We start from the raw sequence: 71,168 nt of genomic DNA, 5'->3' as shown, positions 1-71,168 counted from the left end.
GAATTATTACAAGAATGGCCGGGTAACTACCCGCCTACAAGAAAATAAATCTATACAAGCAGTGGGAAGGGATCTTCAGGATCAGGCTTCAGGGCCACTTCCACTTGGACCAGCCCCATCAGTAGAGCGTGGCAGTTCAAGGAAAGCTTTGAGGATAGCTAGCCCATCATCAGCAGCAGCAACTTCGTTTACCTTCTCCACCACCGGATGCGGGAAGGCGGCGTATTGGTTCACCGCTTGGTCATATGCAGCTTCGGTGTCCGCATCGAACAAAGGGAAGTTGGAAGGCGGGACGCCTTTCTCAACGAACCCTAAACCAAGCATGAAGCCGGCCTTTTCCCCATCCTCATGAGAAGCGTTGAGGGCTGCGCTCATGGCATCATCGTAAGTAGTCTCTGAGAAGACCCGATGCACAACCTACAAAGAAAATACAAGTGTCAAACACCTTTTCTATGTACAAAGGAAAGCGTGAAGACGTAAAGCCAAACATACCTGAGGCAACGCTTCTCGAAGAAGCCATTCCTTGGCAACCAGAGCTTCTTGGAGGGCGGCTTGAGCTTGGGTGCAGGCGCGTTCGGCTTCGCTTGTGTTAAGGTTGGCAAGTAGCACTTCCTTTGCAGCAGCCTCTTCAACGCCCTTAAGCTTCCGCTCGGTGTGATCAAGCACGCCCCTCTGGTCCAGGGTCTCTTGAAGCTTCTTGTCATCCTCCATCGCCAAGGCATCATGAGCACGTTGGAGAGCCTCTAATTTGGCCTTGAGCTCCTCGTTCTCCACGCGTAAAGGCTCAGCAACGGCTTCAGCCTTGGTGGCCCTCTCGGTTGCGTTCCTCGCAGTCTCCTTAGCCAGCCGAAGCTGTTCGTTAACAGCTTGGGCAGCCTTGGAGCGGGCCTCGAGTCGCGCTTGAACCTCAACCTCGAGGGCCTTGAAGGCCTTCTCCTTCTCCGCAGCAGCTGTGGCCAACTTTTGGTTCTCCTCCCGAAGAGCCCGCGCTTGAGATACTTCCTTGGCGCGAGCTGCTTTTAACTTGGCGTTTTCACGACAAAGCAGCTCGACGCGCGGCTGCATCCGGGCCTGGAGAACCCGAAGCTCATTGGTTAGCCTACCCTCCTGGTAGCTAGCCATGGCTTCCCCCAACGCACCATGGGGAGCAGCGTGGCGAGCCCATTCCACGCACTCAACAGGGGTACGAAGGGTTGTTCCTCGGCGTATGTTCCATCGCGGAACATACACTTCATTGGAATCAGACACTGCAAAAAACAAAAAAGCAGTTAGGAAAAGATGATAAAAAATAAAAGTGAAAAAGGGCCAAAGGAACCCTACGCACCTGTAGGGTCTATAACAGGCCGATAGCCGCCGAACCCATCACCTGAACCCAAAGGAAACCCATCCAAAAGGTCTGGCAGATGGGAAGGTGGCAAAGATTGGCGAGTACTCCCATGCGTACCTGATGGGCCGGCCGTTGGCGCCGGTGGCGGGGGCATGGTGGCAGCCGCCGCAGTCGCTGCCCGCAGAATCCGCAGCAATCGTAACCGCCGGCTCGGTGAAAGATGCTGTAAAAATCGCACTTACCACCGGCGGTGACGTCATCTCGGCTAGAACAGTCGGCTCAAGGGACTGAGCAACTGATCCAGCGGAAGCAGGCGCAGGCGCCTGGGTCGTCGCCTCAGATAGGCTGACCGAGCCTACCGTCATCGGCGGAGAGGTACTCCTCTGCGCTCCACCCTGGAATGCGCCAACATCCACACCTGCGTAAAGAAGAAAAGTGTTAAAAAGACTTGGAAGATTAAACTACGAAGATAAAAGCCAAGAGTTGTACTTACGGGTTTTCTTGAGCTTGAACGTACGGACGGGCGGGGACGAACCCGATGGAGCCGGTCTCTTGATACCGGTCACCGTCGTCGCCATTGGTTCTCCGGAGGTAAGAGTCGTAGCCTCCGGAACAGTGGTCTTCTCACCACCGGGGTTCCCCGCCACCTCTTCACTATCTGACTCAGTGTCAGATAGGAGCACTGGATCGGCTGTGGAGGCCGCCTTCTCCTTCCCTTTCCTGCCGGCAGCCCTCTTCTTCCGCACTAGCGGAGGACCATCTGCGGATTCCTCAGAAGAAGACAGGATGTCAGGAATTCCAGCAGCAGGTACAGCACTGAGGGGTGGAGGAGAGAATAACGCCTTACCTGGCCGCCGGTGGCTCAGGATCTCGTGGCCCAGCGGATAGACCTCCACAAACCGATCCGCTGTTTGCTCCAGGATGAGCAACTCGTTCTCGTCAAGAGCACGAGTACCCACCCGCACGGGACCGTCAGCTTCCCGCGGGTACAGGAGCGACTCCAAATTGTTCCCCTCTGAAAGAAAAGAAACAGTTAGAAGACAAACTCATATCAGCAAGAAAGACAAGACATACCATAAGGAGTAGAGTTCAAACCGTATTCGAGAAGGATGGGAACCTGAGACGCCTCCTTCCATACCCGGCTCATCCCCAGCATCACCATCCCGGACTCCGCAAACCGGTAAACCGGAGATTGGACCCTGGATATCTTCGCAAACCACTCCGCCTCCTGGTAGTTGGTGGCGTGGTGGCTCGGAATTGCTTGGCCATTTTTAAACTTCATGGCAATGGGGACGGCGCGGGCAGAAATGTAGAAGAACTCCCGCTTCCACGATCGGAGACTGCGCTCGGTCGCGCAAATCTTCAAACCCTTGATCCGGGTTGTCAGGGTGTACCACCCCTGGATGCACTTCCAAGTATAGAAGGTCATCAGGCGGTCCACATAGGGCTCAATACCCAGAATCCGGCACACCCACTCGAAGTGCCGGATCTTGGCAATCGCCATCGGATGCACCTCGGTCAGGTGCACACCGTGCCTCTCCAAGACACGGTACATAAACTTAGTCAATGGGAACCTAAGGTTCCCATAAACAAAGAATGCAGCATATACCCCGATCTTGCCACTGGGGGCATCGTACACAGTCTGGTGGGGTTCAGGAAACTCAGGCTCAAGAGACTCAAGCATGAATTTCCTGACGACATACTGGTACTGATCGACAGGTAGAGCACACTGGCACTCGCCAGCAGTACTCCTATCGTCGGCTACAGCTTCAGCATCATGGGAAGACATATTGCAAGGGAAGAAGAAACGATTTCGGAGGAATGCTCAACTGAATAAGAGAGTATTCACCAGAAATCGCCTTAAGAGATGAAAGAGAAGAAGTGAAGATGTGAATTACAAATGACCCTCTTCCCCTTTATATAGTGATCGCAATTAATGCGGTGAATTTAATGCGAAGGAGAGAGAAATCGAAGGTGCAATGAAACTATGACACGTGGCAAAGAGCAGGCTGGCAACAGCTGTTGACAGGACGTGTGCCAGCAATTTCGCGGCCACGCGCCCGAAAAAACGCGCCCACGCGCCTGAAAAAGCGTCTGGAATGACCATATAATGTCACGTCACCATAACTTCCTGCACGTCCTGACACAGTCAGAAGAGACCGTCGCACGACGTTTCAGAGGTTTGGACTGTTCCTATCTTTCCACCAACCTTTCGAATTTCAAAATTCAAAATTTGAAAATATTAAAAAGTAAGCGGGAAAATACCCCTTACCTTGGCAAACAAGTAACCGTAAGACAGATGCGGGTACAGTGTAAAGGCAAAACCCTTCACGTACCTAGCACCCGCAGAGAATTGAAGCTAAGTAAAACCTTGGCAAACAAGTAACCGTAAGACGGCTGCGGGTACAGTGTTAAGGCAAAACCCTTCACATACCTAGCACCCGCAGGGAATTGAAGCCAAGCAAACCTTGGCGAACAAGTAACCGTAAGACGGCTGCGGGTACAGTGTTAAGGCAAAACCCTTCACATACCTAGCACCCACAGGGAAATGAAGCCAAGTATTCCTCGGCAACCAAGTAACTATAAGACGGGTGCGGGTACAGTGTAAAGGCAAAACCCTTCACATACCTAGCACCCGCAGGGAATTGACGCCAGGAATACCTTGGAAGTAAAGTAACCGTAAGACGAGCGCAGGTATAGTGTTAAGGCAAAACCCTTCACATACCTAGCGCTCCGCTGGGAATTGAAACCAAGAAGGATCTGTAGGTTCCTGGACGGATCGTACACGGGATGTCTCTAACAACGCAGGTGCGGAATCCCTGCGTAGGTAGATACGAGTGTAGAGTATGTAGAGATCGAACACACAAGCAATAAACCAACCACGTTATATTGATAACAAACACGTGACCCGAGGTCACTGTTACAGACTATGACACGTAACTTGGTTACTGAAAACTGAAACGAAAACCCTAAACGAACAACACGTAATCTGTTCTGCTGAACAGTATTTAAACACGACAACTTCGCCACAGGCGAAGTTGTCAATAACTTCGCTGATTCAACAAGTTCGCCATAGCGAACTTGTTGACAACTTCGCGCATTACAAAACAAACATAAACAAAACATAATTACATTACAGACTCGATTACAAATGCTAGACTATGAACTACTGACATACATGTACCAACAGACTCCCCCTTGGCAGTAGCTTCATATCTTGATCTTCAAATCTTGAGTCTTGTAATCTTTACCTCTACGCGTGCGCCCCTTCTCTCACACATACCGACACTACCCTTTGATATTTCCTAGCTTGATCCTTCCAAGCAGGAATGTAGAAGATCTTCTTCTCGTTGAGCACTTTCAAATCATCTTTCGATAGATTAACAAGATGCATCGGGTCGTACACCCGAAGTACTTCTTGTTCATCCTCATCTTCCATTACCGCCTCAGCTGTCTCACAATCCACGTACCACCATTTTAAATCTTTTAGGACGTTCTTGGGCATAACTTTCATCGGTACTTCTTTCAAATGACGGACTGGTTTATACTTCATTACCATCCAAGGTTTGCCGTCAGCCCTCATTCCACGATCTTTGTCTTCTATCAACTTTCCTTTTTGAGGCTTTAGCAGTTCAAACTTTTTGTCTTTAATGGCTTCTTTCCAGACGATCTTCCCAATGATTCTTGCCATATCATCATTACTTCTATTGATCAGCCCCAATCTCGCTAAATCTCTCACCTCACATTCTGGTAAGGAATTCAGAGATCTCAACAATCTCTTAAAGTACTGAATGCCGTCGTACCGTTTGATCACAAATAGTTTCAGTTCTTTGTCGTACAACCAGCATATGATTCCTTTCTTTGACTCTGCATAGCCCTTTATATTATAAGACTTTCTGAACATCGTTGGCACTGCAGGCTTCTTGGTTTTAACAAACCACTGAGCACAGCCTTCTTTCCAGTTCGGCTGCTCCTCCCATACTGTATCTTCTATCACGCTCTCATCCCCCAATTCTGATCTCTCAACAGCTGGAATCTCATGTTCCACTGCATCATCCACAATCTCACCTTCTTCTAATACATCTTCCACATTAATCTGTTCTCCAATCCTCTCAATCTCATCCATAGGCAACACGTCATCATCATCCATCAACTCATCGTCCTCCTCCTCATCCAACTCCTTCAACGCATCAATAACGTCTTCAACATCAGCGTCGTCATCCACAACTACAACATCATCACCAGCTGCATTTGTAGACTCCCCCTCAGTTGTGGAAGCTCCAAGAGCCTGAGAGGTTCTTGGCAGCTCATCACCTGCACCTGAAGGTGCATTGGGATCATCGTCATGATCTTCTCGTCTTTTCGTTCTCAACTCATCGCCCCTACACGTCTTCTCCCCCTGAGATGCCAAGTAATCCTTGAAGGCATCTATTATTCGTCCATGTTCAACCAGGAGGGCAGCTTGTAGTCGATTGGATTCCACTAGGCGGTCAATAGTCTTTGACTGTTCAGCAACAATCCGCTCTAGCGAAAGAATCCTCTCGGTATCTGAAGTAGGCAATGGAGTTGGTGGAACATCAGCAGAAGTGACCGCAGGTGGTACACTTGGTAACCCTGCAGTAGAAGTTATTGTCGACTCCACAAACCGTGCAACTACCACCGGTGGATTAAGCGGTTGAGGTGGTAGGGACACAATTGTTGGTGCCGACGTCTCGATCGCCGTAACCTGTGCAGTAGTAGGAATAAGAGACATACCAGATAAGGCAGGTGGAGCAAAACGTACTAGTCTTGAAGATTCTCCAGCTCCCGAACCTATCCATCTCTGTTCTCTTCTTGAGCGTCTTAGCACAATCTGTACTGCCTCCTCTTCATCCACTTCATCCTCATCCTCCCCCACAGTTCTCGGCCTCTTTCCCGTAGTCCGTTCACGAGACACCATAAGTCTTCTTGCCTCAGCAAACGTCTCGTCTAGATCAGAGTCAGCTACCGAAGTAGCTGCTCTGGTAACATCCATAAACTGAGGACCCGAGACATCCATATCAAACAAACCATGTCCACTAAAAGCAGCATCTAGATCAACGTTTTCAGCAGTGGACACAGCCTGAGATATAGTAGCTGGCACAGCAGCAGAAGATACAACAGGCGCAGCTGATACAGCATGAGGTGCTGCCGCCTGATGTGGTTGCGGATCCCTGAACTCGTCCCCTCCTGCAGGAACATACTCCGGGTTAATGAGATACCCGAAAAGTGGAGTATGCCTGGGACGCCGCTCAGGGTTGCTTCGAGTGCTCGACGTTCTGCACTGAGCAAAGATACGTTTTGTTACGCACTCAACGTATCTGATAGGGCGTCTTTGCGGTACAGACGGAGCGACATGATTGATAATCATTTGTAGGAACCGAGGATACATAATAAAACGCTCGCGCGCCGTCGCCCGTCTCTGACGATCAATCTCGTAAAAGATTAGCTGACTAAACGAATATCTGCGGTTGTAAGTCAGCGCAATCATAGCCGATTGCATCGTCGCACCCATCCCATCTGTTCCTGCCTTTCTGCCGGACATGCATACTATCAACACATGCATCAAAAAGCGCCATTGATCCAGCAGAAAGCCTTTCCTCCTCTGCGAGTCCCCCAGCGGACCCGAATAACCCATCCTTAAGTAAGCTCCGTCACGGAAAGGAGCTACGAATTCCGTTGGGTCGTCTCTCGTTTCATCACCGAACTGCAGAGCCAACCGTATGTCTTCCGAGGAAAACTGTATGTCTTGACCATTGACAGTTGCTCGCATCACTGGAGGCTCAGGTCTGCAATCATAATACACCGTCTGCCAGAAATCTTGAATGTTGGGCAGAGATATGGGTAGTGTATTAGTGATCGCGTGAAAAACTCGTGATCGTTGGAGAAATGTGATAATCTCCCTATAGTCTTCAACGCCTCGTGCGTCTGGATCCAAAGTGATGTATTGGTTATGGGCTGGGAAGAATTGTCGTTGCTCATCACCATCATCACCTCCAGTACCTCCAACAGCAGCCATATCTGCACAAAACAAATCAAGTTAGAGACCATATAATCATCTCACAAGTTCGCTGTGTACCATATGTGAAGTTGTGATGTACAGGCGAATTTAAAGTTGAGGCGAAGTTGGGAACAACTTCGCTTCATCTGTAAGTTCGTCTATAAACTTATAAAAAATTTGAAATAGGCGAAGTTGTGTTCAAGGCGAAGTTATGGATAACTTCGCCATAGGCGAAATTAAGCTTCAAGCGAAGTTGTGGATAACTTCGCTGAAGGCGAACTTAAGCCACTGGCGAAGTTGAGAATAACTTCGCGTAAACCTTAACTTCGCCTGAATCTGAAACGGCGACTGTTCAGATTCAAACAAGGTTTATCCGATGTTTCGGACCGATTTAACGATCTAACAATGAAGTCCAACATATTTCAATGGTGTTAGGACGAAAAGGTTGTCCATGAACACGTAACATGAGGTCGGAAAACTTGGTTTCTAAGGTTCGACGACCCGAGGTCTCGAACCGGGTAAAACCATAACGAGAAAGGTAGGATAATATTGACTACACATACCACTAGTATAGTAGAAACAAGGAACACAAGATCGAAATCGAAAGTGAAGAATAAGATCCGGATGTATTGGTTATTCGAAAGTGAAGAATAAGATCCGGATGAATTGGATCCTGAAACATGTATGTCAGTAGTTCATAGTCTAGCATTTGTAATCGAGTCTGTAATGTAATTATGTTTTGTTTATGTTTGTTTTGTAATGCGCGAAGTTGTCAACAAGTTCGCTATGGCGAACTTGTTGAATCAGCGAAGTTATTGACAACTTCGCCTATGGCGAAGTTGTCGTGTATATAAACTGTTTCAGACGGAACAGTTTGGGTTGTTCGTTTAGGGTTTTCGTTTCAGTTTTCAGTAACCAAGTTACGTGTCATAGTCTGTAACAGTGACCTCGGGTCACGTGTTTGTTATCAATATAACGTGGTTGGTTTATTGCTTGTGTGTTCGATCTCTACATACTCTACACTCGTATCTACCTACGCAGGGATTCCGCACCTGCGTTGTTAGAGACATCCCGTGTACGATCCGTCCAGGAACCTACAATTGGTATCAGAGCCAATCGGCTCGATTGTGAGGTTCGGGATTTCACGCGGGTGTAGAAAACGTCTCGTTTGACCTATTCGCGGGACGTGTTTTTGTTGGGATTGAGTTTTGCTAGTGCTTGACAGTCATTTTCAAGCCTTTGCATTGATCGGGAGCTGCTGGATTGACGAAAACAGATCTGAACAAACTTCCCTGTTCATCGGGCGAAGTTACCGTTCATCGGGCGAAGTTACCATTCTTCAGGCGAAGTTGCCGTCGCTGGAATTAGGGTTTTTGGCGAAGATATAAGGATTAGCGAAGTTAACTACAACTTCGCTCACTTCATAAGTTCGCCGTAGCGAAGTTATCCGCACTTCGCTTCAAACCCAAGTTCGCTCAACTCATAAGTTCGCCAGAGCTAAGCGAAGTTATTCTTAACTTCGCCCAAATCAAGCGAATTTAAGATCTCAGCGAAGTTCTCTTTCAGCGAAGTTAACCTTCAAGCGAAGTTATTCTTAACTTCGCCAACTGAGCTGTTTTAATATTTTTTTGTTTTTCCAGGTTTTTCAGGTTTTTGCAAGGATGTCGTCGATCAATATCTCCGATTTGGTCAAGATGGAAGTAGAAGCGGGGTCTGCCACTAAGGCCCCGAGGCTGATGAAAGGAACTGACTTCGTGGCATGGAAGGACAGATTCATCCAATACATCAAATACCAGGATGCCAAAATGTGGGTGTGCATCCAGGATGGATATATCCCTCCAACTGCGCAATACGAAGGTCGCGATGTGGTTAAGAAGTACAGCAAAATGGAGGAGGAAGAAAAGAAAATGTACGAGGCCGAAAGCAAGGCCCATGCCGCGATAACAATGGCACTTCCTCAAGAGGTTCTCCATACGTTCCGAAAGTACACTTCTGCGAGAGAGCTTTGGGATGCTCTTGAAAATAGATTCGAGGGGAATGTGGGTATCCGTGCATCGAAGGTAAAACTTTTGAAGACCCAGTTCTCCGTCTTCAAATTTTTGAAGAACGAATCGCTGGATGATATTATCACCAGATACTATCATCTAATGACAGAGCTTAGCAATTATTCGATTGCTTACCGAGAAGAAGAGATCGTTGAAAAACTTCTCGATGCTCTCCCACCGAAGTGGGAAATGTACACCGTTCTTATGAGGGAAGACAGAGACTTTCCTAATTATGATCTTGAAACGGCAGTGAACAAGCTCAGAACTTATGAGCTTAATATGGTTCGAAAAGAAACACCTACAGATCAGATACAAGACCCTGGTATGTATGGTGCAAAGGTTAACACAGGCTCAAGTTCAAGGCCTGAATCTGCTGCTTATTACTCTAAAGGGGAGTCAGGCTCTGACTCGTCTCATGAAGGAAACGTTTCTGTAAACACGAATGGTGATGTATGTTTCGTTGCTGGAGGATCTAGTACGTCAAAGCCTCAAGCATCCACAAGTAGTTTTTCTGCAAATGCATCAAGCAATAGTTATTCCAAGATGCCTATGAGTGTAAAATCTGCTGAAGAGCAGTTTGCAGTCTATGCATCATTTATTGCTTCCTATGAAAACTACATCCAGGGGAAGATTGTGGACCCTGCTGTTCTGGATGAGGATTATGACCAGATCGATGCTGATGATCTGGAGGAGATGGATTTGCAATGGCAAATGGCCATGATAGTGAGGAGAGTCAAGCGTTTCATGAATAAGACGGGGAGAAAGTTTGTTGGTGGTCGGCCCGGGTTCGACAAGTCCAAAGTAAGGTGCTATAATTGTCAACAGTACGGACACTTTGCCAAGGAATGCAGAAATGAGAGGGTTGAACGAGGACAAGGTCGACCTACACAACACTCAGGAGTTAACAGAGAGATAAATGCCATGTTGACCAGAGAGGCAGGAGAGTACAACTGGAATCAACGCTCAAGTGGTTCTGGTGAGCAAGCAAACATGGCTGAGTCTGAAGCTGAAGAATGTGAGAAGGTTGAAGAAATTGAGAAAGCAAATGAAGAAGAAACCGCTTTCATGGCAAATGACAAAGATAATCGCTCCGAGGTAAGTCCTAAAATTATTTGTACTAGTTGTGAGAATTTGTCTGAGCAACTTAAAACAATAACTGATCAGTATGTCCATTTAGATGCTGACTTTAAAACTATTAAAGAAGATCACCATTTTACGAAAGCAAGAGAAACGAGTTATAAAATTAAAATAAAAGCATGTGAAAAAGACGTTCAAAGCTTAAAAATTAAACTTGCTGAGAAAATTGAAATAATTGATCTTAGTTATGAAGTTTTGGAGGAAAAAACTAAAGTGATTGCTGATCGGGATAAACAGATTGCTGACCACCAGGTAAAGGTGGTGGAACTGAACCGCAAACTTGAGCAGTTCAGGAATTCCTCGGCCATCCTTGATCACCTCGTGAGTGATCCAGGTACCTCTGCAAAGAGGGGAGGAATCGGATATCACGAAGTTCCACCACCCTTTAACCACAACTATACTTATAATCCGAGTGTTCAGAAATCTGTCGATTTCGAAGTTCCTCAGACAACTCCAATCAAGATTACAAGTGTAAAACCAAGTGTTAGCTGTGGAGAAACAAGTTCGAAAGGTTCTAATGTGAATATTTCTGTTTTGAGTCCAGTCTCATCAGATTCGGATAAGTTGTCCGAATCTGGTCAGACAAAAGAGAAGGTAGATTTACCCACCGATGGAGATAAAAATAAAGTTTCTAAAAAGAGTTCTCCACTCAATCCGTACGTCCCACCTTATGTGAGACGAACGGCTGGTAACACTGCCTCTACATCCAAACCAACATTTGACAAGAAATTGGAGCGTCGATGTTGCTTTAGATGTAACAAATTAGGGCATTTAGTTGCAGATTGCCCTCTGGAGCCGAGATTCAGAGGTGTGAAGTCAGACAAAACTGAGTATAAGCGTCATTTTGATACTGCTAAAAATGAAAACTTTAAAAAATGCCAAAATGTAACGAATTCATGTTTTCATAAAAACCAACCTCAGTTTTACAACCAAACATCCAGAAATAACACTTTCAATTCTCAAAGGTTTGGTAGGCTTTACCCTCAATCTGCAAGGAGATTCCCGAACAGGACTTACAGAAATTATCCTGATGCTAACTTGAGAAAGCCAGGGTACGGGACGTATCGATCCAAGACCAATTGGTCTTGGGTCCCAAGATTCTAACTCTTTGTTTTATTGTGCAGGAACAGTTGAACAGGGCTGCAAACAATCTTTGGATTGTAGATAGCGGCTGTTCCAGGCACATGACTGGCAACAAACACTTGTCGCAAGACTTAAAACCTGTTCAGGGAGCTAGAGTTAGTTTTGCTGGTGAAAGCGGAGGAAGGATTACCGGTAGAGGAACTGTGTCGAATGGGAGAATGACACTTGAAAACGTAAATTTTGTGGAGGAATTAAAGCACAATCTGCTGAGTGTGTCGCAGATCTGTGATAAAGAATACACTGTCCATTTCACTAAGAATGAAGCGATTGTATTGAAGCCTGGTTTTCATATACCAAAAGAATGGATAGTAATGAAAGCTCCACGTGAAACGAATACATACGTGATGGATATGAGGTCTACTGAAATGGCCACCGGAGAATCCTGTTTAATGACAAAGGCAAGCGAAACAGAATCAGAATTATGGCACAGGAGAATGGGACATATTCATCTTCGTAAGATGAACTTCATTGTCAAAAATGGGCTTGTGATGGGTGTTCCCTTAAAGAGTTTTAAAACTTTGAAGATAAATGCATTGCGTGCAAGAAGGGAAAACAACACAAGAAAAGCCATCTCACCAAGACGATCAACTCAATTGCTGGTACTCTAGAACTACTTCATATGGATCTCTTTGGTCCGGTGAATGTACAAAGTCTAGGTGGTACTTCTTACTGCTTGGTGATAACTGATGACTACTCACGATACTCGTGGGTATATTTTCTGAAAACGAAAGACGAGACGACTCAGATGGTGAAGAATCTAATTACAAAAGTCGAGAACGTCATGAGTAAATCAGTTAAATTCATCAGAAGCGACAATGGGACAGAGTTCAAGAACTTTGAGATGGAAATCTTTTGTCTTCAGAAGGGTATTGAGCATCAATACAGCGCTCCGTATACTCCACAACAGAACGGAGTAGCTGAAAGGAAGAACCGAACGTTGATTGAAGGAGCCAGAACTATGCTGGCAGACTCAAAGCTTCCTGTGATGTTCTGGGCTGAAGCAGTTGCTACAGCCTGCTATGTTCTGAATCGGGTGTTAACCGTTAAGAGACTTGGAAAAACTTGTTACGAGCTTATGCACGGAAGGAAGCCCAACTTGTGCGGTCTTGAACCTTTTGGGTCTCCTTGTTCGATTTTGAAGACTAACTCGAAATTTGGTGAAGTAGCCGATGAGGGAATCCTAGTCGGTTATGTTGTTGGGACTCCCAACAGACGGGTCTTCAATACGACAACTTGCAAGGTGGAGGTGGTTTGTAACACCGACATTACTAGTTACCAACCGCCAAAACCAAGCAATGGACCTGCTGAGCTGTTTGACTATGTTAAACTTTTTAAGTCGTTTAACGTACCTACTTTGGAAATTTCTGAAGAAGACGAAAGAGCAGTGACGAAGATGATTTTTGATGAGGAAGAGGAGGTAGTGCAACATCAGATGACAGAAAAATCTCAGCCTTCCACATCAAATCCTATCGATACCCCTGCGGCCTCAACTGAAGATGAGTTTATTAATCCTTTTCACTCTCAGCCTGAAACTACCATAGATGAGATCTCTTCAAACTTGGAAGACAATTTGCATGTCGGTGCTGTTCCGACCACGAGAATTCACAAAGATCACCCATTGGAGAATGTTATAGGTGATGTGTCCTCTGGTGTACAAACCAGAAGTAGCCTGAATGAGCACACCTGTGTTTATTCAAGTATAAAAGAAACAGGTATAATGAATGAATGTTTGTACTCCTGCTTTATAAGCCAAATTGAACCAAAGAATTATCAAATGGCTTTAAAGGACAGCTCGTGGGTCGAAGCCATGCAAGAAGAGTTGGCTCAGTTCAAAAAAATGGAAGTTTGGACTTTGGTTGAGAAACCAAAGAATGTGCATGCTATAGGCACGAAATGGGTGTTCAAGTGTAAGAGGGATGAAAAGGGGATTATCGTGAGAAATAAGGCGAGGCTGGTTGTTAAAGTTTTAATCAACAAGAGGGTATTGACTACAATGAGGTTTTCGCTCCTGTTGCCCGGTTAGAAGCGATTAGATTGTTTTTGGCGTTTGCTGCATCTAAAAAGATGAAGGTGTTTCAGTTAGATGTGAAGAGCGCGTTTCTTAACGGGAAAGTTGATGAGGTTGTGTTTGTTGAGCAACCTCCGGGTTTTCCTGACCCAGACTTTCCGGATCACGTATACAGGTTGAGCAAGGCGTTATATGGGTTACATCAGGCACCTCGTGCCTGGTATTCAACGTTATCGGACTACTTGCTGGAAAATGGTTTTGAAAGGGGATTGATTGACAGTACGCTGTTTGTGAAGAGAGAAGGATGTGACTTCTTACTGGTTCAAGTCTACGTGGATGATATCATTTTTGCTGCATCAAGAGTATCCATGTGTCAGGATTTTGAGGCTGTCATGAAGAAACGATTCGAGATGAGTGCTATGGGTGAACTAACCTTCTTTCTAGGATTGCAGGTTGATCAGAAGAAGGATGGGATGTTCATTCATCAAACAAAGTATGTTCATGATGTGCTGAAGAGATTCAAGATGGAGGACAGTTCTCCATATGACACCCCAATCTGCGTCAATCACAAGTTGGGCGCTGAATCAGATGGTGACGCAGATGTGGACCCTACTCTGTATCGGGCGATAATAGGTTCATTAATGTATTTAACTGCTTCTAGGCCCGATATAATGTTTTCTGTTTGTCTTTGTGCTCGTTTTCAGGCAAACCCAAAGGAATCTCACATGAAAGGTGTGAAGAGGATTTTGCGGTATCTTAAGGGCAAGCCGAAACTAGGGTTGTGGTACCCAAAGGGAGGAGACGTTGAACTGGTGGCGTATACAGATTCTGATTATGGTGGCTGTAATCAGAGTCGGAAGTCAACAACAGGAGGCTGTCAGTTTCTTGGAGGAAGATTAGTTTCCTGGCAGTGCAAGAAACAGACATCAGTTGCAATTTCAACATGCGAAGCTGAATACATGGCAGCATCCAACTGCTGCTCTCAGGTTTTGTGGATTCAGCAACAATTGCGCGACTATGGTCTGAATTTCTTACTTACTCCTATTTTAATTGATAACACTGCCGCCATCTCAGTAATTAACAATCCCGTGAAGCACAGTAAAACTAAGCATATTGACATTCGTCATCACTTCATACGGGATTGTGCTGAGAAGAAACTAATAAAGATCGAAAAAGTTGATACACTTGAAAATTTTGCTGACTTGTTTACAAAAGCGTTTGATAAATCCAGATTTCAAAACCTAATTGAGCTAAACGGGATGATCAATCCCGAGTAACCATGTCTTTGATTTAAAAAAAAAAAAAAAAAAAAAAAAAAAAAAAAAAAAAAAAAAAACATGGGTCATTTTTGCTTAAAATTAGTCGGTTACCTCAGTTTGATGGACATATCCTAGGATATGTTTTGGTCCTCGTTTCAACTTAGAGAATGAGGTTAGCCATTAACCGGAAGACTGAAAGTGACCGGTGCAGCTATGACGTGTGTTCTTTCAGTTGCTGAAAATTAGTCGGTCATACTTAGTAAGAAGGACACATACTTGTATGTGGTCGGTCCAGTTGATCCATTGGATCTTCAGGATAGCCGTTTACCTGACGACTTTGACGTGATTGGGGCGATTGAATTTAAAGTTTTTTTTAAGGGAAATGAAATTAATTTTCAAGTCTGTTACTTCGTATGAAGTTCTATGCTGTGTTTAACAGAAAATTGATCCAACCTTGGAAAATGATATATATACTAATCGTGTGTGCTTAACTAGTGAAGTTATTAGGCTTAAAAGGCTTTAGAACAGTCATTGTATGTCGTGGTAATTTTTATGGTGCGTAAAAGTGTATGTGATACTAACTTAAACTACTCGAATTTACGTGGAAACTCCTTAAGAGTTTTGAATGTCTTCACACATATCTTTCCGAATGATAGGCAGAAAAGCGACTACCCAGTCATACACGAGCCCCTGAGTGATCTGATTCCCGTGAAGAAAGCATTTCAAGACACTACAGTGATCCAGATTCGGGACTTGCAGTAGTTTAATACTCCGAAGTCAATAAGAATGATTGGTTTAAAAAAAAAAAAAAAAAAAAAAAAAAAAAAATGTGTGTATAACTTTAGTACTTATGAGACATAGTAACAATCAAGACTTCTCATGTCTGGAGTAAGAAAAGAACGGGAAGCAGTCAACGAGTATATACAAGTTAATCAGACACTATGGGTCGAAGTCAATTCGGGGTGACTTGGGTATAGCCAAATACGCTTTGAGAATAGATAGAAGACATCATTATCTCTGAGATGTTGCCAACTTAAACTTTTGAGCTTAACTAAACCTTAATCCGTATCACAGAAACGATGAAAACCATTTACGTTATTTACATGCTTACAACCTGTGTCTCTATGTCATAATACAGCCAAACACGGATCTAAGTGACAGTCACATCGTTAGTATGATTCCTGTTAGGATCTTTTCTAAAACGTAGTGGTCCCTGACTAGACTGAAATTTGATCCCTTATTTCGTTAAAATTTTTCTAAGATTTTTTTTGTTTTTTGTAGTTATATCATTTTATTGTTGGTTACTAGATCTTGATCATATTTGTTTAACTCTTTTTGGTAATTTCTAAGGTTAAATTCAGGATTATTCAAACTTAAAGGGCTGATTTTGAAAATTACGGGCGAAGTTGTTGAATTCAGCGAAGTTGTGCTTAACTTCGCCTTGGCAAAATTAAGCGTAACTTCGCCTGAACCAACTCTGCCCTATATAAGGGATTGTAAACAGTAAACTGTATCATTTTTTTTCTCGATTTACCAGCGAACTTGTTCGAATAATCAATACATCCGGATCTTATTCTTCACTTTCGATTTCGATCTTGTGTTCCTTGTTTCTACTATACTAGTGGTATGTGTAGTCAATATTATCCTATCTTTCTCGTTATGGTTTTACCCGGTTCGATACCTCGGGTCGTCGAACCTTAGAAACCAAGTTTTCCAACCTCACGTTACGTGTTCATGGACAACCTTTTCGTCCTAACACCATTGAAATATGTTGGACTTCATTGTTAGATCGTTAAATCGGTCCGAAACATCGGATAAACCTTGTTTGAATCTGAACAGTCGCCGTTTCAGATTCAGGCGAAGTTAAGGTTTACGCGAAGTTATTCTCAACTTCGCCAGTGGCTTAAGTTCGCCTTCAGCGAAGTTATCCACAACTTCGCTTGAAGCTTAATTTCGCCTATGGCGAAGTTATCCATAACTTCGCCTTGAACACAACTTCGCCTATTTCAAATTTTTTATAAGTTTATAGACGAACTTACAGATGAAGCGAAGTTGTTCCCAACTTCGCCTCAACTTTAAATTCGCCTGTACATCACAACTTCGCATATGGTACACAGCGAACTTGTGAGATGATTATATGGTCTCTAACTTGATTTGTTTTGTGCAGATATGGCTGCTGTTGGAGGTACTGGAGGTGATGATGGTGATGAGCAACGACAATTCTTCCCAGCCCATAACCAATACATCACTTTGGATCCAGACGCACGAGGCGTTGAAGACTATAGGGAGATTATCACATTTCTCCAACGATCACGAGTTTTTCACGCGATCACTAATACACTACCCATATCTCTGCCCAACATTCAAGATTTCTGGCAGACGGTGTATTATGATTGCAGACCTGAGCCTCCAGTGATGCGAGCAACTGTCAATGGTCAAGACATACAGTTTTCCTCGGAAGACATACGGTTGGCTCTGCAGTTCGGTGATGAAACGAGAGACGACCCAACGGAATTCGTAGCTCCTTTCCGTGACGGAGCTTACTTAAGGATGGGTTATTCGGGTCCGCTGGGGGACTCGCAGAGGAGGAAAGGCTTTCTGCTGGATCAATGGCGCTTTTTGATGCATGTGTTGATAGTATGCATGTCCGGCAGAAAGGCAGGAACAGATGGGATGGGTGCGACGATGCAATCGGCTATGATTGCGCTGACTTACAACCGCAGATATTCGTTTAGTCAGCTAATCTTTTACGAGATTGATCGTCAGAGACGGGCGACGGCGCGCGAGCGTTTTATTATGTATCCTCGGTTCCTACAAATGATTATCAATCATGTCGCTCCGTCTGTACCGCAAAGACGCCCTATCAGATACGTTGAGTGCGTAACAAAACGTATCTTTGCTCAGTGCAGAACGTCGAGCACTCGAAGCAACCCTGAGCGGCGTCCCAGGCATACTCCACTTTTCGGGTATCTCATTAACCCGGAGTATGTTCCTGCAGGAGGGGACGAGTTCAGGGATCCGCAACCACATCAGGCGGCAGCACCTCATGCTGTATCAGCTGCGCCTGTTGTATCTTCTGCTGCTGTGCCAGCTACTATATCTCAGGCTGTGTCCACTGCTGAAAACGTTGATCTAGATGCTGCTTTTAGTGGACATGGTTTGTTTGATATGGATGTCTCGGGTCCTCAGTTTATGGATGTTACCAGAGCAGCTACTTCGGTAGCTGACTCTGATCTAGACGAGACGTTTGCTGAGGCAAGAAGACTTATGGTGTCTCGTGAACGGACTACGGGAAAGAGGCCGAGAACTGTGGGGGAGGATGAGGATGAAGTGGATGAAGAGGAGGCAGTACAGATTGTGCTAAGACGCTCAAGAAGAGAACAGAGAGGGATAGGTTCGGGAGCTGGAGAATCTTCAAGACTAGTACGTTTTGCTCCACCTGCCTTATCTGGTATGTCTCTTATTCCTACTACTGCACAGGTTTCAGCGATCGAGACGTCGGCACCAACAATTGTGTCCCTACCAACCTCAACCGCTTAATCCACCGGTGGTAGTTGCACGGTTTGTGGAGTCGACAATCACCTCTACTGCAGGGTTACCAAGTGTACCACCTGCGGTCACTTCTGCTGATGTTCCACCAACTCCATTGCCTACTTCAGATACCGAGAGGATTCTTTCGCTAGAGCGGATTGTTGCTGAACAGTCAAATACTATTGACCGCCTAGTGGAATCCAATCGACTACAAGCTGCCCTCCTGGTTGAACATGGACGAATAATAGATGCCTTCAAGGATTACTTGGCATCTCAGGGGGAGAAGACGTGTAGGGGCGATGAGTTGAGAACGAAAAGACGAGAAGATCATGACGATGATCCCAATGCACCTTCAGGTGCAGGTGGTGAGCTGCCAAGAACCTCTCAGGCTCTTGGAGCTTCCACAACTGAGGGGGAGTCTACAAATGCAGCTGGTGATGATGTTGTAGTTGTGGATGACGACGCTGATGTTGAAGACGTTATTGATGCGTTGAAGGAGTTGGATGAGGAGGAGGACGATGAGTTGATGGATGATGATGACGTGTTGCCTATGGATGAGATTGAGAGGATTGGAGAACAGATTAATGTGGAAGATGTATTAGAAGAAGGTGAGATTGTAGATGAGTCAGTGGAACATGAGATTCCAGCTGTTGAGAGATCAGAATTGGGGGATGAGAGTGTGATAGAAGATACAGTATGGGAGGAGCAGCCGAACTGGAAAGAAGGCTGTGCTCAGTGGTTTGTTAAAACCAAGAAGCCTGCAGTGCCAACGATGTTCAGAAAGACTTATAATATAAAGGGCTATGCAGAGTCAAAGAAAGGAATCATATGCTGGTTGTACGACAAAGAGCTGAAACTATTTGTGATCAAACGGTACGACGGCATTCAGTACTTTAAGAGATTGTTGAGATCTCTGAATTCCTTACCAGAATGTGAGGTGAGAGATTTAGCGAGATTGGGGATGATCAATAGAAGTAATGATGATATGGCAAGAATCATTGGGAAGATCGTCTGGAAAGAAGCCATTAAAGACAAAAAGTTTGAACTCCTAAAGCCTCAAAAAGGAAAGTTGATAGAAGACAAAGATCGTGGAATGAGGGCTGACGGCAAACCTTGGATGGTAATGAAGTATAAACCAGTCCGTCATTTGAAAGAAGTACCGATGAAAGTTATGCCCAAGAACGTCCTAAAAGATTTAAAATGGTGGTACGTGGATTGTGAGACAGCTGAGGCGGTAATGGAAGATGAGGATGAACAAGAAGTACTTCGGGTGTACGACCCGATGCATCTTGTTAATCTATCGAAGGATGATTTGAAAGTGCTCAACGAGAAGAAGATCTTCTACATTCCTGCTTGGAAGGATCAAGCTAGGAAATATCAAAGGGTAGTGTCGGTATGTGTGAGAGAAGGGGCGCACGCGTAGAGGTAAAGATTACAAGACTCAAGATTTGAAGATCAAGATATGAAGCTACTGCCAAGGGGGAGTCTGTTGGTACATGTATGTCAGTAGTTCATAGTCTAGCATTTGTAATCGAGTCTGTAATGTAATTATGTTTTGTTTATGTTTGTTTTGTAATGCGCGAAGTTGTCAACAAGTTCGCTATGGCGAACTTGTTGAATCAGCGAAGTTATTGACAACTTCGCCTGTGGCGAAGTTGTCGTGTTTAAATACTGTTCAGCAGAACAGATTACGTGTTGTTCGTTTAGGGTTTTCGTTTCAGTTTTCAGTAACCGAGTTAACCGAGTTACGTGTCATAGTCTGTAACGGTGACCTCGGGTCACGTGTTTGTTATCAATACAACGTGGTTGGTTTATTGCTTGTGTGTTCGATCTCTACATACTCTACACTCGTATCTACCTACGCAGGGATTCCGCACCTGCGTTGTTAGAGACATCCCGTGTACGATCCGTACAGGAACCTACAACGTTTATAAAATTTTTTTCCCTTTCTTACAAAAAATATTCATAACTTTTCATGCATGGTTATTTAAAAATAAATAAATTTTAAAATCGAATAATTCTATCTTTTCTATTAGTAAGGCATTACTATATTAAATAATAAAAAATAATCTTGTTTAAGTATTATTATACGTGTGTAATATCACGGCATATAACCTGGCATATGTGTATAGTATGACATATTACATAACATAACACGTCAGATTACATCTAATGTAACACGTCACATTAAATACATATAATATGACACATATGTAATATGCCACATTATATATCTGTTCATATATTACGTATATGTAATTTGACATATTACATACATTACATATTTGTAATAAAACAATCACACACTGATAGACGAGTGTGGATGTATGACCAATAGTTGGTACTTGTTTTGTGTGTGTGGATGGGGGGGGAGGGGGAGGGGGTGTTCAAATAAAACTCTGCTTATAGAGAGTACTCGATAATAAATAAAGAACTATTTTTAACTTTTTTTAAAAAAATATTTTATAATTTTTTTCTTTCATCCTTCTTATAAGTTGATATTGTTTCTAAAAAAAACTGTTGATGTGATGCATATGTTCAATAGTGTGTGTTGCATATATACAATAGTGTTTTATTGCATATAATACAACACAATTGCACTTATACAATACACACTATTGAATATATACAAATACAACACTATTGCATGTATGCGATATACACTGTTGCATATATGTAATACAACACTATTGCACATAATAGTACATTAATTTTTTTTAATTTTTTTTTGCATATAGTATAGCACTATTGCACATATACAATATAAACAATTGCATATACGTTATTCAACACAATTGCACTTATGAAATACATACTATTACAAATATGTAATAATAATAATAAAAAAAGTCGATGCATTGTATATGTGTACTACATCAATTTTTTTTATTATTATTTTTTTTGTGAAAGTTAACAACATATAAGAAAGATGAATGAGAAAAAAAATTGAAAAAATATTTTTTTATTAGTTCTCGAGTTATCTCTCTAAGAAAGAGTTCTCAGCTAATCATGTCCCTATATATAGGGATGAGCAACTTAACCGCCATAATCATTAAACCGAACAATAACCGACATAACCGAACCGATTTTAACCGATGACCGATGGATCAGTTTAATGAATTTTTAAAAACCTTCAAATACGGGTCGATTTTGGTTAAAGATAATTCCAAAAGCGCTATAACCGAACCGACCCATTTATTTAACCAACAATATGTTTAATACGTTTGGAATCAACTTCCACCAAACATGTTGTTGGATTATATCATTTTGATGTTTTTGGTTCAACGCTTGTTATCATATTAAGTTGAATTTCATTGTTGGATTATATAATGTCATTCTATTTTGAATATTTGGTATTAATATTAAGGATTATATACCTTGTTAGATTATGTCATGTCGTTTTTTTGTAATAATTGGTACCAAACTTTAGGCTCAATTACATCGTTTTGGTTACGGCTAACCGATCTATAACCTACTTACTATAACCTACAAAACCGATTAACCAAAACCGCCATAATGGGTCGGTTATGGTTATGGGTTTGGCTCAAAACCGCCCCAAGCCGACCCATGCACACCCACCCACCCACACACACACACACACACACACACACATATATATATATACATATGAGAAGTATAGTTTGAAAACCCTCTTGAGTTAAGAAAACCCGTGAAAACCCTATGTAACATTGGGTTTTTTTTGTTACATGTAATATATATTGTTACATTTAATACAAAACATCGAAAACATAAAAAAAATGTTTTGCTATTTTTTTTACATTTTTTAGTAATTTTTATATATGTTTTTAGGAGAGAGAAAATGTAAATAAACTTTTACAATTTTTATTAACTTTAATTGTGAACCACAAGATTTAATATTTAATTAAAAACATGTGGTTGAGAATGGGTTTCTAGAGTTTTCACAACTCAAGTGAATTTTTATTCTAACTTAACCCTATATATATATTATATAAATGAAAACCCAAAAATCCTACGTGTCGCGATGTGGTCGTTCCCCCCTTTTATGGAAGCCACCAGATTTCTTGATTTTTAAATGGAGACTTCTCATTGATTTAACCCAAATTCATGGGTATGGGTCTTACCAAAACCAGATAGCTCTTAAACGGGTTATAGCATCTCATTAAATTAAAAATTAATCTTACCAATTATTTGATATGAAAATCTTACAAAATAAAAATATACTAAAATTTAATATCCAATTTAAAAAGAAAAAGATATTATTTATAATTAATAAACAATTTTATAGTAAAAAACACAAGCGGGTCATTGGTCACCAAATCCATATAGCTTTTAAACGGATTATAACATATCATTTATTTATGAAACCCTTTCATCGTCAAACCCTAAGTATATTATTAACTTTCTTACAATAAAGAAAATTAAAATCCAAAAAATAAATATTAAAGAACAAAAAATGTAAAACAACCGTTCTCTCAAGCCAACAGATTACTTTATTTGTAAATGAAGGCTTCTCACGCATTTGACCCGAATTCACGGGTAAAGGTCTAACCGTACCCAAATAGCTCTTAAACGGGTTATAACATCTCATTATATTAAAAAAATAATTTTATCAAATATTTGATATGAAAATTATATAAAATAGGAATATACTAAAAATTAATATCCTATTTTATTTTAAAAAAAGATATTATTTATAATTAAGAAACAATTTTATAATAAAGAAAATAAACGGGTAATGGGTCTCACCAAACCCAGATAGTTTTTAAACCGGATTATAACATATAATTTATTTGTAAAACCATTTCATCATCAAACCTCAAGTATATTAATTATTAACTTTCTTACAATAAATAAAATTAAAATCCAAATATACATATATAAACATTAAAAACGAATAATATAAAACAACCTCCCTAATACAGGGGATAAATTCTAGTATATATACATAGAGAGAGAGAGCAAGGTTAGAATAAGAAGTTGTTTTTTCTTAAAAAGTGTAAGAAGTGATATGGATTATTAGATGAAATATAACAAAGGGGGTAGATTGGTCTTAGGTAATTTACTATTTCTGGAATTACCTATGAAGGGTTGGCTGTAGAGGAATTAGAATAGAAGTAAAAAACAGAAAACGTATACATAAGCGGAAATGCATATGGTAGAGTATTATAATATTATCTTTGTTTGTTTATTGTAGTTAACTAGTCTATGTTGTTCACAGGGGTGACTTCGAGAACTCAAAACGATTAAACAAATTAAATTTAAAGGTAGTTATTATTCTATAATTAATGGAAACTTTTGTTTACAATACAAAAATAAAGACTAGGTGAAGAAAATGGTTTTGCCGGATCGGATTGGTGGTTGGGTGGCGGTGGTCGACATGAAGAGAACGGAGGTAGGGGCGCCGGAAACCATGGAGTCGCTGGAAAAGGTGGGGGCGCCGGAAGCCATGGAGCCGCCGGAAAAGGTTGTTGGTGCCGGAGCAGGTTGGTGGCCGGAGTAGTGCCGGTGCCGGTGGCGGCGATAATCGACGGTTCCGCTTGACGGAGGAGCCATTCGATTGTTTGGTCGTCGGACTTGTGACCTTGAGCTGGAAAACCCTAGCGGTGAAGGTTGCACGCCAAATGTTTGATGAAATGCCGAAGAGGAATAACGTGTCGTGGAGTGTTTAAAGTTGATGTACTAGTATGATGTTTATTGTGTTTTTGTTCATCATGTTCAACATAGTGTGTTGCACGCCAACTGTTTGAAGAAATGCCAAAGAGGAATAACGTGTCTTGGAATGTTTAAAGTTGATGCATTAGTATGATGTTTATTGTGTTTTTGTTCAACATAGTGTGTTATTGTTCATGGTGTTTGGTTTTGTGTTTAAAAATTATAAACACTGGACAAATATGTCCCTGAAGTGTATAAAACAAGTATTAAAATAAAAACATCGTCTAAAAAACACACTTTTCATCTAAACCATCATATCATCAAATCTAACGCACCAGATTACTTCATACACTTTTTAGACACACTCCATTTCTTATTATAACTCCACCTAAATATATATATATATATATATATATATATATATATATATATATAGAAAATGGTTCAAATAAGAATAAGGAGTTTCCTATGAATGGTAAGAACCAATAGATTTTTGACATGTGGCATTAAAAATTATGATGAAGAATAATTCTAGGAAATCATAACGGTTATAATGATGAAAGAGTTATACTAGGAAACAATGTCGGTTTTTGGTAACTTTAAATCTCAACCATTGATTTATATGATCCAACAGCTATGATTTATTTATAGCCTTTATAGGAAACTACTTATTTTTAGTATAACCCTCCCATATATATATATATAGTTATGTTAAAATAAAAGGGGCATTTACATATTTCCCCAAACCATGCTTAAAGAGCATTGTACATTTTAGCTACTTGAGTTATGAAAACTCAAGAAACTCATTCTTAACCACATGTTTTTAATTAAAGATTAAATCTTGTGGTCCACAATTAAAGTTAATAAAAATGTAAAAGTAAATATAACTTTTCTCTCTTTTGAAAACATATATACAAATTAGTAAAAAAAATGTTTAAAAATAACAAAACAATTATTGTTTTATTTTTCGATGTTTTGTATTAAATATAACATATATTACATGTGCAAAAAGAAGATGATGTTACATAGGGTTTTCACAACTCAAATGAGTTTTAATTCTATACTTCTCATATATATATATAGGTTAAGGATCCTAAGAGAATAATTGGCAAATTGAGAACTTTGAGAACCATTTTGGACCACTAAAAAAAACCTCTATAAAATTATTAAAAAAATTATAAAACAAAAAAAAAACCAAAAATTTTAAAAAAGTAAAAAAAACCAAAATTTTTATATTTCATTTCGGTTTCATTAAAAAAAACGATATTTTTTTAATTCGTATTATACCTATACACATATGTATACTTTCATTTAATCTCTAGTTGCGTAATGTACACATATGTATATTATCATTTACCTTAAATTATACATATGTGTATAGGAAAAAACATGTGTGTACATATTATACATATATGTATAATAAAAAAATGATTTTTTTTCTTTTTAATTCGTATTATACCTATACACATATGCATACTTTCATTTAATCTCTAGTTATGTAATGTACACATATGGACATTATCATTTACCTTAAATTATACATATATGTATAGGAAAAAAACATGTGTGTACATATATGTATATGTATAATTTAGCTAAACCGAGAATTTTTTTTTGTAGAAACCGGGATGATAAATAAGAACTTTGGTTTTTTCACTTTTTTGATTTTTGTGTTTTTTTTTGTTTTATGATTTTTTTTATTTTTGGGTTTTTTTGTGATTCAAAATGGTTCTCATAGTTCTCAATTCCCAAAAAGTTCTCACATGATCCTGATCCTATATATAATATATATATATATATATATATATATATATATATATATATATATATATATATATATATATATATATATGAGATTTCAAATGAGAACCCCTTTGAGTTTTAAGAACTCGAAAGAACTCAGTGTAACGATTTTTTTTACACATGCGTAATATATGCAGGTTACATACACGTAAAAAAATTACAGAATTTTTTACGTAACGAGCTGACTTTTTACACATGTGTAACGAACGTAAAAGTTAGTGTAGCCACTTACATCTTTATTATCTCTCTTACTTTGACTTTTTTGCCAGATTTAATCTCAATCACATAATACAATCCATTTAATTAAATGTGTGGCCTAGAATGGAGTTCTGAAGTTCTTACAACTCAACATGGTTCTCAAAAGATCTCTCCCCTATATATATATATATATATATATATATATATAGAGAGAGAGAGAGAGAGAGAGAGAGAGAGAGAGACGGGCTGTCATTTTTATCCGCAACCCGAAACCCCGACCCGAATAACTATTAACCCGAAAGTACCCGCACTTATGAAACCCGAGCCGAATCTACAAACCTGAGTACAACCCTAAGTAATACGAGTCGAGTACCGAGTACTTTTTAATGGGTTGTATTTATAGGCCTAAACGATCTAATGAGTCATAAAGCGAGTTTTGACACGTTAGGGTCGAGTTTGCCATGCTGACAGGGGCGGTTAGACGGACCGTCTAATAATGAGACGATCCGTCTCATCGAGCCATCACAAAATAATAGGCGGATGAGACACCTCGCCACAAATTGAAACTTAATATTCAAGTTTGCTTTGATACGGACCGCCTAATAATGAGACGATTTAGAAATTTACATATTAGACCCCTTACTTTAAGTTTGACAGAATGACATTTTGGTCCCTCAACTTTCAAAGTTGACAAATTTGACACGAAATTTCCGAGATGTTGCACATATATGGTATCTAACATCATGTTATCGAAACACAAATGTAAGGCCCCAAAGCCAGATATCTCACATTTGGTCTTAGCTTATAGCAATGTAGTTCTTAAACATAAGAAATTATTGTAAAGTACAACTGAAACATTAAAACACATACATACATCAGTTTCATGCTTTAACCTCCAATCAAAACGTAGATCTTCAAACTAGTGATGCGAGTCTTCAACAAGCGTTTCACTTCAAACAAATTGGTTTGATTTTTTTATTATGTAACCAACCCAACCTAAACGAACCAAAAAAGTCTATCCATAGTCAACCGAACTCCCAAAACTTCCCACCACTATCAAAAAAACCTTTTTTGGTTCGCTAGCAATCAGTGATATAATATACCATTATTTAAAAAAAAGTAAAATAAAACATAATATAATATATTTTTTTCTGAAAAACCAAAATTGGTAGGGGCCTGCTACATATTGTTTGGTTTGTAGTTTTATGCAATCTTTTATAAAGTGTGACGTGTCTACAAGCTCACATCACTATACCTTTAACAGAAGAGAGAGAAAGATAGCTTGCTAGCTTCAGTGCTTCACATTCACAAATCTTTATTAGTAAAGTTTTAATCTTTCTTCTTCTTGATTTTTTTTCCGATTAATCCAGATGGGTCAAGAAGCAATCAACCATTTCAGGGCGTTAATGGACCAAAGTGTGTACTTTGTTCATATTATTTCTCTTTATCCTTCTTGGCTTACTAATTTTGACTTTTGCGGCATTTTGTGCAGTTGATGAGCCTCTGGAAAGAACATTTAAGGTCTGCATACTTTCTGCTATAAAACCCTTTTTAGATCTGTATGGAAATTAGTAGATGTGCAAATGTTGGTTGTTAAAGAAAGTGTTTTAAAGTCAGGATCTTTAATCTTGAAATTTGTGAATCTGGGTACCCAATTATTTTATATAAATGATGGATCTTTAGGCATTGGTGATTTCATTTCTGAGTTGGGTTTGAATTGATGACCCAATTCTGATTTTTTTTTTGGGGGGGGGGGGGGGGGTGGTAATTTTAGAAATTTCATTCATTAATAAGTAGTAATGTTATTTTATTTTGGGTTTTTTTAATAATTTTAATATTATTTGTTCAGAATGTTCATCAGGGATTTATAGTGGAAACTTTGGAGAGGTTTCTAAAAGCAAGAGAAGGGAATGTTTTAAAAGCTCACAAGATGGTTTGATCTGTGATCCTTTACACTTATGGCTGTAAACAAGCCGAGCTGAACCGAACCAAGCTAGGCCTGCTTGGGCTCGGCTCATTTATCTTCATGAGTTAAATGTTGAGCTCGAGCCAGCTCATTTAATATAAAATTTTAATTTTCTTGGCTTGTTTATCTTAGCAAGCTGAAATGTTGGGCACGAGCCTGCCTCGTAAAAAGCTCGAGTCAGTTCTTTTGTTTAAAAAAATACATTTTTTTGGCTCAGTTCAGCTCGTTTATCTTAACGAGCTGAAACATCGAGCTTGAGCTCAGCTCGTAAAAAGCTTTTGCAAGTTTGTCGCTTGTGAAACCAGCTCGTTTATTTAAAATAGTACATTTATTTTTTTTACACATGTCGATATGTATAAAAATAAAAAGTAATATTTTTAACATACACATAATGCAGATAATATAAACAAAAGAATTATAGTTTATATGTATATTAAAATTTGTGTTACACTTTTGGGTTATAACTTATACATATTAAATTTTGGGCTTTAAATTAAGCAGGGAGCTAAGCGCGGGCTCAGCTCGTTTACACTTAACAGTACTGAATTTGTCATCATTTTTCTCATTATTATTAATAATTTTTTATGTAATTACAGTTGGTGGATAGCTTACAGTGGAGGCTTCAAAACGGGATCGACGACATATTAGCTGCAAGTGCCTTTAACCCGATCGCCGACACTAAACCTTGTTTAATCTTAAAACTATAAAGATTTGTTTGAATACATGTTTTGTAACTGATTATCCCATAACCGGTTTCAAAACCTGTATCCAAACTTACCCTATTTTATTAATAATATACTAACCCGCGCGCTTTTTTACACAGAAGCCCATAATTCCTACTAATTTCTACCGAGGAGTTCGTGATTCACAGCTGATTGGATTGTCTGGTTACACAAGAGAGGTTACATTTATTATTATTTTTTTCTTGGCTATTTAGATTTTTTTTATTATTGTCACTTGTTTTTATTCATTACAGGGCCTACCCGTGTTTGCTATTGGTGCGGGCCTCAGCACATTTGATAAAGCATCTGTAAGACTTCGGTTAAACAAATCGGGAATTTACTTAATTTTATTTATTGGAAATCTAATGATGTATTATATTTAATTTGAATTTGCAGATCCATTATTATGTGCAATCTCACATTCAAATAAATGAATATCGGGATCGTGTGATACTGGTGAGAAGAATATCAAATGATTTATTAAGTTTTATTATACCGTGTAAACATGGGTGAGAATGTTTGACACGACCCAAAATTTGCGGTTTGGATTTTGTTTAAAAGGATTCGGGTCAAACCCATGGACACGTATACCTAAACGGGTGGGGGTCGGGCTGACCTAGTTAGTAGGTTGAAAAGTTTATTTTATTTTTTTTCTTAAAAAATGTGTGTTTTTATGCCAAAATTTAAAGGATAAAAGAGAAACTGACATCATGTGACGAAACATAATTATTTTATACACATTGTATTTTTGGTTGTAAATTTGTAATTTTAGAGTATTAATGTAATGCGCAAAAAAAGATTTAAAAAAAAAATGTTTTCCAAGTTAAACGAGTCATGTTTGTGTTGACGTGTGACATTTATGTCGTGATCGTGTTCATATATCGGTGTAGCATGATTCTCGTGATCGGATTCAGTCTGGTTTGACCCGCAAACACTTTTAGCTAAACGGGATCGGGTTTGGGTTTGGGCCAATCTGGTGAGTTCACTTTGAACCATTCATTTCTTATTTTAAGAAAAATATTTTGTGTTTTTAATGAAGTTGTTTGGGTATTTTATGTCAAAGCTTATAGGCTAAAATAGAAACTGCCATCATGTTTTATAATAATTAAATATAACTATTTTATAAACATTGTATTTTTGGTTGTAAATTTATAGTATTGATGTGCCGAAACGATAAAAGTTGATTCTTTTCCATGTTTAACGGGTCGTGTTTGTGTCCCGTGAACATTTGTCAGTCTGACATTATTTCGTGTCCGGTTTCTTGTCCAATTCGACCCGTTTAGCACCCTTACTCATAAGATGCTAACCGCCACTTCTTAATTCATTAACAGCCGGCTGCAACTAAAAAGAATGGAAGATATATTGGCAAGTGTGTGAAGGTTTTAGACATGAGTGGTTTAAAGCTTTCTGCATTAAACCAGATTAAGGTCATTGATTAACAATATTATTTATTAATATTATATAAAGTTAAACAAATACTAATCAATGATCATTGATGCTTTGCACTGCAGCTGCTGACAACAATCTCTACCGTTGATGATCTCAACTACCCGGAGAAAACGATCACATATTATATAGTAAATGTCCCGTACATATTCTCGGCTTGTTGGAAGGTCAACTCGATTCTGTTGACTCTATTTTAGTTAGTAATGTTTAAGCCGATTATGAAGGAATTTTGGGATGTGCAGGTTGTTAAACCGCTGTTGCAGGAGAGAACAAAGTTAAAAGTACGGGTGTTGCAAGGTGGGGGCCGTGACGAACTGCTAAAGGTAAATGTGTCGGTTTTAACATGTGGCAGCTGTCCAGCTGATTTCAATGCCACATAGAGTCTGGGTGTGGCAATTTCGAACCCGTTTGATAAACAGGTCATGTTTGGGTTTACCTCTTAATTAAACAGATTAACCAAGGAGAGTGCATCGGTTGGTTTAGGGCTCAAGCTAAACCAAAAACCGAAAATTCAGTGTTCGAGCATCTGAAAACCATTCGGTTTAGTTTTCGGTTTCGGTTTCGGTTTGGTTCAGTCTCGGGTTCATCATTTGGGAACAATGATTTGTGCCAAAAGTTTTTTTGTTAAGATGACTAATTTATTATTGCTAATATATTTTGATCACTATATTGAATTTGAAAAAGAACTATACATCGGTTCGGTTTGGTTTTTTTGGTGTTAGTTACATGCAAACCGAAACCGTACCAAAATTTTGGGTTTTATGAAAACATAAAAACCAAATCGTGTTTTGTTTGGGTTCGATCATTTCTTTTGCGGATCTTTTTTCGGTTTAATGCACACCCATTGGCCCACTTCATTGCAGCCGCTTGACTACTTTCTGTCTAACCCGTTTTGACGCATCTAGATAAACATGCTGTGTTTGGATTACACGATTTTAAGAGTATCCGGGTTAAGATTCATGTTTTTACACAAATAAATATACGAGTTGTACATTTGTGCTGAACAATTCAACCCGTCAACCCGATCTAGTTGATACCCGTAAGTCAGAGAAATAAATTGATATATGTTACTGTTTTGTGTAGATAATGGACTACTCTTCACTCCCTCATTTCTGCCGAAGAGATGTGTCCGGATCCGGGTCTGGATCAGGCTCTGGGTCAGGCTCTATGAATGATAATTGCTACTCACTTGACCATCCGTTTCATCAAGAACTTTACAACTACGTGAGGCAACTATCCGGTATTCAAGACCCAAAAGAGCCTACAAAGCAAGGGTCGGTCCACGTGGAAGTGCCATTAGACGGCCAAGAAGGGGAAGAGTTACACCGAACGTTGGAATCAGAGCTCATGAAGCTCAGAACAAGAAAGAGCCTCTCGGGGTCTTTAGAGAAAGTCAAAATCAGTGATTAATAATATAAATATTAAGACGGGTGATTAGTAGTATATGATTATGTTGATGTATTTGTATTTGTATTAGATCTGTGGTCCATTTAGGTAGTATGTTTTAGTTGCTTTAGTAATGGACATAAATAGAGGTTCGTGTTATTAAGTATTAACCAACTCTCTAATGTATCAATTATGCATGTGTTTTTTCAAGTGGTTTAGTCTATCTAACATTAATGATAATGCATTAGTGTATACATTAACAAGTTAACAAAAGCTACATAAAAGGTCAAAAGTCCAAAACAAGTCAACTATATCTGTACATTCAACAGCCTGTAAACATACATCACTGCACATACAAAGTTGATCTAAAACATATGCTGCACATAAAATTAACTCTTTTGTTTATCGCTGTGATGATGTCATCAAAACCTATTTGCTTTCATTTGGCCTCCTAACTTGTGACTTCCATGCACTCTGCATGCACATGATCATATTATAAAAAGTAAAAAAATAAAAAGATGAGGATGTGCACGACTTACAAGAGGCATGTCATCAGACAATTCCGCCTCATCATCTTCAACCAATCCTGACACGTCAGCAGCATCTTCAGACCTGGGGTCACTGAACCTGTTCTCTGCTTCTTCTATAGAAATAAATAGAAACTTCAGAAAAAGAGAATCAAAATGTAACATTAAGTAAAGTCAAGACGTTGACCTGAGTCCAAAGTATCGACTTTTGAGAAAGTCAAATCCTCATGTTCATGTTCATCTTCTGAGTCTGATATATCATCGTGATCTTCTGGTCTTTCAACTTCCAAATATTCAAGTTTCTTTCGTCTTTGCTTTGTGCTTTTCCTAGGGGCTCTTTTGCTTCTAATCATGGATGATAAATATCTGTAATGTTAACCCTTTTAACACGTAAAATATAATTCTTCAAAAAACACAACTGTAATTACATTGAAAACAAGCACTCACATGTCACTTGATTCCTTATTTTCCTTGAAAGCGTCCATAACTTTATTTTTCTTCTTTGATGACCTACATGCAAAACAGTCGCAATAGACCAAAATCAAGTCACTCGCTAAAATAAGTTTACAAAAAAAAAATATATTTGATAAAGAATGTGACGGTACTCACCCTTTCCTAGAGCGTATACTCTTGGACGATTTATTCCACTGTAAAGGTTAATCAAATATTTAAAAACATGTCAGAAACTAATCATATAAGCTATACACTCCAAACTCTTATATCACAATGCGAGATTTAAGAGAAGGGTATGCATGTCACAGATTTGGAAATGGGTATATTTGAGATTATGATTTTTTGTTAGTAAATATGGCCATGATAACCTTACCTTTCTCCTTACACTGTCTCGTATCCTAATGCAAGTTTTAAGAGAAGGGCATAAATGTCAAAGATTTGAACGCTGGTACATTTGAGATTATGATTCTTTAGTAAATATGACCATTATAACCTTCTATTTCTCCTTACACTCCAAACTCTCATATCCTAATACAAATTTTAAGAGAACGGCGTAAATCTCATAGATTTGAAGATAGGTATACTTGATATTATGATTTTTGCTGGGTATAAGTTTTGAAGGTAAAATTTATAAAACTAGCTCCACTTTAAACATATAATGTAATTATAAAAACAGATTTAACACTCACCTTTGTAGGCTTGGGACTGTTTTTAACAAGCATCCACCGCTCCTTATCCAAATGTAGCACTTCAACATCACCATCATTGTATAAGACCTTCAACATAATGCAAATATGAAAAAGAAATTAGATGAAATAAACGTATTTAAATCAAATATAACATTTAATAAATGACGGAAACATAACTAATCAACTTACCACATGCCTATTCTTTTCATGGTCATAAGACTTAACCAATCCTTCATAAAACCTAAAAATAATAATTTAGAAGGTTAATACTTCACAATTATCATACGTACTAAATACAGAAAAGAAACTAACTCTTTATCCTTAGGCCACCAAATTTTTATCCTTTTGCCAATTAAATCGGTGGTGTGTTGACTTTTTTGACTTTCAGCTTCCGTCACCGTGCACTTAAAAGAAGAAAATATCATGTCAGAAACAACAAATTCATAGTATTAAAAAAGTCAATTTCAAAGCAACAAACCTTTAATAGTCCTGCAACACGTGTTCGTTTCCGCTTCCTCACAGGTCCTGACTTCTTAATGTTATCATCGGTATTAATATCCTTTTTAGGGTTCTGCAAGAAACAATGACACATTTAGCAATTAAAAATGAATAAAGTAAGCTTTTATTTAAAAAAAAATTACCTTCAAGTCACTGCCATCATTATTCCCATCTTCTAAATCACTCATTTTGATGTCATCAAAGACCGACAACACCTTTGGCTTTTGGCGTTTGACCATCGAGACACTTATTGTTTGGTTAGGTTTCCTCTTGTGTTTTTCATCTGATTTAGTTGTATCGTGACCATTCGACACGACTATAGTATCCACATTATTAATATTGTTATTATCCTTATTAATATTACTTTGTACAGCAGGTTGTACTGGTACTGGTGAAGATCCCTTTTTAACCAACTTTCTGTCCCTTGCTCCTCTAGCTTTTAAGCGTTCCAGTATTTTACCTAACGGGACCTCGTTACCATCTGTGTCTTCAATGTCCTTCATCAGATCATCAATAATTATTGAGTCCGCCTGAACAAAAAAATATTATAATTATCACTATCTTGTTAATTTGTAAATCATGATTATGTGAAATAATAATAATAATAACATACACTTTCATTAGCTTCAATACTAAGCGACTCAAAGTGGGCCACAACACTAGCTTCACCCAACCATGTCTGGCCTTCGGTTTTCATGCCTTCTTTTTTGTCCCTTTCTGTCTCCTTTTTGTCTTTTTCTGTCTCATTTTCTTCTTTTTTGTCATGTGATACGTATAACCCATGAGGCAGACTGACATGTGCCAACGGTTCCTCAAGATCTTCTTGCTTTAGGGCCAATCGTTTGGTGATTGAGAAGCAAAGGTCGCAAATTGCATACAAGTTCTGAATATGTATAAAAGTTTTTTTAAAAAAAAAGTATATAATTGTGTAACTATGTTATTTACAATATTGTTTAATAATGACTACCTTTGACATGTTTGTATCTATAGCATCTTCAGATTTCCGGATACTTCCAAGAATAGAAAGTACTGAAATAGCCTCATCCTTCTTTAGAGTACCAGGCTTCCCGTTTTCGTCTCCATGTGCCAACATAGAAAGAAATAAATACAATTTCCTGGAAAGCAAACATGTGTTTCAAACAATCAAAAGTAAAAACCAAACCCATTGAGAAAACCAAAAACCGAATGGTTTTCAAAAACTGAATTTCAGTTTTTGGTTCAGTTTGAGCCCAAAATTGACCCAAACCCACCTATGCACACCCCTAGAAGCCGTTAAGTTATCGGGCCTAAGAGCATTCACATCCCCTCCATCATTCCATACCCTATAACTTAACTAAAAATTAAACTTTTCAAAATTTATCTTTCATTTAAAAAACCTTCCACATTCCATCCATCATTTTTATCTTTATCTTTATCTTACAAACACTTATTTTATTATATTTCTCATTTTATACACTCACAATAATTTGATAGATGATGTATTGAATAGTAGTTTATCATACATAAAAAGCTTTTGTAGCAACATTTTATAATTTAGGGTTAGAGAGGTAAAATGGTGGAAGGGATGGGGTGTGCTTTAGAAGAAATTTTTATATTTTATAGATAGGGGAGAATTTGATGGATGAATTGTGAATGCTATAGCTTACATGTATCATACCTGTATATTGGTTCATATGCTTTGAGTTCCTTGCATTCATCAATATTTGGAAACAAAGGATGATGGGCAAGCGCATGAATCAAATATGGAAGAATGTATTCTGGATGAACAACAGAAAATTTTCCATCACTTTGCCCTGAAACCTGTCTTGCTTTTCCTTGCTGACACATCTGAATGATGTCATCCAATTTCTCCTTTTGAACTGATTGATGAGATTTTAAGTCTAATAAGAAAGCGCAAGCATATTTATAGTCCAAACATTGGCCCTTGATATATTGATGAACTTTGTTGAGAAATAATCTTTTAGCTTCAGGGAATCCAAACTACACACATCATTACAAACAGGAATCAATCGTAAATTGTAATAATTGCTGCATACAATGATACAAATAAACTGGATGAAGTATATATAAATATCCATAGGGCTGTGCATGAGCTAGTTTTTGGGACCAAACCGAACCAAAAACTCGCTTTCTGATTATTTGAAAAATATTTGGCTGCGGTTTCAGTTTTTACAGTTCATTTGGGCATATAGAACCTTTAGGCTGAGAAAACATTAGCCCAAAATAGTGAATTTCAGGAATGCTTAGCTGATTATTAAACATTTGAGCTAAGATATCCGGGTTACACTACTAATTATAAACTTCTTATAAATTACTCAATATTCAAGACTAAAATACATTCGGTTCGGTTTTCAGTTGTAGTTACAAGAAAATCGAAACCAAACCAAAAAATTCAGTTTTTATGAAAACATAAACCAATTCGTTGTTTTTGTTTGAGAACTTTACCTCTGAAGTTCTTAACGTGAGGTAGAATACATCAACAGGGATCTTATTATCCCAATGCCTTGATAAACGAAGAATAGCCTTAGCTGAAGCTAGCTTTAAATGGGCCTTATCAACATGACTGTGAATGATGTAAGAAGAACAATTAAAACCTTAGAACATTAAATAAGTAAATAGTCAGTGAGCATAAAAATTCCAGTAACCGAAAGTACCTTGATTTAATATCTTTTGAGATTTCGCCAAAAGAAAGTATGCTGTTGAGATCTTTTATAAGTTCATTAATCCCAACACGAAGATGCGCATCTTTCATGGGCAAATAGCTTTTTACCAGAGTTTTGATTCCAAATATCTAATAGAATGAAAACTTTATAAAACCATCAAAATTGAAATTTTCAATTAATGGTATATATAACTAACCTTGAGGGAACAAAGTTCAGTTCTATCATCCCAAGATTCTTTTGTTTTGTCTCTTGCTTTCTGAAACACGATTAAGTAAAACGTTGCATTACCCATATCAAACAGCGACTATAAGATATATATAAACTATTAAATCCAATACCTCACTGCACCCTAAGATATCTTTCTTTATGAAATTCTGAATTTTGGTCTCTTGAGTTTCAAAAACTGGCATCGCAATCTGTGCAATGCAACCAAGAGATTGTAGCACAGAGGGCAAATGTATTTTTTTCTCTATCATATCCACAAGTTTCTTCCCAAAAAAAAAACAAGTACAATTAAGACATGTTTAGAAAAAATATTGAATAATATATCAACTCAGAAGTGAACCTTGTATAATACAGATAGTGATTTGAACTCATCATCCTTTGTTATTGCTGCTAACGCCAGCACAGCATACTTTGCCAACCGCCAACTACCTTCCAAGCATATTTTCTCCAAAAGTATATCTAATTTACTGAAAAAGAATAATATAATGTTTAAAGAGAAAAGTAACAAAACACCGTATAGGCCTGTAAACAAGCCAACGATCAGTGAACTGTTCGGCGAGAAGTTCGTCTATTTTATAAACGAACAAACATCAACAAAAATTTGTGTACAATTAGCTAAATGAACAGGCAAGAACTTGAGTCTCGTTTGTTTATTTGTGGATGCTTACGTTCTTTCACATTTATTTTCTCGATCGTTTAGTTCATTTAAGTTCGTTTGTTAATATATTCAATTAACTTGTTAGGCCCATTACAATTTAGTCTTATTTTGTAAACATTTTAGACCCACAAATTGTTCGTATTTACTTTTAATTGGTTTTATCTGAGTTATGTTTGTTCATTGATGCTCAATTATGTTCGTTCATTTACGTTTGTGAACCCCTTATTTATATTGTTAACGAGCAAACATTAACACACTCACTTTCTTAATGAACAAACATGGAGAAGAAAACCTCGTACATTTAACTGTCCGTGTTCGATCATTTATTCGGCTAAAGTTAAACGAACAAACACGTCCATTTGTCTTTGTTCAGTTCGTTTACGGCCTAACACCTTAAATTTCACAAAAAGTTCATTTATTATTCATACCTAGATGATTCTCCCAATTGTTTCCTAATCACTCCACCAGCTTTTGCTAGAAGATGCAAAACACCCTCCTTTATTACTTCATTATCATCTTCTAAAAGATGGACCAAATCTTTTTCAGTCCCACTGAGTAGCAAAGGACTAAAGGATGCAAGAGTCTGAAAATATGTATCATATTTATGTCAATATTTTTAGAATCGCAGGGAAAATAAAGAAAAAACATATTACCATAATAATTAAGAGGTTTTACCACGAGTATATTCATGCAAGACTGTGAAGAAGATCTATTTAATTCCATCTCTAGAAGAATATCTTTAACATAGTCCTTGTTAAAGAGTATATATGAGCATTTTATAGAAAGAATGCTCAACACACCATAAAGCGGATGCTTCTGACCAACTATTTTAAGTAATTCATCCTGTAAAACAACATATGTCACAAATCAATTTTGTGTTTCACCGTATGTGGTAGCTTTTTATATCCAACCCATCAAATAGATAACATTAGGCTTGTAAATGAAGTGAACGTTCAGTAAACCGTTTGTGAACTGTTCAGCGGGAAGTTCGTTTATTTTCATTCATTTAATAAACATACAAACATGTACTCATTCTCGTTCATTTAATTACGTTCGTGAACGCTTATTTATGTTTGTTCATCTACGTTCATTCGTTTCAAATTTATTTTTTCCTAATATTACTTTAAAATCAACTGAACTTTAATATTTTAGAATCATTTGTTAACTTTTAAAAAATTGGATGTAATGATAATGGTATTTTAGATTTTAATTTGGATATTCACATTTACTTTTAACTGGTGTACATTTATGTCCATAAATTAGAATATTTATGAACGAACATAAACGAACACGAACACATTCATTTTCTAAACAAACAACCACATGCAAGAACATCTGTCCGTTTAATTGTTTTTGTCTGGTCGTTTGTTCGGTTAGCATTAAACAAACATACATGAACAGCCTTTGTTCATGTTCGTTCATTTCATTTACAAGCCTAGATAGCATTGTCAATTGGGGAAGAAAGTATAAAATCACTTTCTTTTGCAGTTGGTTACAGCTTTGTTACTTGTTTTCGACAGACACTGAGAAGAAAAACAACCAACAAAGGATCTACTTTACAACTAAGTCCTTCACTTTTGGTTATTTTATCTTACCCGGGCTTTAAAACTTTGAAGTGAACTAGTGGTGGGATCAAGTAGTGTAGTCAGTATTTTCCAAACGTTAGCATCCTTTAGTTGGTGAAGAAGCAAGAAATCTGACTCAGCTTTTGTGGGGTCCGTGAAACAGTGAGACATGAAGCGAAAGCATATCATGACTTTCTTCTTGGCCTCTGAAGCATCACTTCCCTAAATTGTAAAAAAAAAAAAAACCTTTAGTTAAAAATAAAACATAGTTTTGTCTTACATGTGGTTGTCACGTGTCAGCTAATAAAAGGTCATACCTTAAGCATCTTCCTAAGAGAAAGATACTTCTGTAACTCTAACTGTAACCTGCAATCCAATTTAAAAAAAAAATTAAATTAACTTTTGTAAGTTCGTATATTTATCAAAGAAAATCAGGTTATCTTAACAATTAACAAACCTTTGTTTCTGCTCCAATAGTTTCTCCAACGCTTTTATCTCAACTTTATCAAATTTTGAAAATAGTCGGACCCACGTTCTAACCTTATCTTTAACAGAAAACTCAGATGGGAATAGAGACGTGGAAAGAATGTATTCAACCGTGTCTGATCTGAAACTCATCAAATGGTTCTGATTAGACATGTAAATGAACTGAACGAACATGAACAAGACATGTCCGTTCGTTTAACTTCAACCAAACAAACGATCAAACACGACAATTAGTTTTCACGTTCGTTCGTTAATAGTATAAACAAATGTGAAATACCGAATATTACTGAACATAACTGAACAAACACTAATTAAAAGTAAACGTGAATATCAAGTTGTCTGGCCTAAAAAATTAATGAAACCAGACTAAATTGTAGTGGGCCTGACAATTTAAATGAATACATAAACAAACAAACGTAAATTAACAAACATAAATGAATATAAACGAATGAAGATAAGCAAGCATTCATGAGCAAAAATAAACGAATAAGACATGTGTTCATGTCCTTCCTTTGTCCATTAAATAAATGAGCATAAACGAACTTCACGCTGAACAGTTCGCTGAATGTTCGGTTCGTTTACTTGCAAAATTGTAACAGTCAATATGGTATCATAGTTATTAAAAAGAAATAACTAAAAGGTTATAACTTTTACCTAAAATCTTTATCATAAAAACACCTTATAATTCGTCCCGGAATCCAAATATAACTGTCACTCATGTGCTTGGTGCAGCTCGTGCGGTATATATCAGACAATCTCTCTATGGTATACTTTTTCACAAGGAGCTGTAATGAAATAATATTACTTGATATTAGCATACAATTTAATAGAATTCTATTCATAATATGAAAATACAAATAAGAATTACAGATTTGTCACAAAGCCTGTCAGCTACAAGCTTTATGGTATTAGGTGATATAGAAGATAATTCACGGCACGCTATGCCTGAAACTACTGAAACCACTTTTTGGCGAATGTTTACATCATAATCCAACAGGCGGTCACATAAGGCGGCTATCAAGATCAAAATAAACTATATTAGATAACATGGTAAATAATATAAAATTAATCAAGACTTACCAGTTAATTGAGGGGATTCTGATCTGGAAGGATTGGATAACATACAAAGCTTGATATGTTCAAGAACCGATATTCGAACCTCAACAACTCGGTCAGTCAGCCGCTTTAAAAAATCCAAAAATATTGGATGAAACGTGTCGGGAATGCTACATCCTGGGATCGAGAAAAGGTCTCCCACTAATTTGACTGCTTTTAACCGGACGTCTAATTTATCTGTCTGTAAATCTCATTAATTTACTCACTAAAACTTATTAAAGATTGTTATGCGATGAAATGACATAACATTAAATTTACCAGGAGCTCTCCGCTTAGGTAGGGAATGATTCCCGCTAGGGCCTGAGGAGCACAACGGTAAATATCATATATGATTTCATGGTAATTAATCTGGGAAAGTGAAGAACTAGCCGCATCTCCTGACATTGATTTTACAATGACATGTTTTATGCCTGGTTCAAGTTTTGCAGCACATTGCCCTATAACACTCATAGCAAGCTTCCTTGCAGCCGTAGTTATTGCCTATCATAATCAACGTTACAAGTTTAATCCTCGGTAGAAACGATACATATGCATTCGTTTCAGATACCATATCATGTAGAGTTTTGCGAGAACTGCATAAGGCACTTGTACCTAGTTCATTGATGATTTAATGAGATGATGGGTAAGGGGTTGCGGAAGGCAGCCTTCTGTATCATTTTTAAAGCAAAAATGACGGTGCATTAAAATATTGACGGTGCAGTTTTGTTTTCATGTTTGAAAACCGCTTGTCTTGAATTTCTTGTGTTTGATTTCCTTGTTTTGTTGCCTTTTTGGTGAAAAAAGGAATGTACAATTCCATTATGCAGTTATCACAGTTCCCAACATTTTTTGGTTCGGATTTGAACACCTCCCTATGTATATATACCCTATATGTACATATATGTATATATACATATATATGTGCATGTGTAGGTGCATATATATGTAGGGTTAGGTTCATTACAAAACACGAAACTATTACAAGATCAAAACGAACAAAACTAATCATTTAATTCTTTAATTAATGGTTGCACTTCTTAAATACAAATGCGCATGTTACGTACACAAAAAACCATCAAACCAATTTGCTCATATGCTCTTTTAAATTTTTAACAGTTTACCGACACATCGTAGGTTATGTGTAGGTTCCATAAATAAACGAAATTTGTTCATGTTTTCTTTAATTTCAGGAGAGATGAATAAACATTGCATTTCAATACATTGTAGGTTATGTGTAGGTTATATATCCTACACGTGACTTACACATGTGTAAGTTCCATAAATATGTACGCACGTACGTGCGTGTGCGTGTGCGTGTGCGTGTGCGTGTATGTATGCATGCATGTATACATATAAATCTGCATATATTTATATGTATATATGTATGTGTGTGTGAAATAAAATTGCTTACTTTCTTATCCCTGCCTAAAATAGACAGAATAAAGAGCAAAAGATCTTGGTTAATGTCTTCACTTTCTTCCAAAAGAACCGCCATGATTGTCTTCATTGATGTGATAACAGAATCAGAATGCACATCACTGCACACATAAAAAAAATTGGACACTGATTTAAAGCTACTTGTTTGAATTTCCCATTTGATCATCAAAACTAAACATCAAGTAACAAAAACGAACCTCGCAACAGCAAAAAACGTTGTGAACATTTCATTGATTAAATCATCACATTCAAGATCCAACATCACAATGCACAATCTATATTTAGCTAACATTTCCAAGATAGTAACTCGTCTCCTGTAGGACGGGCCTTTGGTATCTCTTAGCCCACTGAATGTGCTTACAATCAAATGAAAGATATCCTAAAGTGTGCAAAAACAGCCATTAGTTGATTATTCATGCAACTAAAACAAATAATAAATATACCTTTAACGCATCATCACCATATGGTGCTTCAGGAGCAGTTACTCTGGTTATTTCACATGTGCATGCAGCAACAAGAAGCTTAACTTCTTTGTCATGATGTTTTAGCAATTCTGGCTTTACAATTGCATTAATAAAAGGTTGCATAGATTTTAATACTTCCTTTGGTGGTGATTGTTCCAACTCAGATAAAGATGATGCAGCTTGCTGCAGTAAACCAAAGCATGTGCATTATGTTTATAACATCCATCAAACATCACCACTTCAACTTTTTGTCCATTTTTCCAAAATCTATAAATCAAAGATATTCTTGGTACCGGTAATATGATGCTATTGTTGGCAATATGTGATCTTAGATTTCTAAAATTAAAGGTTCAAGCTAAATAAATCTAAAAGTATTGTACATTGACCCTCAAAAGCGCAGGCCCAAAAAAGCATAATCAAATAAGCCATACATTAAGAATGATAAAATCTGCGAACAGACACACAATTGCACCCACTATTTGTCTCCCTCGCCCTTCAAACCAAACCCTAATTCCAATTTCCAACCAAATTTTCAACATGCGGAATTCTCTCCCCCACCCCCCCCCTCCCCCCCCCAAAAAAAAAACTAACAATAATAAACCAAAATAATACAGAAAAATAATCAATTTCTCTGTTTTGTACAAGTTGACATCACTGCCCTAAGACACCACAAAGCAGTTTTCTTATATTGCATGCCCAAACATATTATAAATTCGAATGCATTCTCCACTCTCTGAAACAAACCCTAATTTTAACCAAATTTCCAGCAGGCACACCAGTATCCTCTGATTCCTCTCAACAATATTCTTTCCTCAACCCTTCAAACAGAACCCTAATTCCAATATCCGACCAAATTTTCATAAGATTGTCAACATATTTATTCATTCTCCCCAAAAATTCACAATAATAAGCCAAAAACAGAGAACAAATCTGTTTTGTACAAGTGAACCATTACCTTATAACTAGAGGCCCAAACATATGATAAATTTAAAACATGTTCCCCATTTACTGAACCTAAACTATGCAGGTATATCACCGATATATCGGTTATCGGTCCCTTGGTAAAATATCGGTCATACTATTGGTCCCAGCGATATTGACCGATTTCCTGATATCAGTTCTTTAAGTTTTACTTGTCAAATTTTAGTGTTTAATGTTAGTGTGTTAAGTCTTAATCAGTTCCTAGTTTCTACAATTGTCAGCGCTTTGTAAGTTGCAAAAGATTAATTTGTTAATGGTAGGAGAGTATAATGAATTGCTGTATATAAAAATTCTACATGATATTAAAATCCCCTATATCCCACCGTGATACCTGATAATTTTTCCGCATTAACTACATAGAACCTAAACCCTAAATATAACGAAAATTAAGACATATCACCAGCAGAGACATGAATTAGGAATATCCTCTAGTTCCTCTTATTCATTCCTCAACCAATCAAACTTTATAATTCAAAACCTAACACCGTGTACACAATCAAATTACCCTAAGCAAACTTCAAAACAAATGAATCGAAGCTAGCTACGACTAAGTTGAAGTATACGAAGTAGGAAACCCTAGAAGAAGGCTTAATATGTGAAATGAAATGAGGAGAAGAGAAGAGATTGAAGGAAGGAACCTTAAGGAGTCTGATGAGAGCGTCTTTGTTAGGAGGTGGATTGTGGAGTTTGGATCCAACATCTTGAAGCAGGATTAGAGGCTTTTGAGACATTGTTTTGAGCTCTAAATCGCCATTCAAGGAAGGGTTTGTTCGGACCAGACAAAGGTAATTTGAAGAGGGCTTGTTTCTCGAGTCGTTTTCACCTTCTAAGTCCACTGACCTCTCTCTCTCTCTCTTTTCGATTCATCTCGAATTATTTACTATTATTATTAATTTATTATCTATCTTAAATCTTAAATATAAACGAAAACTTTAAAAGCTCTCTCGTCCCCTCTCGTTTCCACTAGATTGTTTCATTTGTAAATGAAAGACTTCTGATTTATTTAACCATGGGTCTCAACAAACCCATATAGCCCTTAAAAGGGTTATAACAATCCAACTATTAAAAAAATGATATTGTTTGTAATTAAGAAATAATTTTATAGTAAAAAAATAAGCGTGTCATGGGTTTCACCAAACCCATATAGCTTTTAAACAGGTTGTAACGTTTAATTTATTTGTTAAACACTTTCATTATCAAATCTTAAGTATAAATAAAATTAAGATCCAAAAAAATATATTCACAATATTATAAACGAAAAGTGTAAAACAACCCCTGTAACACGGGGGATAAAGACTAGTTATTATATATAACAATTAACAAATTTGATGCCGCTAAGTCCCGATTGAGCCAACGACAGTATTGGCCCTTGCCATATTGTTTTGTTTTATTTTGTTTTGTTTTGTTTTTTTTTAGTTCCGATGTCATTTTGTCGGACCTCCATGTCTATTCCGTTATGCTTCATTTTCGTATGTAATGTTATTTCGTCGTGCCTGGCAGAATAGATATGAGGCCCAACAAAATATATATGAACCCCGACATAATAGATCAGTGGCCGACCGTTTAAGTGTATACATGTCTAGATGTGGTTAGTTTAAAAATGAAAGGACGTAAGACAGATACATCATATGTCAGTTCTAATATGTTGGATCCGACAATTTAGAAAATGGCCATTTTGGAAACATAGCTTTACAGTGTATGCTGTAAAGTTATGTTCACTGTAGACGGGGCGGTTTGTAGTTCAAAAATGTGACGTATGTTAGTTTCTATACATGCATATATGTCAATAAATACTTATACATTAAATATTGTACTCTTATTTGTAATTTTGTATCAAAACACTCATGTAACCTCTAATTATTGAGAAAATAAATACAGAGTTTTAAGGTTACTAATCACATGAATCATACAAAATTGCTCAATATATCAACTAACACCAAAAAGTCTTGTGTATTCTGTTACTCATGTGATTTGAGTGTGAAGTGTGAACCATTAGGAAACCTAATTCTTCACTTGTTTTCATCAAATGATTGATTTGTTTCTTTTTGACTATTACATGAAATTGTTAAATGTTTTATGGCATATTTTACTCTAATATGTCACGTGTCTTTCTGCTTCATTATATGTGTTTCGAATTCTTTTATGTAATCATATGATATCTTTCGTTTAATTTCAAGAGTTATAGAAAGCAATTATCTTTTGTTGGCTTCCAAAAATGTTTCAATCAATCAATCAATCATGCCCAGTAAAATCCCACCGACAGCAAAGCTATAAGTAGGGTCTGGGGAGGGTGGGATGTAGGCGTACCGTACCTCTATCCAAAGGAATAAAGAGGTGGCTTCCAGAGAGACCCTCGGCTCTAAGTACATGTGTATGAAGCAAAATAAAGGAAATCAAAGTTTAACAGTTATATAAAAACTACTACTAATTATAATAATATTAATAATAAGATCACAGTTTAACAGCTATATAAAAGCTAATAATAATTATAATAATAATAATATATGTAAGAGAAATACCATTATGGTATGTGGCCTAAATAAGTTAAGTTTAAGCCCTAAGGTATTCAATTCTCTCTAAAAATCCTTAACTTTAATTCTACTTCTCCACGAATTCCTATCCTCAACCATGTCCTCGGAGAGGTTTAGGTCTATCAAATCATGCATAATCCTCTCATCCCAAGTCAATTTCGGTCGTCCTCTACCCCTCTTTACTCGTATGGGTTTTTTATTTTCTTCTATTTTTATTTGCATATGGATTTTCTTTACTACTAGACTTCATCGTTATAAACTTATTCTCCTTCTTATGAATCAAGGTCTCACCGTCACACCTTAAATCTTGGTTTCCTCTTAGCGCTGGTTTCTCTGGCTACCGTTGGTTCTCTGACTTCATAGCTCGCCTATTTAAATTGGTTCGGTTACGAGGGCTTAACCATAACCATAACTGAGAATATCGGTTAACCAGTGGTAAATGAAAATAGAAGTATAAAATTAAAAGAAAAAAACATAACCATACCAGGTTCGATACAGGTTCAGTTTGATCGTAACCGTAACCGTAACCGTAACCACACAGTCCGTTGTTCATATATTGTTTGTAAAACCCCCAATTATAGTGACACAGTGTCACAAATGCAATGATCATCCGATTTCTCCCCAGACCAATACCAATACCAATACCAATACCATCATCATCATCATCATCATCATCATCATCATCATCATCATCATCAATTCTATGTTTCATCACCACTAAACTCCGTCTCCGACTAAACTTGTTCCCCCAAGATGGTCAATTTCACCAACCCACTTCTTAAATTCCATTCATTACCCACTTTTAATTCCAGCTTTCTTTTCATTTTGTGTCCAGGCAGCAAATTTGGGATCAATTTGAATACACGCTCCATGTCTATGTTGCCAAACTCAAACAAACAGGTGCAGCAAAGAGTGGATAGTAGTATATTAAGTGGTAAAGAGGATGAACATGGAGGTGTCATTGTCGAAATGTCAACTGAGGAGCCCGTTGACCCGCTTGTGTTTGGTTCTTTACTAAAAGCTTCAATGCTGCATTGGAAGCAACAGGCAGGTCATTCTTGCTTTCTTTTGTTTTCATGAGCAATGTTGATTAATTGGGTTGGCGATTGTATGAAATATATGAAATGAGTTGACTTGGAACACGACCCATTTAACTAAACGTGTCGTTTAGCTGAACACGGACATGATCATGTTTAACACGATTAAATATGCCATTTAGGTTTTTAAGGATATAAGGTTTATAATATTAATATGTTTAATCATTTTGAAAAAAGTGATTAATCGTATTTAGACATTATTTTAATTGTGCCATAGATGTCCCGTTCATGTTGTGTTAACAGGTCTTGTCAGAAATTGCCAGCCCTATTTGTGAATCTTGTTGACTTGGCATTAAATCATAATTCTTTCATGACCGGAGTTATAGCTAGTAAAATCCTAAATTGATCAAGGATATTTGTGCAAGCATGACTAATTATGCATCAATCTAGATCATTCTCTTTATTACCATTTTTTCTGTTGAAATAACATATCGTGAACATAAGGTTAAGTGGTTAACATGTGTTTAGGGTAAAAGGGGTATTTGGATCAAATTGCCAATCGAGCTTGTGAACCTCATCGAGCCTACGGTTCAAGTAAGGGTTTTTTTTTTTTTTTAATTACATTTACATATGCTATTTTTTATACATTTATAATTTCTCTCAAATTTTCTTTGATTGCAGGAAGGCTTTTATTATCACCATGCGGAACCAAAACACTTGATGCTTGTGCATTGGATTCCCGAAACAACAAATACTTTGCCCGCAAATGCAAGTCATCGAGTCGGTATCGGTGCTTTTGTGATGAACGAAAATGGAGAGGTACTTCCTGGTTCCTTGCACTTGACCAGTATCCCTATATTTTATAATTTTATATATATTTTTATGATGTATAGCAGACTCATATTTGAACTAACTTCATAAAAGCATTAGAAAGTGACCCACTTCAAACGGGCATAACTTTTGATCAGTCTGGAGTTACGGGCCCGCAAAAAATATGGATAAAAACAGGGTAACGGGCTGGACATTGTGACAAACATTCACAGGCGGTTTGCCCAACTTTCCAACCCAAATTCCCTCATCTGGAGCCTGATTTTGACTTCTAATGGTTTTCCCCAATTTTTGTGATTTTACTTGATTTTTGTTTTGTTTGTAAAACACGTGAATCATGGATTGCATTAGCTCATGTGTAGGGCTGTTCACGAGCTGGCAAGCTCGGACTTGAGCTCAAACTTGAAGGAGCCGGCTCGGCTCATTTACTTTAATGAGCTGAAAAGTCTAGGTCGAGTTGAGCTCGTTTAAAGCTCGAGCCTGCTCGTGGCTCGTCGGTTGTATTTAACAAATATTGATATATAAAAGACAAAAAAATAATTTTTAACATGCACATAATACGAAAATTATAAAAAGATAATTCATATCATTATATGTAATTGTTTTTTTTTTGTTTTTTTTAAAGACCGAGAGGCATATTATATGTAATATTTTTGTTTTTTTATTATATATATATGTGTATATATAATTATTGTTTGTTATTTATTTATTAAAATTTGGGGTTTAATTTAAGCAAGTCATTCAAGAAAGCCACGAAACAAACCAATCTTGCCAGGCGGATCGTTTTGATACGAGCTTTTTTTAAGCGAGCCTCGAGCTTTTTGAACAGCTCTAATGCGCCAAACTTAAAATTCCCCTATAAAAAAGGCTTGATGAAATAGTTGTTCTTGTTGAGGAATTTATCAATTTTTCTCTTAAAAGAGCTTTTTATTTTATATATAATTTCTGCTCCCGCTCTATGTCTCTATGCTAGTATGTGAACTTGAACATATAATTACTTTTCTATATATCCTATATTTGCTAACTTCTTTGTGTTTTTTTTAAGGTTTTGGTAGTGCAAGAGAAGAGTGGAAGGTTCCAAGGGACCGGCATATGGAAGTTTCCTACGGGAGTAGTTGACGAGGTATGTCTATTTTGGTAATTTACTTGTTGCATACAACAAATATACTATGATATTTTGAAAGGATGTTTTTACAGGGTGAAGATATTTGTGATGCAGCGGTTAGAGAGGTGAAAGAAGAGACCGGGGTAAGTTGCAGTACTCTAAAGCTATTTTTGTTGATTGGATGTATAGGTGTCAATTTTGACCCGTTGCTTATAAATAGTGAATTTGGGTTATGTTTTATTTCAAATGGGCTATATAAAAAAAAACATGAGATTTGACCTCAAAAGTCAAAGTTCATGTGTTTGAATGTGTGATGATTAACTAGATGTTCTTTATGGTTCAGATCGACACCAAATTCGTGGAAGTATTAGCGTTCAGGTAAGGAAATGATTGCAACTTATTTGGAAATCATTACATTTGAACCGAAACATGACACGAAAGCATTAGATTTTGGGTTGCCATTGCCATTTCTAACCCGTTTAATAAATGGTTTTTTCCGGTTGACCCGCCAATCTATTTAACACATTTACAACTCGGTTTTTGGGTTGCCATATCTAACCTATTTTAACCGTCATGCGGTTGACTTGTATAATTATGTGGCCGGTGTGCGGGTTGATCTATTTAATTCATTTAACTAAAGAGATTGACCTGCCAGCCTGTTGAATTAATCAGGTTGACTCGCTAACCCGTTTAACTCATTTCAATAACCCACTAACCAATCAACAAGTTTGCAACTTGTTTGACACGTTTCGATGAATCTGTTAAACAGGTTGTGTTGATAACACAATTCAAGTATGTGTGAGTCAGGATTGATGTTATTTTCACTAATAAAAATGTGGGTCGTGTTCTGATTGAAAAATTCAACCCTCTATCCCGGAACCCGCCTATCTGGCATTTGCAGCCCTAATTACAACCCCATTGCCCATTTGACTTTTTTATATAAATGGGCTAAACATATTTGTGTTTGTTTTACACAGTTTTAAGCGTGTCACACTAGGATTTTATTATTATTTGACATGAGTAAATACACGGGTCGTGTTTTGCAGACAAAGCCATAAGTCATTCTTTGAAAAGTCGGATTTATTCTTCATGTGCATGTTGCAACCTTTATCCTTCAACATCCAGATGCAAGAACGAGAGATTGAGGCAGCCCAGGTTAGTTTATATATGTGGCTAATAACTCATGATCAATGAAACCATTTTTGTTTTATTAAACATTTGGTTACTTTATGTGTAGTGGATGGCATTTGAGGATTATGCAGCTCAACCATTTGTTCAAAAACATGATCTTCTTAAGCAATTGACGAAGATATGCATGTTAAAAAGAGATGGAAAGTATGCTGGTTTTTCTCCTGTGCCTACACTCACAAGTTTCCAGAATAAACCAAGCAACCTTTACTTCAACACCAAGGATATTAATCCTTAGTTAACATTTGTGTCTTCTTTGTAATCGAGCATATCTCGAGACGCAAGTCATTGTTTGTTAAGTTTGTTAAAAGCAGTATCATGGTTTTCACCCCATAGTGAAATGTAGGGTGTTTATAAACCGTTGAAACTGATGAACCGTGTAAAATCAATATGCCATTTAACTTAGATTATTATTATATTTCATTTTTAGAATGTGTGGTTATGTTTATGTTTTATATTCATTTGTGAGTATTCCTCAATAAGCAAAGCAACCTTAACTTCAAGAGCAAGGATCTTAATTCTTTGCTGACATTTGTGTCTTCTTTGTAAAAACAGTATCATTGTTCTCATTCAATAGTGAAATTTAGGCTGATGAGCCGTGTAAAAGAACGTGTATGCTTGATATTCATGAACCATTCGTTATTAAAAAAGTTTTAGTACGAAGTAACGATTTTGAAAGAAAAAAAAATCACTTCAAATTGTCAAGACTGAGTTGTCCTGCTAACCCCCAACCATACCGGTTTATTTGTCATTTCTTGAAACCGTAGTTAGTGATTTGGTCCATAACTGACAGGCTTAACAGACCATGAACACGTGACACATGGACTAAAATTGATAAGCAAGATAAAAAGATGGTTAGAGTAGGCTTGACCATGAGTGTGTGTTGGGATTGCAAGAATACTAAGGTTGGTTTGGTTAGCTACCAAACTAAGTAAAGCCTCTCTTTCTTCTGTGGTTATCCTCCTCTCCATGTATGCTTACAAAATCTCTACATTACCTGCCACTCATGTTAAGAAGTTAGCAAAGACCAATAGACTGAAATACACTTCCCACATTTATGTGATCAACATGTGCCCACATTGTTTAGCACTAGTTGGAATGAGGTGGTTTAACAGTTAAGCTAACGGTTTATTTTAAGGAACATACAAAAGTTAAGTTGGCTGATTTCATAATCAGTCGAAACAAGTATATAGATTAAATCAACAAATAAGTGAATAATAATATTACAATTAACATTGTCACAGTCTCATCTTTATATTCTTCATTTTTAAACCAATTAAGAAACATATAGCATAATACAAGGACATGTTCTTTTTATTTATACTTATGAGTAAAAATAAAGGAACATCAAAGAATCACAAGCTTTTTGATTCTCATAAAAAAATTGACAACCCAACTCCCACTTCTTATTTCTCTAGTATGAGTATATATAAAATTGTGTATGTGAATGCATACAAGGATATGTTCATTAAAGAAGAAAATTTATTGCAAGCAGAGAAAGAACAAATTTAAATCATTTAACTGTTTTTTTACCAATTGTTCTTATTTTAAGAAACTTTTACGTTTATTTTAAAGAAACTTTTACTTTTTACGTACAAATGTCTATTTTGTATTAAAAAGTAAAAAAAAAAACATTAAACTAATTTATGTATATGCTTTTTTCACCTTTAAACGTTTGTGTAAGCACGTGTACGAAATATGCATACACATGATATAGATAACCTACACATTTGTAAGTTTTACAAATAAATGAATTTTGTTTATACATTTGTAACTTTTACAAATAAAAGAATTTTGTTTATATATTACTAATACCGTAAAAGTGATGAATAAATATTGCATTTTAACCATTTTCTTGAATTTTATTTTTTTTTATTAAAAAAGTGATTGATCTAATCTTGTAATTTATCTTCTCGTAATAAATTGTCTATTGCTAGTACCCGTTTGGCCAATACACACACATGGGAGAAATATACACACAACTCTAAATATTACGAGACATGTAATACAAAATTGTTTTTTCATTATTAAAGAATTTCAAATTATCAAAAGATAATATTAAAGAATTTCAAATTATAAGAAAATAAAAGGAATACAATTTTCATTCGTATCTTCTGAAATTAAACAAAAATATGAACAAATTAAGTTCTTTTATACATACAACATACAAATGAATTTAAGTCATGTGACATGTAAACGATTAAATTTTGTTGCAACATATTAAAAATTTTAGTTTGATGTTTTCTTAATGTACATAAACATAATCATTTGTATCTAAGATGTGCAAAATTTTAAAAATACAAATCATTGATAAAAAAATAAAAATAATAATAATTAGTACATAAACATAATCATTTGTATCTAAGATGTGCAAAATTTTAAAAATACAAATCATTGATAAAAAAAATAAAAATAATAATAATTAATAAACGATGTAGGTTTCCTTTATCTTGCACTTATTTAGCCATTCTTTATCTGGCTCATGTGTAGTTAGATGGTATTTGTCTTGAGGGGTATTACCCATCCAAATTGGGTGCAAGGCACCAGTCAAAGCTTAAAGTAGGTATACAACCACAAGAATGTTGACAAAAAATATAATTTATTTATAATACAAGTCTATAAGCATAACTTTAATTAGCCCCATGCACAAGCATAGGATTAAAGGCATATATATATAAATAAATCCTTCACGGCAGTCTGGTAGCTTTTCATTGTCTTACCCATTGCGTTGCTCCTAAGTTCTTTCATAATATCCACAAACGCAAAACATGACAATCAGTTTTCAAGAAAACAGTAATATCATGAGATTCCTGTTCTTCGTCTTCTTCGGTTTCCTCGGGGCTCACAAAATGCTCGCTAGATATGTGGTTGAAAACCCGTTGGTTGAGCTCTCTAGCGGTGATGAGTTGAGTAGGGTGGCGGGATATGGTGATGAGAAGCTCTCAACGGTGGTGGTCAGCGGTTCGGTTCTTTGTGATGTTTGTTCAGATAAAAATGATCTTCAGTCCCTTCCCATCCCGGGTATTCCATTTACTTATGAACGGGTGTAATATGTTTTCTTGATATCTTTATTAGATTCATTTACTAAGTTTGATGCATTAACTGGTTAACTTTTTATGTACGATCATTTTCAACAACACTCGTTGACCAAATTAAAGAAAATAACTGGGATCTGAATAAATTTCAAACTATATTACCTTAAATAAACCTTTTTTTGAAAGATTTTGGTTACCAAATTAAAATGCCACCGGTTTTGTGTCCTATAGAAGGCTTTTTGCCTAGCATTTTAACAGGTTTTTATGGTCACAAAACTCTTTATAAAAAGCTACCTTTTATGGAGCTAACCTTTATAAAAAGTTCAAAATCTTATATAAAAGTGTTACATGTCAACCATATATAATTATATTGAAGTTTGGTGACCAGGATTCAATAAACATAAAAACAAAATTTAGATCATAAGCTCGATCTCGTAATTCTCATTAGCTCGAAAATTACAATACCTAAACTCTACATGATATAACCCACAAGCTGCATATATGCTAATTTAAATTTGAAAAACCCAACTAGACTAGAATACCAAAATCATAATCATATTCAAATACTAATTGGTAAAAACAAATCTAAATAATAGTTCATAAATAAATTTCTTGTTGTCCAAATCATTTGCTCAACTTGTTCACCAAGTAATTTATTACATGTATACCAACTTACGTGCTCAACTTGATAAACAAGACACCAATCCATCATAAGCTCGATGAGTCAGCTCAACGAAAATTACGTCTAACATATATATGCAGTGCACTCCATCCACTTTGCCACCTCATTCATGAAACAGAAGAAGCCAACCAATCAAAAAAAATCAAACCCCCAAAAAAAAAAAAAAAAACCAAAGGTTTGGTTTTATATTTTTGTGCAAAATGAATTATTGGTTCGGTTTTGCATATAACTAAAACCGAACAGCAATGTACCGAATTTGTGTATTTCCATATTTTATTTTGAATGCCAAATAATTTATAAGAACATAATAAATAGTGTAACCCAAATATGTTAAGCTTAAATGTATAATAATCAATTAATCATTATTTAACAAAAAGTTTTAGGCCCGAGTCCATTATTTTGAGCCATTTTATTTTCAGCCTAAAAGTTTTATGCCCAAATGGTAAAACCAAGACGTAACGGTTTTCAAAAACTCAAAAACCAAATTATTAGTTCTTGGTTCAATTTGCGCCCGAAGCTAACCCAAACCAATCATTGCACACTCACAACCTAGTACAATTTGGCCAAAGCCGCCCATTTTACCACCTATTAAAATCAAAAACTTCTATACACTAACAAATCATATATATTGGAATATCAGGAGCATCAATGGCGTTTTCGTGTGTCACCAACAAGAAAACAAGTAAATCCGATAGGGTAACAGGCACAACCGACGAATATGGTGACTTCCTAATCGATCTTCCTTCTCATCTCCATGCAATTCCTGATATGGAAAACAAATGCTGCACGAGAATAATCAATCTACCAAAAGACTCACCTTGCTACCAAGCTTTCACGGGTCACCACAAAAAAATAACACTGTCATCAACCGATAATGGATTTCGTTCATACACCGCTCATGAGTTTCATTTGACACCTAAATATTCACAACCATGCATGAATAAAGAAGAAACATTCTAAACATTGTTCATCATCTTAATGTGACGGCCATGTTTTCGTATGCTCATTCGAGAAGGTGCTATAGTCATAACAATGAGTTATGGAGCTTGATTATGTTTCATATGTGTTTTTTTGTATGTACATATTGTAAAGTTGAGCATATAATGAAACGAGTTATATGTATTCGATAAAAAGATACAATTTGTTGTACATAGAAAAAACATCTAGCAACGTTTTAAACTGTATAACAAGAAGGAATATGAATTGAAATGTGATTTTAAGTTAAGAAAATAATTCATCAAGAATGTTCAGATTTAGGGGCTGACTGGACATACTTTGCCACATCAGCACAGCATTTGAGTTTATCTGCCTGCTCATCTGGGATTTCAATGGAGAATTCTTGCTCAAACGCCATCACGAGCTCCACCCGGTCCAAACTATCAAGGCTCAAATCTTTCTGAAAGTCGGCTGATTCAGTAACCTGTTTCAGGTTATATAAAAAGTTTAATGCAGGTGATTTAAGAAATTATCGTGTATAGACGATAAGTTCTTAAACAAAGATGATTACTGAAGACAGAGATCAGACCAAAGGTAACAAACTTTGGTTTGATTTCTGTTCTAGGTAATTACGTTTTAAAACGTTTTTGGTAAACGCCAAAAAATACTGACATTGTATTTGACTTTTCAGTAAGTTTGACCATGGTAAACGCCACTCACAAGTTACTCGAGATCGGCTTGCTAAAAGCTTGAATCAAGCCGAGCTTAAACGCGTTCGAGCCTAAAAATAACCATGTTTTATCAAAAAAGCCCAAGCCGGAGCTTCACTTGTCGAGCTCGAGCTGGCTCGCAAGTCTATCATTTGCATAACTTATATTTAATGTATTATATAAATATATGCTAATAAAATTATTATTTTTTTATACATAAAATTATGATAAATAGAACTAAATAATATATATGATGTAATATATAAATATTAAAATTATAGTTATAAATATATAAAAAAAATAATTATAAATATATGTAAATCAACTAATAAATAATCAACGAGCCCATCTCGAGCTTTAACAACTACTAACAAGCTGAGCTTGAGCTCACATAAGTTAAACCAAGCCGAGCTCGAGCCTAGACAAGCTCCGGCTTGACTCGGCTTGTTAACACCACTAACAAAAATCAGACCGAAATATATCTTGTGAACATTGAAACCATCACATTTTGCCAAAAAGATTTCCACAGCTATAACTCTTTGAAAATATGTAGAACCAAAGCAGCAATCTTGAAACACAATAAAATCATTTAACATTAATAAGTAAGATGTTAATAGCATAAGTACCTTGCTAGCATCAATCTTGTCAAACTTCTTCACAAGCCCGATCACCCGAGCCATCACTTGATCATGATTGGACCCGGTTGATGTGCAAAGTAGCCGGTGAAGGGTGCGAGTTGCAGACACATCTTGCATTAACATAAGTTGTGTTCTAGAAGCGCTAACCCTCAAATGCGTCAACACAGAATCTCTTAACCTTTGCATATTGATCTGAAATAAACATTGTGACAAAGATGAATGATGTCAGGATACAAAGGCACAATACTCACTAGATCATGATAATTCTGTAACTTTACATCTATTTCAGTAATTACTTTTTTTGTAATTAGTTTGTTGTTCGGATTTCGGTTATGCAAAACACACACAATCAAACTGCAAGAATTAAATGAATATATAGCGATACACTAGAGTTTCTAGCTTAAGAAACAAGAAAACAAACAGGTCATAATAAGATATATAGAGCGAGCTCACCCAAAGACCTCCCATGCAGATTTGTAACGAACTGAACGAACACGAACAAGGTCATGTTCGTTTGCGTTCATTTAACTTTAAACGAACACGGACACTTAATCGGACAAATATATGTGCTCGTGTTCGTTCGTTTAAGAAATGAACATGTTCGTGTTCGTTTGTTTAAAATTTAAACGAACAGTTCACAAACATAACTGAACAAAGATAAACGAACATATATGAACAAACGCAAATGAACACAAACAAACATAAATGAACACAAACGAACAAATATAAAACCATTAAGTAGATGACTAAATCAGATAATATTTAATTATTTTCTATTAATATGTAAAGTACATAAAGAACATATGTAAACGGACATAAATACACGAACTTTCACGACCATAAATGAACGAAGAAGTATGTGTACATCTTCGTTCATTTAATTAAGCAAACACAAAATTTTTGTTCATGCTAATTCATTTTTATTAAAACAACGAGCATAAACAAACTTCCGGCCGAACGGTTCACATATAGTTGAGTGAACATTCGATTCGTTTGCAGGTGGCCTATTCCCATAATAAACATGTCTTATAAATAAACTAAAGCGGTCTCCACAAACCCAACAATCGTTAATATTTCATTGTAGATAGATTGAAAATCAATTTATAAATGGAGGCCTAATTGGTGTGAGGTGAAGTAGTACTGATTATTAACAGCAAATAAATGGATGTGTGTGTGTAAACTGAGAATAAATAAGAGGGATACGTGACCTTAATCGGTCGTGCGAATACGGCGGCGACGGAACCCTGGCAGAGTAATCGGCGGTATGATATAATAATAATGGGCTGTTCGGCAATGTCATGTATTAACCAAGTTTATCCAAATCCGAAAAACCCAAAATATATAGATTCGGGCATCAAATATAAAATCGGTTTATCCACTCAAACCGATTCCGGTTGGTTAAAGGCTGGTCCAAATCCGTTTGGCCCAACCAATACAAACCGGTTTAGGTCGGGGTTAAAAGTCAGTTTGGATATATAAACCAATGGTTTAATAGGTTTGAAACCAGTGTTTGTGTTATCAGGACGGGATACGAACCGGTTTGAGCCACGAGAGTGGGAAGTGGTGTCCAAACTGCTGGGTAGGTACAGCTTCGAATCGGTTTAGGTTAAATCAGTTTTCTTGTGTTTTGGGTCGGGTTAAAAGCCGGTTTACCAGCCCAAACTGGTTTTTTGTCCACCTTTAAACATTTGTATGCCGACAATATGGAATACACTATTTAGGGCCAAGATGTATTATGATGTAAACTTCAAATCAACGTTCTCTTGTTTCATTAACGTTTATTTGTGATACAGTAATTTTTCAAGCGTGTATGATGAACAATTTCCTGTTATTGTACATGTGCAAGGTTCACCCGTAGAATTTTTTTTTTCATTCTCATTTTCTTCTAATCGGGTATCGCGCATGCTAATTAGGAACGTCCTAGTATGCTAGGATGTTACAGTTGTGATAGATAGTTGTGATAAATGATGTATATCTTATTTGTTTCGGGCTTTCATTTTCCGTTGTCATTTTGATTACCATATTTAGTTTCAAAATAGCTTAACCATATGATTACACTTTCTAAAATACCAATTCACCTATTTAACCATAATTTCATAGATTTGGCATTTTAAAAGTAAGATTAGATGCAAATTCTATTTTGACTCTTGTGCATTAGCACAAATTCATTAAAACTCTCATCCAAACATATTTCATGCATGATTCTCATAACGTGTGGACCAAAATTAAAGTTTAAAGCATCATTTTATGAACTCACTCGTCTTAGATCATGATCGACCATGCTTTACCAAAATTACTTTGACTATTATTACACAACAAAAAGTTGTCACAAAATTCCTCGTAATGCTGCAATACATGCTAAAGGTAAAAGTGACAACCAAAATAGTAACACAAATACAAAACACAAAACAAATCAAAGTCTACACAACCAATTTACATCAACCAATTAGCCCAAACTTGCTTTCTACAAACATGTTTGTCCCCCCCTTTTTTCATTCCCTACATCCACCCTTAAAAAATCGGGCACCCGGTCACATTAATCCCGGGAGCCGTCGGGCAAGTTGCCAAAGGACAATGATCCGGTTTTGCCCCCCACCACTTCAAATCAACACCCTCATTTTGCAAAGCGAAAAACAATAACACCCCCATGAACGCAGTCCCCGCATCAAGCGCAGCCGACAAGACATAATTGTACTTCTGCCACCATTGTTTCCGGTACTCAAATACAAAATAGTTAAATATCGTCCCGGTTACCAGCCAGCTGGCAATGTTTGTTGGCGTTGCAGGTGGCATTCCTGCAAACCCATAGGATATAACGGGTATGTTAATCAACGGGATCCATTTCTTTTCGGGGTAGATTTTGCTCATTATCCACACGGGTACGGGCAACAGTGCCCCAATTAGGAATAGCCACACGAGGTTTCTGTATAAACCTTTGGGCCCGAATAGTCTTTCAGGCCCAATGAGTCCCCATATGACAGACGCATCGAATGTGACCTTGAATTTGGGGCATGTCCATGGGCTCTCAGGATGAAGCCCATCAATGTCGCATAGGTTTTCGATATTTTCCAACATCCACCATGATACCGCAAGGTTTACAGTCCCGGCAACAAAAGTTCCCGCCAGCTGTCAGTTATAATTGCATACTAATACTTGATTCAGAATGACATATTTACATAAAAAAAAATAGAAATGCATATAAAAATTATGTTTAATCTATAAAACTTTTGTTAATTTGTGTTTAATCTTCTAAATTTGCGTACAAACTACCCAATCAGTGTAATTAACAGAAAAAAAAAACATTTGTAAAAATAAGTATAAAACTAAATAGGTTAAACCTGTGAACACACTAGGTCGAGCCGCACATGGCCCATTTAACTAAATGTGTTCACAGGTTAAATTCGAACCTGTTTAGACAAAACTTAAACTCGTGAATTTCATGTTAAGTTTGTATGTCGTGTAAAAAATTCACACCCATAATTCTGTTGGCGATATCAGGTAGTGGCAACAAAAGAGAACAAACCTGTGCTGTGAACATGCATCGAGGCGGGATCTTCATGTAGTGCCCGAGCTTAAGATCGGATAAGAAAGAAAGCGCATGAATTGTACTGATTCGCCCATAGATCTTGAAAAGCAGGTTAGCAATGGGTTTTCCCGGCAAAATATACCCAAATATGAATTGTGCTATGATGTCATATCCAGGTTGCTGTATCACATAATATATTAGTTAAGAGTTTATTATTATTATTATTTCTATAATTAGAATATATGATTTGATTAAATTTCGTTTTTAATTATTCTCATTGTACTCCTATAAATAGTTCATCAATAATATACAACAATACCTGGTTGGTAGTAGCTTGAATGACGCCAATCGGGAGAGTGACAATGAACGCAAGGGCGAACGCGAACAGAAAACCCCACCATGGAAGTTGCACATCTTCTTTGTAGACAACACACATGAGTAGTGATAACGCGATGCTTCCGATCAGTAAAACCAAATACCACCATTGCGGTACCTGCTTGTAACTCTTCATTAGTTTTGCATGAATATCGAGTTTTGCGTTTTGAACTGCTGATTTACTCTGCTTCCATATATCCCTACCATAATCACAAATTGGTATTCAACAAAATTTATATCGAAACGTGAAAAGAAAAAGAAAAGTATGTTCAATTTTCTTTTTTAATAGATGTCACATGTTATTAGAGAAAAGCTAAGTTTAAATAATACCCCTATGTAAAAAAACATTACTAGTTAAAGATATATATGATTAGGATAATCAATTACCCGCCATGAAACAAAGCGACATGCGTGAGTGTTGCAGCGAACCTCGCGAACCCTGAACCAATCGAAAGCGCAAACAATGGGCTTAGATACAATTTACTATAACTCTCGTAAGCAGCCACATTCAAGTCAAACTACGGGGTCAAAACTCGAGTGGTGTCATATTCGTGACCAGTTCGGGTAAACAACTTGTTGGAGAATATTGGGAATTTGCGGGCATCAAATGTGTCATACTTCCAATAACAAAGGGGCACAATGATGTAGATGAACATTATGAACCCGACTCCAACGTTGACTATGGAGGACCATGGCGCGACTAATGGGCTTCCATGGTAAGCTGAAATCCCGGCCCAATCGAGGGTGAAGGCCCCGACACCAAGACCGTGGTAACCTGACCCAATTTGTTGGGCGGTTATGCTGTGGGGCCAGACCCAACAAACCCATGAGAAAAAGGTCAAGATTGGGAAAAGATAGCCTGGAAGTGTGTAATATGCGAAACTTAAAATCAGGAAGATCATGAAAAAACGCATCCTTGTCATGCCTTGTGCTTTGGATTCCTTTTCGTGTAATGCCCTGCAAATTATTCAATTAAAACAAGTTAGCAAGTAATGATTAGTTTTCAGCTTTGAATGAGAAATTTAGTTTTTAGTCTTCAACCCACTTATTTATATATTTCTTAAGTTTATATATAAATGATAAATTTAGAAAATGTTATATAAATGTTAAGGTGACTAACCCGGCCCGAAATTTGGGCATACGACATAAAAACATAGCCATACGGCATCACTTAAGTAAAACATTACCAAAAAAAAAGAAAAAAGAATGAGCTTATTATATAAGTTAAAAATGACCACCAAAGTTGACTAGAAATTTTATAGTTCAAATTGAAGATATTCAAGAACCAAAAGAAATTTGACACCAGTGGACAAAAATATTGGGTCCGCCCCTATGATTGAACAACTTTTACAACTATATAAAACATATTAATTAATTAATTAATTAACAATTTGGTAGAAAAAGAAAAATTTTAAGTGAAATAAAGTTAATTTAAACGAGTAAACACAAGAACTTCTAAGACTATATTAGATTATGGCATATAATTGATTTTCTTATATTACTATTTATTTATACCAGCATTAATAAGTAACGTCAGATTTAAATTTAAATGAATGGTTTTTCATCAATTCGTAAACAAAACAACTCAACGTTGTTTGTAGAAAAAGAACAGTTGGTGTTACTGTAGAAACATCAAAATCAGTATAGACGGTTTACATCTTGTTTTGGAAAGACTTACTCGGTTATTGAAGTTAATTTCAAAGAGCCATTAAAAAAACAATTTCACTTGTTTTGACATATTTTTGACTTTAAGGTGTACCAAAAACACACTAGTCTTCCTGAGTTGAGTGGAAGGTAATCAGAATATGACATTTGATAGCGAGTGGATGGCAGAAGAAAACCAGCGATCATTATTCCATTTTGTTTATATCCTTATTCTCACAGTCACAAACAAGAAACACGAAGTTGAAACGAATATATGACACACAAATGTAATCAACTTTTTCATTATTCCAAAAGCTCACTCCATAACCAATAAAGGAGTAGGACTTTTTTTTCCAGAATAATTTTTTTTAAAATCAAACTAGTTATTGAACCGGCCGACCTATAGGTCCAACTAGTTAAACCGGTTTATCAAAACCAATCATTTTTCTAGTCAAACCGGTTTAAAAACCAAACAACCAGATAAATAATTTTAACGATAGTAAAAATATTTTCAGATAGTCTAGCTAAAACAATATACAAAACTTTTTTAAAATAAAATAAGAATGAAACAAAATATATATCTTTGTTTCCGGTTCAAACAGACTCAACCAAACAAGTTATGTAGCCGGTTCTCGATCCTACGGTCGATCCCCCTTTCAGATCAATAATAAAGAGATATGAGCAGACACAAACCTAAACAAAGAAACCTGAGCCAGGTTAGAAGGCCACATCTCGACCGGATCAACCAGATACCTTCTCAACATCCCGGCCCATCCATATCCTAATATCTGTCACAAAATACAACCACAATAAACATTATCTAAACCATTATCTTAAATTCTCAACTAGGAGTGCCAATGAACCGTGACCGAGTCGCACCTAAAGCTCGCTTAGTAGAGTCCGAGCTCGAGCCTTGTATAATTTTAAGTTTTCCCCCTTTTTAGACTACTGCGTATTAAGTTAACACCTCATAGCCTAGCTTGAGCCAAGCTTAGGCTTGTTTAAGGTTTTTTTCTTCAAAACATATAAAAATAATAAAAGAAATATATAAAGCAATTAATAATAATTAACTCATGAGCCGAACTTGAGTTTTGAAAAAAGAGCTCGAAACGAGTCACGTTTGAGCTCAAACCCTTCCACAGACGGATCTGCAATGGAAGCAGGAGTATCCGGGAGACCCCGTAACTTTGTTGACAAAGTGTAAAATTGTTGTAATCTTTTTCCTTCTCCGTTTACTACGTATTCAGATACCCCAAGGTCCAAAAGTTTTTTTGGGATGCCCTTGAATATTTTTTCTAGATCCGCCTCAAATTACCCTCCTAACTCAAAACGAGTCGAGTTCGGGCTCGGCTCGGCTTATTTACACCCTTGTTCTCAACAATTTCATTTCAATCAATATATATAATCACAAATTAACAAAAGCAACACATACCTGAGTAGTAAGAACAATAATCAACCCACACACAAAGCTCAAGCTCTGCCTATAATAAGCTTTCATAACCGTAATCGCCCGATCGAGTACGCATCACCGCCACCAGTGGACACGCCACAATTAGCAAAAACAGTTATGATCACATGCTCCTTCATATTAAACGGACCAGGATTCAAACTAAAGCTCCAGCCAAACAACTCATACTCTTTTGTCGGTAGCGTGGCCGCCATAAACTTCCCAATAGGCAAAACCGCAATTTGCATGAGGATCGCGGATATTGCCAACGGCTGAGTTCGGTATATGAAGAAGGTGTTTAGGAATATTAATATTATGCATGACCCTACACCGAGTGTCCATGCTCGGAATGTCATTACCGGTAGTGTCGTGTCGTCGGTTTCGGGGACTACCAACGCCACCTCCTCCACCGTGCATTCGGAAGTGGTTTGTTGTGTGTCGCCGGTGTCATTTTTGGTGGCCATTGTTGTATTGTTTCTTATTATCTAGAGATATTGGCTTTTATAGAAGAAATTATTATTAAAACTTAAAAGAGTGAGAAATAAATATAATATGTGAAGTTACCATATTGCCCTTGGCTTTAGATATTTATATATTCCTTTTCTTATAAGTTTTGGGTATATGATTAAATTATGAGAAAGATAGATTTTATTTTGCTTGTTAGGGGTATTGGACATTTTTATAAATATATGTAGTGGGAGAGAAATGTTAGGAGTGTTTAGTATTCGAATCGGATTTAATAGTTTTGAAATTTGATTTGAATCCTGGTTTTGAATATTGGAATCGGGTCGTTGTCTAAATCAAATTTTCGAATTTGGTTCTGTAATCGAATTTGAATTTATGGATTTTGAAACGACCTGCGGTCATTGGAGTAGAACTATATGATTTTTGTTTTTGTTTGATAAAAATGCGTAAAATATTTTAATTATTATTTCATTATTTTTGTAGCTCGAGTTATTCGAATCAACCTGAATTCAAGCAGAGGTGTTGCCTCCCCAAGCGTCAACATATGTGGCTGAGCTGTTGAGGTATCGCCTATGTGGAGGAGAAAGGTGACAAACGACTTGGTTTTTTTATTCATATGTTTGATGTGTGCATCCGTTGTTGTCAGTCGACTACGGATAATCTTAGTAAATTATACACCGAGGAAAGGGCAAAAATGACTTTCTTGAAAGGGTCAGTAGGGTCAAACAAATTTAGAATTTATAAACAAATTAAGACTAAAGTGGGTGGGTATGAGTTGTTACTTTCCAAAGGTATGTGAAAATCACACGATTTAGGCCTATCTAACACACTCTCTTGCACCAATAAGCACCATTTACCAAAAAGAGCTTCCTACGTGTCCACATGGGACCCTCTCACTTTCATTCCACGTGTGATTACTCTGCCACGTAGACAGAGACACGTAGGACATGCATGGGCATCACCATAGTGGCATCTTGTGAAACGCACCATGTGTGTGTGTGTGAAGAGCAATCAACTAAATGCAAGTAACTTTTGAAGAGCAAAAAGGTGTTTGCATGTACACAAATTAGTGCTTGTGTTTTTATTAGTGGAGATTAATCCAATCAATTCACTAAAAAGGTTGTTAATTTGTGCTTTACATTATGATTATTGTGATTTAATCTTGCTGATTAACTTTTTCTACGCTTTATATGATATTAACAGACGGAAATGTAAGGTCGTTACAAACATATAGTAGATGACAAAACTTCTTTGATTAATGGACTAAATGTAATGATTAGTCTTTATGCTGATAAGTTCTTTTTATTTCCAACAATTCCATTGCGATAGAACCTTTAAACATGTCTGTCAATATTTTATTTTCAGCACGTCACACAGTTTTTTGCTTTGACAATTCATCGATTTGAAATAAGTTGATTTATGGAATATATTCGCTATTGTGTAGATCTTTTATTTGAAACTACAAATCACTCTTTTTTTTTTCACTTGCCTTCTAATAATTCGTTTATGTTAATTGTCTGAGATCAAATGCTATTTAAATAGGATGAGCTAGTGTTAATGTTAGTTTCTGATTAGTAACAACAGAGATTTGTGCTATCTCATAATTATATTTTTTTACTGTCTAATAGTTATTTCTATTTGTGTGATTTACTCGGTATAATTGTTTTTGTTGTTGTTCCTGTCATATTTTCTTGGCCATCAAACTTCATGACCCTTAAATTGGATTTTGAACGTGTTTTCTGTTTTTTTTTTAATCACTGTGATGTTTTTGAAACATTTACCACAACCCTGGTTGTTTTTTTGTTTTTTTTTTCATATTGTTGAATATTCACATAAAGATTCATAATATATCCTTCTTTTATTTGATTGAAGTACTTAGGAACTCTTGTCACCAATCATCATCAAACCACTATACAATACTTACTAACCTAATAATCATCGATCATCTTAACCCATCACAATTTTTTTTGAAACTTTGAAAGATGATTATTATTTACTACACTCAAATAAATTCAGTATATGTTTTAATGAAAGAAGGAATAATAAGGAAATGATAGGGTGGTTGGTTGTCGTTGTCAAATAGTAGGACTTGACTAGTGTTGGACAATTTTCTTTAGCCCTACATTATTAAAGTTGATTCATCTCTTATATCTAAATATATTGTAGGTCTCCAAATTTCAACTCCATACCTTATAATAATGTACATGATAATGTAGTTCTCAATCGGGTATACTTGCAACATAATTTCATTAACAAGCTACTAAACAACTCATAAGAAATTCAATTGACTTAACCGACATGGCCGGCTGGAGGGTGACGCCGGTCGGACCATTGGCCGGGGCACGCAATTTTTAGGGGCCAAAATTTTTTGCATCTATATTTTTTATATATACGTTTAAAAATATAAAACTTAGATAATATGAATTGCTATATTACCATCTTATAATTATTGGGCCCAAAATTCTTTTTTATTCATAATCCATTTAATCAAGTTTAAATTATTGGGCCCAAACTAAAACTAAGAACTACAAAAATTAAATAAAAACCTGATGCAAAATAAAAGAAAATGTGGTCAATTGAAATTTCTCTTTGGTTCCTTCTTTACGAATGCTGAACAACGACCAACCTAGCCAACCACCACTGTTGGTTCGTTGTTAACCAACAGGCTCCTCCACGGTTGACCAAGCTTGCCACCAAGGACCAAGCTATTTTTTTTCCAATGTTAGGAGATTTTCACAAATCATTGGTTAATCGTTAGTTATTACGGTATTTTTTGTAATAATATATTTTTCAATGTTTATTGTTATAACATTAAGACTCGTTTAAAAAAATTAGCTTATATATTTCTTTACTCGTTAAGGCTATAGGCCTTTTTATTTCGGCTCGACCGAGGTATTTAAATCCTCGGAGACGGCCCTAGTAACCGAAATCCATCCTCCATACCACCAACATCACATTCCAATTTCTTTAAAAACCCTTTATTCTTAAGTTCCATTTGTAAAGAGTCGCTTCAAACAATATTTAATCCGTTACCCTTATCCAAATAAGTTAAAATTAAAATAACATTTAAAAAGAATAAAGTGAAACAAAAAATTCCGAACCCTGATGGGCGTAAAGGCATTACACGGTGAAGGCCCCTTTATTTTTTTAACCAAAGAAAACAAATTCCTGACAATATTTGCTTGGAAATGCTAAATGACAACCCTTGAATTTGCCTTTAATTATTATTATTATTATTATTACTATATATATTTTAGAACTTTGGTGTCACAAGGACCCTATTAGGTCACTTTGCGGACACCTTAGCGGTGGAAAAGATTTTTTGTTATTGTTTTATTAGTATCATAATGAAAAACAGCCGAATGTTGAAATTTTTTGTTTTAGTTTCTATACCGTAGAACGTGACGGGAACCACCCGAATTTGCATAGACTGATAGCCTTAACGACTGGGGTCAACAACGGTCGGGTTTTACTAACGCTTGAGTTTTACTGACCGACGCTACCTTTATAACTTTTGTTTTATTTTTGGTTTCTGTACCGGCACAAAAACGCGTGTAACCAAAACCGATCGAATTCGCATTGACTTACTGCCTCAAAGCTTAGGTTTTACCACCGTCCGAGTTTTACCAACCTGCCCCGGCGCAACGCGCTGGTAGAAAACTAGTTAACTAATAACTATCTTTTATCTCCTGATACGGTGGTTGTTTTATGTTTTTTTGTTTTTAATATTTATATATTTTTTTAGATTTTAATTTTATTTATTATAGGAAAGTTAATAGTATACTTTGGGTTTGATTATGAAAAGGTTTCACAAATAAATGAGATGTTATAACCCGTTTAAAGCTAATTTTTCTACTATGAAATTGTTTGTTAATTATAATTAATATTTTTTTTAAAAAAAAATCGGATGTTAATTTTTAGTATATCCCTATTTTATTGTATTTTTATATCAAATATTTGGTGAGATTAATTTTTAATTTAATTAGATGTTATAACTCGTTTAAGGGTATCTGAGTTTGGTGACACCCATACCCGTGAATTCGTGTCAAATGTATGAGAAACCCTCTATTTACATGTAAAACAATTTGATGGCTTGAAAGAACATAGGGAGCTTTTTAAGTATTTCGTTTATATATATTCAAGATAATTAAATAGGTTGTTTCTAAAGATACAAAAAAAGGTAAAAGTTTATTGTAATACAATTATAAAATGTAATATAAAAAAAAGGTCGTAATCTAAACGCATAACGTGACCATTCCTTCGTTGTCTTCGATAGTACTTTAACATGTCCTTAATAGACCAATGAGTATTATAAACGCATCCTTAATAGACCATAGACTAGTTTAATTTTATATCGTGCACGAGTTCCTCCATCATCCGAGCCAGAAACTTATAAAATCAAAGAGCATTATTTGCATAACACATCTTTGAGTAAACCTAGATAATGTTGGGGCATTTTATGGTGCAATAGTTGTTCAATATTTTTAAATGTTGATGGTTCAAATTACACAATAAACAGATAGATGAATTTAACTGTATATTTTAGCTGTTAAAGAAATCAAGAGTGAATTAGGAGTTCCACATTAATGATGGTAAAATAATGATAATTTCATAGAGTATGATATATTGATATGTCACGTTCATGAGCTTCGGTTTATTTATTTATTTGTTTTTGTTTTTTTAGTAAAATCAGATGAACCTCAAATTAACACATCAAAGTTGGATGAGGCGAGGTCAGATAAATCTCTACTCTTGCATTTTTAATTCTTGATGATGTGACCATCAATGTTTTATAACCGGATCGGACATCGAACCAGACGGGTAACCGGTTCACCGGTTGAACCGGTCCGACGGCTGAACAACTTTCATCTAAAAGATGACCATTAGCCGGTCAAATTCTTAACGCCCCACCCCCCCACATCGGCTCGTGTCGACGACGAACCCCTCCACATTTTTCCCATTCTTTTTACTTCCTCTCCTGAGGGGTTAAGCCAACTCTTGTACGTCATCTTCCTCTAAATTAACTGCATCTTTCTCATCTTCGTCAACGAGGTTGAAGTTATTAGCATCAGAGGGTTTTGCAGGTGTGTTCGGATTTGTCGAAGACGAGGTCTTCGACCGTTTTGGAGCCCGAGATGATGCTCGGGATGATGCGCCGGATCGTCGAGCGACCGGAATGGTGGGTGTCCCATTCCATTTCGAGCAAACCAGAAGTTATCTACCTGATGTGTGCAAGTATAAAATGCCTTGATTTGTTTTCATACAAGACCGTGCTTTAAATTTATAAAAACGATTTCTACTAAGACTAAACTAAACACAAATAAGCAAGTGTACATATCGTATATGTAGTTCCCGCTATGCGGGGATGTTATTTCCGTTTCCGCAAGCATGGCCCAGAAGATCCTTCTTGGTTTCAATTCCCTGCGAGTGCTAAGTATGTGAAGGGTTTTGCCTTGACACTGTACCCGCACTCGTCTTATAGTTACTTTACTTCCAAGGTATTGTTGGCTTCAATTCCTGCAGGTGCTAAGTATGTGAAGGGTTTTGCCTTGACACTGTACCCGCACCTGTCTTATAGTTACTTGGTTGCCAAGGTAAGGGGGTATAGTCCCGCTTACTTTTGAATCTTTTTGAATTTTTTTTTTTGAAATTCGAAGAGTTGGTGAAAGAATAAGAACAGTCTAACCGTTGAAGGGACGTCAGCGTGGTCTGACGGTTTCTTCTGACAGTTTCAGGACGTGCATGAAGTTATGGCGACGTGACAGTATATGGTCATTCCAGGCGCTTTTTCAGGCGCGTGGGCGCGAGTTTTCGGGCGCGTGGGCGCGAAGTTTACGGCGCGCGTCCTGTCAACAGCTGTTGCCAGCTTGCTTTTTCCACGTGTCATAGTTTCATTGCACCTGCGCTTTTCCGTCTCTCCCGCATTAAATTCATCGCATTCATTGCGATGAGTATATAAAGGGAGGAGAGGATGCATCTCAATTCACAGTTTCACTTCATCTTCTAAGCGATTTCCGGCGAATACTCTAACTTTTGTCGAGCATTCTCCTGAAATCGTTCTTCTTTCCATCCTCCGAAACATATCTTCCATTCGTGATCCTGAGGCTATTGCCGAGGAGTCCGACGTGTACATCGAGAACCCGACGTCTGACAAGGACGATGAGAGTACTGCTGGGGAGTGCCAGTGTGCTCTTTCCGTCGACGTTTATCAGTACATCGTCAGGAAGTTCATGCTCGAGCCCTTCGAGCCTGAGTTTCCTGAGCCTCACCAGACGGTGTACGATGCCCCCAAGGGCAAGATAGGGGTGTATGCTGCATTCTACATCTATGGGAATCTCAGGTTCCCATTGACGAAGTTTGTGTACCGTGTTTTGGAGAGACACGGTATACACCTAACGGAGGTGCACCCGATGGCGATCGCAAAGGTTCGCCATTTTGAATGGGTGTGTCATATTCTGGGCGTTGAGCCCCGTGTCGACCGCCTGATGACCTTCTACTCCTGGAGGTGCATCCAGGGCTGGTATACCTTGGTCAATCAGATCAAGGGTTTGAAGATCGGCGCTACCGAGCGCAGTCTTCGTTCTTGGAAGCGGGAGTTTTTCTATGTCTCCGCTCGCGTCGTCCCCATTGCGATGACGTTCAAGAACGGGAGGGCGCTCCCTAGCCTTCACGCCTCCAATTACCAAGAGGCGGAATGGTTCGCCAAGATCTCCCAGATCCAGACTCCGGTTTACCGCTTTGCGGAGTCTGGGATGGTGATGCTTGGGATGAGCCGGGTATGGAAGGATGCTGGGGCAGAGGCGCCACAGATTCCTATCGTCCTCGAATACGGTTTGAACTCTATCCCTTACGGTATGCTTCATATCTTTTTGCTGATTTAGGGTTTTTGCTCTAATTCTTTCTTTTTATTTTCAGAGGGAAACAACTTGCAGTCTCTTCTGCAGCCACGGGAGAGCGGTGGTCCCGCTCGGTTGGGTACTCGTGATCTTGACGAGAACGAGTTGCCCATTCTGGAGCAAACGGCGGATCGGTTTGTGGAGGTCTACCCGCCGGGCCACGAGATCCTGAGCGCCAGGCGGCCAGGTAAGGGACTCTTTAACCCTCGCCCTCTCGATGCTCAAACCTCTGCTGGAATTCCTCTAATTTTGTCATCTTCTGATGAGGAATCCACAGATGGTCCTTTCTTCGTGAGGAAGAAGAAAGCTGCCGGCGTGAAGGGCAAGGCGAAGGTTGCCTCCACTGCCGATCAGGGGAACCGGTCTGAGTCGGAGACCGAAAGTGAGGAGGCGGCGGGGAACCCTGGTGGTGGTGAGACAACTGTCTCGGAGGTTGAGACAGCTGTCACCTCCGATCCGCCCAGTACGACGGTGACCGGCGTGAAAAGGCCGGCTCCATCGGGTTCGTCCCCGCCTGTCAGAACCTTCAAGCTCAAGAAAACTCGTAAGTGTAAATTAATCTTAACCGCAATTCTTTCCGTCATTGTTTTTAATATCTTGTCTTCATGCAGGCGTGGATGCTACCGCATTCCAGAGTGGAGCGGGAAGGAGCAGTTCTGGACCCACGACGGTAGGTTTGGTCAACCTACCCGAGGCGATGACGCAGGCAGCTGCGCCTGTTTGCAGCATTGGTTCAGTTGCTCATCCCATTGAGGCAACT

The 71,168-nt window shown here is 37.3% G+C and overlaps 6 protein-coding genes and 1 pseudogene across 7 annotated transcripts; 3 read left to right on the top strand and 4 right to left on the bottom strand.

Moving 5' to 3' along the window:
- The first annotated feature begins 27,375 nt into the window (after positions 1–27,375).
- Positions 27,376–31,691, top strand: LOC143564462 (phosphatidylinositol/phosphatidylcholine transfer protein SFH9-like). Its single transcript, XM_077051734.1, has 11 exons — positions 27,376–27,520; positions 27,597–27,625; positions 27,954–28,037; positions 28,667–28,718; positions 28,892–28,971; positions 29,047–29,100; positions 29,189–29,248; positions 30,124–30,219; positions 30,304–30,405; positions 30,481–30,561; positions 31,322–31,691. The coding sequence occupies exons 1-11, from the start codon at positions 27,475–27,477 to the stop codon at positions 31,646–31,648; spliced, it is 1,011 nt and encodes a 336-aa protein (XP_076907849.1). The 5' UTR covers positions 27,376–27,474; the 3' UTR covers positions 31,649–31,691.
- Positions 31,692–31,842: 151 nt separating this feature from the next.
- On the bottom strand, positions 31,843–33,643 carry LOC143564472 (uncharacterized). The gene is made up of 7 exons (XM_077051741.1): positions 33,584–33,643; positions 33,483–33,534; positions 33,294–33,380; positions 32,599–32,661; positions 32,333–32,517; positions 32,164–32,264; positions 31,843–32,098 (listed from the first exon to the last, which is right to left on the bottom strand). Exons 2-7 carry the CDS (start codon positions 33,527–33,529, stop codon positions 32,054–32,056), a joined length of 528 nt encoding a protein of 175 aa, XP_076907856.1. The 5' UTR covers positions 33,530–33,534; positions 33,584–33,643; the 3' UTR covers positions 31,843–32,053.
- Positions 33,557–44,112, bottom strand: LOC143564478 (sister chromatid cohesion protein PDS5 homolog A-like). Its single transcript, XM_077051746.1, has 24 exons — positions 44,004–44,112; positions 42,364–42,567; positions 42,118–42,299; positions 41,895–42,021; positions 40,763–40,984; positions 40,469–40,685; positions 40,257–40,402; positions 40,043–40,173; positions 39,360–39,509; positions 39,220–39,268; positions 38,933–39,124; positions 38,013–38,180; positions 37,766–37,920; positions 37,020–37,146; positions 36,793–36,942; positions 36,651–36,710; positions 36,446–36,582; positions 36,237–36,354; positions 35,449–35,771; positions 34,759–34,906; positions 34,405–34,674; positions 33,935–34,321; positions 33,772–33,864; positions 33,557–33,697 (listed from the first exon to the last, which is right to left on the bottom strand). Exons 1-24 carry the CDS (start codon positions 44,094–44,096, stop codon positions 33,557–33,559), a joined length of 3,990 nt encoding a protein of 1,329 aa, XP_076907861.1. The 5' UTR covers positions 44,097–44,112.
- A 2,654-nt stretch (positions 44,113–46,766) lies between these two features.
- On the top strand, positions 46,767–50,486 carry LOC143564477 (nudix hydrolase 2-like). The gene is made up of 8 exons (XM_077051745.1): positions 46,767–46,943; positions 47,462–47,527; positions 47,615–47,752; positions 48,807–48,884; positions 48,959–49,009; positions 49,210–49,244; positions 49,913–50,021; positions 50,104–50,486. Exons 1-8 carry the CDS (start codon positions 46,767–46,769, stop codon positions 50,290–50,292), a joined length of 843 nt encoding a protein of 280 aa, XP_076907860.1. The 3' UTR covers positions 50,293–50,486.
- Positions 50,487–52,768: 2,282 nt separating this feature from the next.
- On the top strand, positions 52,769–54,847 carry LOC143564461 (uncharacterized). Its single transcript, XM_077051733.1, has 2 exons — positions 52,769–53,075; positions 54,412–54,847. The coding sequence occupies exons 1-2, from the start codon at positions 52,823–52,825 to the stop codon at positions 54,729–54,731; spliced, it is 573 nt and encodes a 190-aa protein (XP_076907848.1). The 5' UTR covers positions 52,769–52,822; the 3' UTR covers positions 54,732–54,847.
- A 25-nt stretch (positions 54,848–54,872) lies between these two features.
- Positions 54,873–56,246, bottom strand: LOC143564460 (acyl carrier protein 3, mitochondrial-like). The gene is made up of 2 exons (XM_077051732.1): positions 56,044–56,246; positions 54,873–55,191 (listed from the first exon to the last, which is right to left on the bottom strand). Exons 1-2 carry the CDS (start codon positions 56,239–56,241, stop codon positions 55,009–55,011), a joined length of 381 nt encoding a protein of 126 aa, XP_076907847.1. The 5' UTR covers positions 56,242–56,246; the 3' UTR covers positions 54,873–55,008.
- Positions 56,247–58,544: 2,298 nt separating this feature from the next.
- Positions 58,545–63,511, bottom strand: LOC143564469 (oligopeptide transporter 3-like; annotated as a pseudogene). Its single transcript, XR_013140876.1, has 6 exons — positions 63,033–63,511; positions 62,294–62,388; positions 60,344–60,913; positions 59,901–60,156; positions 59,579–59,761; positions 58,545–59,181 (listed from the first exon to the last, which is right to left on the bottom strand). The product of XR_013140876.1 is annotated as an oligopeptide transporter 3-like (transcript).
- Positions 63,512–71,168: the final 7,657 nt, after the last annotated feature.

Source organism: Bidens hawaiensis, unplaced genomic scaffold, assembly GCF_021521415.1.
Source record: "Bidens hawaiensis isolate Kalapana, Puna unplaced genomic scaffold, B.hawaiensis_p1.1 tig00022006_1, whole genome shotgun sequence".
NCBI lineage: Eukaryota > Viridiplantae > Streptophyta > Magnoliopsida > Asterales > Asteraceae > Bidens > Bidens hawaiensis.
The sequence above is the reverse complement of the archived record's forward strand: the minus strand, read 5'-3'. Positions and strand labels throughout refer to the sequence as shown.

Excerpts from the sequence above, each read along its gene's own strand:
- LOC143564462 (XM_077051734.1), top strand. The coding sequence starts at position 27,475 with ATGGGTCAAGAAGCAATCAACCATTTCAGGGCGTTAATGGACCAAA. Across the intron at positions 27,521-27,596 it reads CAGGGCGTTAATGGACCAAA|TTGATGAGCCTCTGGAAAGA; the intron begins GTGTGTACTTTG and ends CATTTTGTGCAG. Across the intron at positions 28,038-28,666 it reads TTTTAAAAGCTCACAAGATG|TTGGTGGATAGCTTACAGTG; the intron begins GTTTGATCTGTG and ends ATGTAATTACAG.
- LOC143564472 (XM_077051741.1), bottom strand. The coding sequence starts at position 33,529 with ATGAAGGATTGGTTAAGTCTTATGACCATGAAAAGAATAGGCATGTG. Across the intron at positions 32,265-32,332 it reads TACTTTGGACTCAGGTCAAC|AAGCAGAGAACAGGTTCAGT; the intron begins GTCTTGACTTTA and ends TTTCTATAGAAG. Across the intron at positions 32,099-32,163 it reads TGTCTGATGACATGCCTCTT|AGTGCATGGAAGTCACAAGT; the intron begins GTAAGTCGTGCA and ends ATGTGCATGCAG.
- LOC143564478 (XM_077051746.1), bottom strand. The coding sequence starts at position 44,096 with ATGTCTCAAAAGCCTCTAATCCTGCTTCAAGATGTTGGATCCAAACTC. Across the intron at positions 40,174-40,256 it reads ACAGGCTTTGTGACAAATCT|CTCCTTGTGAAAAAGTATAC; the intron begins GTAATTCTTATT and ends ATTTCATTACAG. Across the intron at positions 34,675-34,758 it reads TAGATACAAACATGTCAAAG|AACTTGTATGCAATTTGCGA; the intron begins GTAGTCATTATT and ends ATACATATTCAG.
- LOC143564477 (XM_077051745.1), top strand. The coding sequence starts at position 46,767 with ATGTCTATGTTGCCAAACTCAAACAAACAGGTGCAGCAAAGAGTGGAT. Across the intron at positions 46,944-47,461 it reads TGCTGCATTGGAAGCAACAG|GGTAAAAGGGGTATTTGGAT; the intron begins GCAGGTCATTCT and ends ACATGTGTTTAG. Across the intron at positions 50,022-50,103 it reads GAGAGATTGAGGCAGCCCAG|TGGATGGCATTTGAGGATTA; the intron begins GTTAGTTTATAT and ends CTTTATGTGTAG.
- LOC143564461 (XM_077051733.1), top strand. The coding sequence starts at position 52,823 with ATGACAATCAGTTTTCAAGAAAACAGTAATATCATGAGATTCCTGTTC. Across the intron at positions 53,076-54,411 it reads TCAGTCCCTTCCCATCCCGG|GAGCATCAATGGCGTTTTCG; the intron begins GTATTCCATTTA and ends TTGGAATATCAG.
- LOC143564460 (XM_077051732.1), bottom strand. The coding sequence starts at position 56,241 with ATGCAAAGGTTAAGAGATTCTGTGTTGACGCATTTGAGGGTTAGCGCT. Across the intron at positions 55,192-56,043 it reads ACAAGATTGATGCTAGCAAG|GTTACTGAATCAGCCGACTT; the intron begins GTACTTATGCTA and ends AACCTGAAACAG.